Here is a 72,089-nt window from a genome sequence, read left to right as displayed (position 1 = left end):
GATTTGAGAAGCGGCTTTCAGGCACTGTCCCTCCTACTCCTTTCCAGCTTGGCTGTTAGCAGTGCCAGATGCTGCCAGCATCTTTGGCTTTGGTTATCCAGTGTGTTCATCAGTACCACGTGCAGCAATGTGTCCTGATGTATTTTTCTCATGCAAGGATGAAAGAAAAGTGGTATCATATATACTTGCAGCCCCAGCCAGTTAAGTCTGCTCCTGGTTCAGTGATCAGGAAATCTGGACTCGGACAAGGTGATGGTTTGCCCACCGAGCATGTGGTGATGATGAGGACAAGCACAGCCAGCCCAAAGCTCTCCAGGGGCGACCACAGGGATGGCATGTGGCGGAAAGGGGAGCAGGCTGGGTTTACAGCATTGCAAAGACATCTCCTTCAGAGATGTCGGGCCTCTGTGGTGCTCCAGTTGTTTGCCTTAAGAAAACTAGAAGAGGCATTGCCTGGAATTGCCGCTGCGTCACCACTTTGTAAGGTGGTTACAGCACGGTCCTCTCGCTGAGAGGGTGAGAAGGGCTGCTTGCCGGCTGTGTCCCCACCCCAGATGCCAGCTGTCCTGCCCTTCCCCACGCCTCAGGTAGGTTGTCCTGCAAAAGCATCTGGGGCAGTGTGAGCTGCCCCGCGGAAAGCCACCCACCAGGGACTCAGCTGGTATCTTCCCCACTGCTGGATGTAAGCTTTCTGCCCACCTTCCTTATTTAAAGAGTGAGAAAGAAGTTTTGTTTTTCATTGTTTTTCTTTCCGAGCTTGACAACCAGACTGTTCACAATAACAGAGTTAGGTACAGATTAATGTGTTTCCATTATCGGGACTAATGTCTGACTCCACAAAGTTATTTAGGCTCCTAATAATAAACATGGGCACCAGGCTTGCCCTAGATCTCCAAACTGAAACGCCTCTGAAGATCTGGGTCTAAGTGGCCATATCAGTAAAACCGTGAACTAATTATACACAGAGGGCTATCAAATGCATAGACTAATCAGCTAAAAAAATAGAGATTGCTTTTTGCTAATTGCTTTCATTAATAATTATTTTGCTGTTATTGGTGATAACAGTTCAAACTCTTTTTCTCCTGATGGGAGAACTTAAATGTTCCAATGCAATGCTCGAGACAAATACAGTGTACCAGTACTGTGCTTCTGCAAGAGCTCCAGAAAGTAAAACTGACATAAAAATGAGAGATAAAATTGTTTGTCTAAACTCATTCACTGTGATAAAATGAGCAAGCAAAATACCTACAAATACTGAATTTTAAAAAGTGTTATTGCTTCATATAATCTACAATATTATTGGTTTAGCAATCCTACCTTTAAAGGTAGGATTTTTATGTCACGTTGCAATCTTCCTCCCTCCAGCAGTCCTTCTGTTCTCTACAGGCTATAAATTACCTGTCCCCAGCTTTCCCCACCAGATAATGACTTATTCACCCCCTTCCTTCCCACTTCCCACAAACACCTCATTGCACAGCAGCAGTATCACTTGGTTTTGCTTTGGTTTTATCCCAGTTATCCTTTTTTAGAGAGGGCTAAAGGCAACAAGCTGTGACTGAGCACAATGTCAGGCCCTTAGGGAAAGGGACGGCGGAGATGTTGTTAGTTCCTATTAAGCGTCGATGCCAAAACTTCACAGGATCCGGCTTTATATGACCGGACATATTTAGCATGTTAGCAGTACTGTAAGTGAGGATGTGCATCGTTTCCTGGGATTGTCAAGCCTTTGATGGAACTCTTGGTATGCAATGAATAATATTATTACAATACTGTACTTTCTTAAACATAGTAGGCATAATTAAAGTCCCACCCGCAGAGGTCAGATCCATCTGACTCACTATTGTTAAGAGACTTCCATTTATTTTAACAATGGCTTGTTTAGCATACGAAGTCAATGAATTTCTTGCCTTTGTGAAAGGTGTCATTTTAGTATGCCAGGGACAATGTGGAGTTCAGGAGTAAAGCTAAAAATAGAGGACAGATACTACTGGATCTGTCTGTCACTTGACAAAAATTAAAGCCACTTTGACCAAATCAGTGAAATCATTATTTGCATCAGTGTGCTATCTGGTCCTGTATATTTAAAAATGCAGAGCCTGCGGTCTCTCCTAAGAGCTCGGTTATGAAATGGAGTTCCCAGTCACCAAACCATCCTCTCAAAGGGTGACATGCTGTCACCTGCCGCTTCGGGGTCCTGCACAGTGCGGTGGGCAGCTCATCGGGCTCTCCTGCCTGGCTGGCAGAAAGAGCCGTCAGGAGTGCTAAATCCCAGCCTCTCCTTCAAATGATGTGGCTAATCGATACTTGCTTGATAATTAATTTTGAACAGATTTCATTGCAGTGAAAAGAAAAGTTGTCTGAAAGGAGTTACTGCGGTGATCCTTTTTTTTTTTCCTGGAAATACAGGATGCCACTGCTCACTTACACTTCTCATTCACGGCTAGTAATGCTCATAGAAATAATCACAGGCTTATTCTGAGCCACAGGCTGTGTTTTAGATGCTGCTGAAATACTTTTTTCAGGTGGAAATTAGCCACGATGTTCAAGCATCTAGAAAATTAAACTTTTCCCCTAATCTTATGTTGTCATTGCAGCAGTTGGGTCAGTAGCTGGGGTCCCGTGCCTGCTGGCATTCAACCCTGCTATTCAGCTTTGCTGAACAGCTTGCTAAATCTCTTCCCTGTTGAGAACTGCTTTTCTGTGTTTGCTCTCTATTTGAAGGCCCACTGATTACTTATGTCTGGAAGATACCAAGCAGGAAACCTGCCAGCAGCTTGGGAGGCAGCATCTTTTCTCCCAAAGCCAGGAGGAGCATCTCTGGGGATGCTTTGACCTTCCTCTCCTCAAAACTAGCTCCACCATGTGGCTAGTTCAGTTACTTTGCATCTTCTGCAACTCGAGCTGTACGATAGCTGCTTGGTGACTGCTTCGCAGGAGCTGCCCCAGGAAGGTTGTCTGAAGGGGCTTTCCAACCGCTCATCCTGACTTTCATTTGGAGAAGAGTCCATATTCAGAGAAGATTTTGCATCTTTCCCCACAATTATCTAAGCAATTAAAGCTCGAGAAAATATGGGCACTTGTAGCTAGCATATACACAGTTTTTGTTTCCATCTAAAATTTTCAAGAATTATTAGCCAGTCCAGAGTCAATTGAAAATCCACATTTCTCCCTCTAAAATCAGAAATCTGCTTTACTAACACTAATACAGAAATCCCCACAAACTACTGCCCCAGGCAGTGTTCCCAGTACAAGCTGGCTGACAGGCGTTGTCCACCTGCCACATGCAAGCCCAAGGGCTCAGCTCGCTCCAGGGCCACCTCAGGGACAGCCTCTCCAGGGAGCAAGCTGCACGACTTCGAGGAGCAGCACGGGAGGGCTGTCTACCTCTCCCACCACAAAAAAGTGAGGATCCAGAAGGCGGCAGCTGCCATCTGGTAAATTCATCTCACCCTTAAAACAGTCCCCTACCCATTCTTGAAGTTCTTTTGGAAAGGTGGTTGGCAAGTGAGGGGAGCAGAAGAATTGCTCTCACGGGCAGCAGTGCCCTCCAGGCCACCACACCACCAGCCTCCCACATGAGCTGGTGTGTTGATGCTGTGATAGGGAAGATGGCATCAAGGAAATACTGCCTTTGCAGGGCTAGAAAATGTTCAACCTATCCAACTTATTCCAGAGGGATGGGCTGAACACAGAGCATCCATCACATCTCTGCTGGAGAGGTGCAGTCTCAGTGCTGGATCTCATTTTTTGTTAAAAGGATACAAAATTTTATTTGGAGTCTCTTTAGTACTTCTATTTATAGACTTTAAAGCAGCTGGAAGAGGTAGGTAGGCAAAACCAAACCCCCTTCTACTACGTGCTTAAAATGTTCCTTTTGAGCAGTGTACCCCAATACTTGAAACATAAGGTTTGTCACACCTCAGGTATGGACTCAGCCACACTTTTAATGTCAAATTGAGCAGGTCACCATTGACTACCCATAAGAGCTTACTGTTATTAATAGCTGCAAAATGTATAATGTGGTCCCTCAGTAGAAATGCGGCTTTCCGTTTTATTAAAACTTTGTAACATTTCCTTCTCACTAATCTGGGAGGATGGCATTTATATGATCTACCTAGCTCTCCAGCCTACCAATTCGGAAATTTATAAAGCAGTTCATCTAATTTGATTGCCTTTTCTTTTCTTTTTTCCCTTACTTCCTCAAAAGCAGCTTGGCAGAAAAGGCCCTGGAGGTCCTGGTGGACACCAAGTTGAACATGAGGCAGCAAAGTGCTCTTGCCACAAAGAAGGCAAATGGCATCCTGCGCTGCATTAGGAGGAGTATTGCCAGCAGGTCAGGGAGGTGATCCTTCCCCTCTGCTCAGCACTGGGGAGACTACACCCAGAGTACTGGGTCCAGTTCTGGGCCCCCCAGTACAAGAGAGACTGGGACATACAGCAGAGACTCCAACAAAGGGCCACAAATGATTAAGGGACTGGAGCATCTCTCCTATGAGGAGAGGCTGAGAGAGCTGGGACTGTTCAGCCTGGAAAAGAGAAGGCTCGGGGTGGGGGGGATCTCATCAGTGTGTACAAATACCTGAACTGAGGATGCAAAGAGGATGAAGCCAGGCTCTTTTCAGTGGTGCCCAGTGACAGGACAAGATGCAGTGGGCACGAACTGAAACACAGGAGGTTCCCTTTGAACATCTGGAGACACCTTTTTGCTGTGAGGGAGACTGAGCACTGGCACAGGTTGCCCAGACAGTTTGTGGAGTCTCCATCCTTGAAGATATTAAAAAGCCATCTGGACCTGGGCAACTGGCTCTAGGTGGCCCTGCCTGAGCAAGGGGCAGGGTTGGGCCAGATGACCTCCAGAGGCCCCTTCCAACCTCAGCCATTCTGCGATTCTGCGAATTCTGTCTGATACACATCCATCCTGTACAGGTCACATGGCTATATCCAGTGTGAAAAGCACACGCAGACCGTGAAGGGCAATGGCTCACTAAGGAGTTGCTGTGGGCAGCTACCTGCAGGCACTCCACCTAAACAGGTCTGCAGTAACAGCAAGTTACTGGGGGAAGAAGATAACTGAGACAGTGTTGGTTCCTTTGATAGCTGGTTAATTGGGTTTGATAACTCAGATCCCTTCTGATTTTTGACGTTACATGATAGTTGCAACCCAGTCACTCTTTTTATCTCCTGGGTCCACTGAAGAGACGATAGCTTTTCCTTTCAGACACTACTCCAAAATTTGTCTTTCACCTCTGTGTCCTGTGAGCCTTGCTTGGGTGACAGGTTCATATTGTGGCAGACCCACTGTTGCCCCACGCAGACCTGAGAGCAGCAGTGACAGAGACTCCACAGCACGCGGTGTGCCCCACAGCTCGGGGACCCCAAGACTGCAGCAGAGGGGGTGTCAGAAGGCTCCCAACTCACTGAATTCCTATTGGGAAGGTTACTTCACTATTTTTAGTTTTTATTTACAGGTGTGAAGGTTCTTACAGCTTTGGTTAGATTTTCTTTTAGCATTTTAAATTCAAAGGACTAAGAAACTTCAGGTGGAGAAAGCCCCACTGGAAAAAATCCTAGCTTAACTGCTGAAAATAATTTTTAAATGTAACCACAGGAGAACAAAATAAAACAAAACAGCTTAGAAAAATCCCAAGGCATGTGATGATGGACCTAGGAAATAATTACATAGGTGCTTAATTTTATATCCTGTGCGTCATCTCGGTGATTCGACAAAACCCGTCACATTGCGTAAAGCTAAGCGCCTCCTCCAGTCCAGCGTGGACGGTGGCTGCATTAGCTTGAGCACCGTAACATTAACAACTCCTCCACCTAGCTGCCTTTTTCCATAATGTCAACCCAACCAGCTGCAGATGAGCAGAGGCTCGTTGAGGTGTTATTTTAAGGGAAGTGCCAGAAATTATTTATTTCAACGGACTTTTGAACATACTGTACATTCTTAGAGTGTATTAAGTGGGGTGTACTTTTACTAAAGTGGACGCTTAATTTTTGTTTTGGGTAAAATGATTGTTTATTATGCTCTAAAAATACACCATCGGTATTATATATGATTAAGGGATGCTCTGTTTAGTGGTGCCCTTATTAGTGAGTCTGCTATGAGAAATGTGTTTATCACACAGCTAACAGCACTTCAGTTTGTATTGGACCATTAGCTAGCAACCTCATGGCTGACTCTACTGCTGTTTCTCGGTGATCAGCCGGGGATTATTGCCTAGGGACTGTAATAACATAGCCCAGTTTGGGTGCAGTAAATCACTAATGTCCAAATTATGTTATCAACATAAAGTATTTGATAATAATACAAATCTAAATGACTGTTTGGAAAAGCTGATGATGGTGGTGTTGGCGTTGATGTAATTCATGTGAGCTATACAGCAAATAATCTGAAGTCTGAAATTATTTTTTCAAAAGTTATGGCCAAGTTTTGTTCTTATTTTAGTCACTTGGATTATTGCCTGTTGTGCTTAGCACTTGACATTTGCTGAACGCATTTAAAGAAACATATGCAACTCTAAAACTAGTTGATAGAAGTTAATAGAAGAAACGGTTTGAAAGTCCCCTGAGAAGGTGCCCGGCCCCTGAGAGCTGCTGGCTCAGAGTAACTCCTTTTTCCACTTGTGTGACACTGAACTAGATTTCTGTTTTCTGCCTTCTCTGAGGAAGACCCATGCAACCAACACAGGGGATCAACAAACTGACTCGGCAGACTCAGACTTACTGAAAACATGAAATAAGCCATCTCAAAAGAGGAACAATCAAGTAGAATTGTCTTTCCTTGTCACCACCTCACCAACTCTACCAGCACTACCAGAAGTGTACGTGGAACACCTCCTGCCCTCTCTGGATATTTCTAGATAAGCTTGGGTGACTCGTGGAGCAATCAGAGGGTATTATCACTTCCAGTTACCTGCTTTTTCCTTTTGCTGGTGATTACCAACCCATAACAGGCAACAAAATCAACGTTTCAAACTGCACAGCTGATCACCCTGCCTTTTAATGTAAAGCACCATCAGTTTCGGATTTGTTTGTTGGTGTGTTGTGGGTTTTTTCCTGAAATAGAATCCTTCAGGAGAAGGACAGCTTAGACAGGGCGGGGAAAGTAACTTCTCTTGGTATGGACAGACAGACGTTTTCTGGAGACACTGTTCTGCAGCAGGTTGTTTAACTGCTCTTGGATCACATCTAGATGGCATGGTATGTTGGATTTCAGAGACTCCTGTTCACCCACCAGTTACTGCCATTGCTAAACCACAGAGTTATGGATACTGAATTCCTCAACAGGAGGAACGGCAACTGCAGGAAATTTTGAGAAGGCTGGTGTATTCATACCTCAAGGAAGGGCAAACGACACTGCAAGACCCAAAAGGTTGGACAACTGATGAAGAAAAAGATTTCAATCCAGACTTTTTTTTTTTCTGAGCACTTTTGAACTGTAGTAGTTTAGTTAATCAAAACTTTGGAGAAAGTTAGTCTGTGCTAAAGATTCAGCATTTTAAATGAAATATATGGGGCTTTTCTACAGTAGAACCAGCAAAGGCCAGAGAGTGTTCCTAACAACTTGAGGTTAAATAAGGAAGAAGATCAGACAAATCAATCCACCCTTAATTGTCATGTAAAAAAATCAACTAACGGACCTTTCGCATCTGTTCAAAAACCAAAATCTTTTAGTCATATGAGTACAAAAATACTGATTCAAATGAAAAAAAGCTATTAAAGTGTAGTGTTATAGTATTCCCCAGTATGGTTCAGACTGCATATGCTCTTGATAGTTGGTGTTTTCATCCCTTAGGGTGAACAAAAAGAAGAAAAAAAGATAGGGGAGGAATGCTGGTTTTACATTTTCTGATGTAAGAGGGTGCTGGTATGCAATAGCAGCAGTACCTCCACCTACGGAGCCCAGCTCTGTGGTACAAATCAGGAGCCACCATGCAAATAACAAAGTACCAATCAATGCAACTATGTTACAGGCATCGGAAAGGTTTAATTTCATAGGGTTCCTTCAGTTCCTCAATAACACCTAGGTATGCCTAATTTATTACCTGTTTGTAATAAAGACATGAGCTAAAGAAGTCAAACTGATGACTTGGCAGTTAACAATTGCTGTAGCTGAAATATTGTACAATACACCAGAAAGGTGCAGTTTACCCATCCCCTCATTAATGGGTTTATTCCTATGTCAAAAGGGAAGAAAAGATGAGACCTTACATGAAGTACGTTAAGAATTAGTCATTTAAAAATTCAGCACATAACTTTAAATGTTCTTTGTCCTACTGCTACATGGGAAAAGTATAAATTATTTTCATTTATATACTTTCTATATCAAGAGGATTACAGTAAAGAGTTTCCCAAGTAGATGGCTGAATCTATGGCAGGCACGGGCTGAGACTGAGAACCAGAAACACTTTCAGTGTTGGCTGAGCAGGAGGTATCAAAACCTGAGTCTTGCCAAGCTGCATATTTAGATAATATTAAATTATAAAGCTAAGAGCACTAATCTATCTTAAAAACACTAATCAGCCACTATTCAAGTAAATAATATGCAGAGAATAATGCAAAAAAAAAAAAAAATCAAGAAATGAAAACTGTAAAACATAAACTAGTACTCTTAGAAAGAAGAGTATGAAAAAGCAGAAATGGATACTGGGTTTTTTGCCATTCCTTGGTCTTTTGAGACTGCGAGGTTTTTGAAGGAATGACCTATGCAGCTGCAATTATGTAGCACATCCTTGGGCAGTATCTGAAAGTAATCATAACCACAGTTACAGCCTGAAACGTGCAATCCCCGGCTGTAGCTCGTAGTGCCACCAGCTCCTAGTACACACTGTAGCTTCACAACGTACAGCTTGCATGTGTGTTTCATGCCAGGTTTGTCCCAGGCATTCGTGAAGCATGTGTGTGTGGTTGACTCACATACGTCATTCACCATTAGGCCACCTGATGAAAGCGGGTGGTTAGCAGTGTGAGATCCTACAGCTTGGTGTGAGAAGAGGTTGATAGAGAAGTAAGGAACCTTTTGTCCTATTTTTGCTTGTTCCGGTTATTTGCACAATTGTAAAAGACTCTGCTTCCCTAAATATTTCAGCTATACGCTCAGTTTTTTCTTGGCGTCACCAGTTAACTCGGCTCCTCTCATCCTCCTCTCGCTCTGTCACACACACGTTCCCAAAGCGAAACCTCTCCGCCCAATGAGTTCAAGCCCACGTGTGCCTTTGATTTGAGCTTAACTTGGCTTTCACTTAGCTATCTCCTATAGTTCTTCTAAGATGAAGGGTGGTAGTTACACCCAGCGCTTTCAATAATATTTGTCACAACCTGTTACAGCAAGTTTGAGTGAAACTGGTAAGCCTGCTCAGGGTGGCAAAGAGGACCATTGCATAACGTGGTTCAGCTTAAGTCCAATGTGCTAAATTGGTTAGACAGGTCACCATCCCACAAATTAGCAAACATATTTTGGAACAAGAAAAGAATGTGGGCTATTTTTGCTAAGGAGCGCACTGCTCAATTTTTGTTAGAATTTGCAAGGTATGCACTCACTATATGCTCGTGTTAAAATCTGCAAGCATTTTTTTGTCTTAAGACTGTGAATATATGTGGTTGGTCACAGCTCACTGCTAGAATATTTGTAAAATGCTCATGGGAACTCTTGGAATAATTAAAGAATAGTGTTTCCATGACAGGATAACACCCATCCCATTTCTTGGCGAGGAAACAATATGGTTATATATTATAAATTATGGCTAATTATCTCACATCCTGTTTCCTCATAGCCCTAAACACAGGAAGCCTTTTCTTCTTCATGATATTCAATCTTGCTGTTAATAACATATTTCATTTCTATAGTGGGATGTATTCCAGAGGATTCCAGTCTATCTCCATAGAGCACAGTCAAAGTGTGATCATGACCTGGCACGGCGAGAGGAAAATTCCGGCCAAGACCATCACAAAACTCCTCTGATCCTATATAAAAGGGTTTCTACTATCCACAAAGAACTGAGAAAGTCTGATTTCCTAGGGTTTTGTCCAAGATCTTCAGCTTCAGACCCAGAACATACTTTAATTGAACAGGAAACTCTCAAACTCTCAGGAACTGACACATGGTTCCTGGATATAGAAATACTGTGAATCTGAAATGTGTGCTGCCAAATTTTACCTGATCTGATCCCACCCATTGGATTCTTTTGAAGTTCAGTTTTACTAAAGATTAAGCCAACAGGGTTTTTTGTATTTAGTTTACTAAATGGTAAACACAGCTAGTTCAAACACCAATAGTAGAACCAATAATAGCTGATTAATCTCTTCTAATGAATTAGAAGACTAAAAAAAACCAACAACCAAACAACCAAAAATCTAAAGTGGAGGTTTGATAACTTTGTTTCCAACATGGCCCGTAGCATTTATTAAAACAAATACAAGAAAAAAAAAAAAAAGAACAGTTGTCTATACTCTGACTGACTATACTCTCAAAAAAGATTTTTTTTAGGTGTTAGACCAACCTTTTGCATTCCCTTTGGCTAAAAAGCAGAAGTCTTGAATTCCTCATTAGTGTGTGTTAACTCATCGCACTTACTTTTATTCATAGAATATTATGCTATATTTCCAATGAAGCTTGCAAGCAAAGACATACTGCGTATAAATAAAAGCCATAATATCTCAATCAAACAATTTTTTAAAACAAGGAAAGAATGAAAAGCTCTAACACTGAAATAATGTTCTCAGTGCAGCCAAGTATCCGAGGCACCTTGACATACAAAACACACAACCTACTTACTTGGATAGATATACATATGGCAGAACTTAAAAACTCCCTAAAAAGCAATGAGAACGCAAGTGCCAAAGACAGAGACTTCAGAATGCTACATTATTAGAACAATGAGCTAATCCACCTAGTTTATTTCCAGTTAATTTTCTTTTTTATTGCATAATATATAAACAGAAGCCCAAGTTGAATTTGAAATGAAAGCAATAATCAAAATTCATTGCTGGAACGAAGGAGAGATTGATCCCCAGAAAATTTCTGGAAAAAATAGTCAAGCAACCGATTTGTAAGCACTTCAAAGATAAGAAGAAGAAAAGGACCAACACTAATTTTTCAAGAACAACTGATGCCAAACCAATCTCATTTCTTTTTACAGCAGAGCAACAGGACCCTTGGATAGGACAGACCGAGCACTTACCATATATTTTATTTTAGTAGGCCTTTCAATGCTGTTTACCCTAAGAAGAAGATTGAGAAGGAATTAAAAAAGTTAAAAGCAGATAAAAATGTGTTGCAAAGAGAAAGGGGACAATCTGTTTCCAGTGCTCATGGTCGCGAGGACCAAACATACAGGCTTCTGATGCAGCAGGAAGGATCCCAGTTATGGATCAGGAAGAGCTTTCCAAAAGTATAACTTTTAAACCAGAGAAATAGACTGCTTGAGGAGGCTTTCGAAGAGAGAGCCCACCACCAGAGATCTTGAAGAACAGAGTGAATGAAGGAGCAACTTATGCATGACTGACCCTGTATGGAGGCCAAGAGGGTGAATGAGCTCTGAATAAACTCTCAGACTCCAGACTTTTTTTATGCTGTTTGAATATATCTATATTCTCCAAAAGCTCAGAATCGAAGAGCCAAATAGATGAATCGTTCATTGCTCAAATGAGCATCTGAAACCAAACAGCAAAAATATTATCTCATCAATGGTTCTTTTGTTCCCTGGGCATAGAATATTTTGGTGGCTTTAACTGATTACTCTCAACAGTGTCACAATAGGAAGAACAACCCACTATGCTTAAATTCTTTCATCTTATTTCTTCCAGAGACAGAATATAGTACTGGCAGCTTCAAGACTCCAAAAATACCACTTCAGGCTCATTCAGGCTTATTACGTTGAGGAAGTAATAATAACAAAGTCACTCACCTGTGCCTTTGTTGCAATATTGTGTAGATGCTAAATGGCGTAGGATCATTTCAGTGGTGCAGGGTACTTCAAGGTTAAGAATTTAAATTCACAGCACAAAAACACAAGTATCTCCATCTCCCCCTTTGTGCTCTACGCCAATCCTAATTTCTGCACTCATAGATAACTATCATTTTGTCCTCCAGGAGTACCACTCTTCACCATGTCCTGCCTCATCCCTGCTTTCTTCACCCACCACCTCCCCTTCTACGCTCTGCCTACTGTATTATGATCAAAATGACATGGTCTGTCCTGCCATCATTTCCATCCCTCCCTCCCCCTAACACAACTCCTATTTCTAGTATCACACTCCCTGTTGCTCCCCTCTCCAAATGACCATGCTCTCATTCACACCATTCTTCCATGCATGTCTTCGAGTTTCCTTCTGGCACATCTGGCTTCTACTGGTTCTCACAGCTGCACCACAAGTACTGCTTTGCTTCTGCTTTCACACAACGCTGTCCTCCCAAGAGACACACAAGTCAGCAAGAAGAAAGTTTCAAGCTCTCATGGCTGTAGGGAGACTCTGAAAATGTGGGCAGGGTACATGCCCCAAATAAAACACAGGGCACGCACAAAGGGACTCCAAAGTACTGCTAAAAATCATGTGCCTCCTACAGCTTAGGGTTTACTCATGATCTTCGAGTAGAACATTCGGGAGCTAGCTGGAAAATGAAGAAACAGTTCTGCTTATGCCTAGCTACAAAAGACAACAGGCAACAGTAACTGTCTTCACTAGTCCTATCCTTCAGCTGCAAAGGATTTATGGGTTGTGGTGTCCACCTTGACTAAGGACAACTTCTGCCATCAGTCACTTGAAGAATACTTGAAGAAGCTAAAGACTTTAGAACACGTAAAAACAGACTAAAGGAATTATGTTTTTACCATCCTAAAGCATGGGAAAAAAAAAATCAAATGTCGAAAATCACAAGCTTGGCTCTGAAATTATAAGATTTTGAAAGTAAGATTCTCCTTTCAGCGAAACTGGCTGGTGCTCCCAACTCATCCACTAATCCAGAAATTGTAACAAATTATATAACCATTCACATCAGTTTTGTCCCAGACTAATACCTCTTTTCCTGCCATCTTCACTTCAATTCCCAATGATATTTCATCTATCCCTTCAGGCCAAACCGCCCTCCCTCCTTGATTTTTGAGAAAAACACTAACGGGTATGTGAATGAGTGGAGCCTGATAAATTAATGAATGTGCCTATATCATAGGGTTTGCAGAGGTCAGTAGAAAATCGGAATTCATGACCCCCTACTTCTATATCGCTCTACAAAACGTGAACTCCTCGCTACTCCTTTCACCAGGCACAGCACAGACAGAAAGAGCTATATCTCATGCTCTCCTCCTCCTTTGACAGAACTGACCGACCGCTCGTCCTTGACGGGCTGGTTCTGGGAACAGACATCCAACTGGACAGCACTGTCCTTTTCAGCCCTGGTCAGACTGGAAACCTCTGCAGTCTGGAATTTCATGTACCCATAGGAAAACTCAAGACATATTTGCCAGCATTGAGAGTAGTGAAATCCCAGAGTTTTCTCTCCATCATAAACAGTATATGGTACATGCCCATCTCAAAAGGTGGTGAGAAAGGGCCAAAGCTGTTCTTCTGTTACTACGTATCTTGAAGTTGTATGAGTAGCTATGAAGGCCAGTACCGGAATGGATGTAAGATATACAATCAGAGGATCAAATGAAAGTACAGACAGCACCTCAGAAGTGATGACTGTTTCTCTTTGCATTCCTCTCTCTCAGAGACTCCTCTCTGCAGTTTGCCTCGCTCTTCTGCACAACATGATTGGTGCAGTCTGAGTAGATGACAGAAATGTCTTCAAGACTTGTCATAGAAACAGTGAATACTCAGGCTTTCTCTGCATCTGTGAGTCCCAAGTGACTCAGTAGTCTTTTTAATTAAAAGATTCAACATAAATAATAACATACAGCAGCTCTGTATAGTATGCCCTCCTTGCAACAAAACCTTACCTCTGTGGTCGGCTAGTCAAACACACAGGTCTTTTTCTGCTATCATTCTCCCTTCTTAATTGCTTCCGTGTCTTGTTCTACGGTCATTCAAGATTTCAGTCTATTCAAAATACAGCACTGAAAGTCATCTGTCTTACTTTATAACAGGGCTTTCTTTAATCCCAACCTCCAAAACAGCTTACTCCTTTCTTTAGATGATCCCACTGAAGATTTGGGGAGTTCATTAAACTTAATAATTTTAGAGTCAGACTTACCTTAAACATTTCATCCCCATTCGTAAGTCTGTGCTTTCCTACCTACGGCTATAACCTTGCTTCTTATTACATTTCCCTGCAGCCTGTTAATGCATCCAGTCTTTTCCTTTCTTCCTCTGACTCTTCTTACACGCTGTCCCCACAGGCTGGTCTTACTTAATTCAAATTCTTCCGAGTTAATCCTAAATTAATACTCCGTCAGTAATCATAGCAACTAATAAGGTATCATCATTCTTGACAGACAGATGCTGACACATATTTTACTCCACTCAGGCTGCAACACCTTCATTCTGGACATGAGGAGACACTCAACCGAGCCTCCGTATTTGGGGTAGCTGGTTCCCCCTCCCTGTTGTTTGTTGCTATAGCAGGTGCATTGCCCTGGGGGTTCGGCTGAGGGTTTGGTGCTCCCCGGCTCCCCCCAGCTCCCCACTGCTTCTGAGCCTGTGTGGCAGAGCTACCGGCAGACTAACACAGTCTGGCGGTGCCGTGATAGAGATGTATAAACAGGGCCAGCATGCAACAGAAGCTGCTGCATTGAACAACGTTTCTGCTTGATATCACCAGGATGTATGACAATATGGCAAACTGCTTTGAAAAAACTGTTATAAAAATGTATAAGGATTAAACCTCGCTACTTCTGTGAGGCTCACAAGCACTAGCCAGCACCCATCACCACTGACACATCTGGCGTCAGGCGCACGCAGCAGCAGCGCTGCCTCTTCCCGCACAGCCGCGGGGGCCGTGGGGCAGGACCCACGCTGCCCCCAGGCCCCACACAGCGCCGCGCCCATGCTGCCGGCTCCCAGCTAAGACGCAGGGACGGTACCAGGCACCCCTTCGGGGACACACAGCTGAAAGCCCTGCGCCTCTCTGCGAGCGCTCCGGGCAGCGGCAGAGGCGGCTCCCAGGGCCCCAGCCTGCCCTGGCCCTGCGCCCCACCGCCGCCGCTGCCGCCATTGCACCAGGCGGGGCACAGCAGGCCCAGGCGGGTCCTGAGCCGGCTCGTCAACCCCACCGCCTTCTCAAGCAGGTCGCGCTCTGGTAGTCACAGGGCTCCGTCCAAAGCTCCTTTTGGATAATTTTATTAAAATAATATTAAAAAAAAAATTGGCACTCGGGGTGCCCCGCGTCACGGTTAGATGACGTCACTGCCCGCGCGTCCCTCGGCCTTGCCCTGCCGTTGCGCCGCCACCAGGGGACGCCCCTGCCCGCGATACGCGGCCCCGCCCCGGCCCCTCGCGCCCGCCCACCCTCATCCCATTGGCTCCTCGGCGACGGCGGCGGAGGCGGGTCACGTGCCCCTTCCTTCCCGCCTCCCTTCGCCCTCTCGCGACTCCCCCGCCCCTCCCCCTTTCAAGACGGCGCTGGAGGACCTATCCCACAATGCTCCCGCCGGCGGCGTGGGGCGGTTTGGAGGCGTCTCGCTGGCGGGCTGCGCCGCCCGCCCGCCGCCACGCCATCGCCCCCCCAAACCCCCGCGGCGGAAGGCGGCAGAGCAGCGCCCCCCCGCGGCCCCCGCCGGCGCTGCGCACTCCCGGCCGCGCGCGGACATGTGGCCCGACGGCCGCTGAGCGGGGCCCCGCCGAGCCGAGCCGAGCCGAGCCCGCCCTCCCGCCGCGCCTCCCGCCCGGACGGACGCTCCTCGGCCGCAGCGGGGCGGCGGGCGCCGCTCCCGGAAGCCCCGAGGCGGCGGAGGCGCGGGGAACCGGAGCCTCCGCTTCATGCGGGTGGCCGCGGAGCAGTGACCGCGCGAGGGGACGCCGCGGCGCCAGGTGAACACCGGCGGTTGGGGCCGGGGTCGGGGTCGGCGGCGGGCGGGCGCCTCCTCTGGGAGTTGCCGTGAGGAGAGTGCTCGGGGCCGTTCCCCGACGTGGGACGGCGGGCGGGGTGCCGGCGGGAGGGAGGGGAGGCGGGCGGTGCTGCCGTCCCGCTCTGGCCCGGGCCTTCGCCTCCGCTCGGAGCCCGCCGGGCTCGGGTGCTTCCTCACTCCCTCCCTCCGCTCGGCCGAGCAGAGGGCGGGGTTTGCTGCCGGCCCCGGCCTCGGGTTTTCCCTCCTCCCCTCCTCTCGCCGCCCGCGTCGTGGCGCCGGCCGGGAGGCTGGCCCGGCCCGGTGCTGCCGCCCGGCCGCCCTGACAGGCCGTTGCGGGGCGCGGGGGGAGGCCGGGCACGCTGCGCGGCCTCCGGGGCAGCTCCGGGCCGCCCGCTTCGTCTCCCGGGGCGGGAGGGGAAACAAAGGGGGGCGGCCGGGGCGATCCGCCGTTCCCAGGAGACCGCCGGCCCCCTCCGCGCCGAAAGCTTTTGTGAAGGCACAACGGGAGGAGCAGCAGCCCTGCCCGGTGATCTGTAAGTGGGGTTGGCGCGGGGACCTCTCCGCCGTGGCGCTGGCCTGAACAAAGGTCCCGGTCCGAGGAGGCACCGCTGTCCCTCTTCTTCCCGGGAGCGGCGAGCTCCCGGCGAGGCGGGCGCTGAACCGGCCGCCCGGAGTTGTAAATACCGGCAGGGTTTGCTGGAAGAGCGTCTTCGAGTAGCAGGAGTTACTGGAAGACTTTGCAGTTGCGGAGGAAGTTGCACGGGGAGGCTCATCTTAAAGCCTAGCTCTGCTTTTGTGCTGTTGTGGAATAGCGACTGACTGAAACATCAGTAAAAGTTGCACTGAGTAGCGCTGGAGCCTGGAAGTGATACAGTTACCAAGCCAGTGAGAGACTCCAATTCTTCTTGTCTTTTAGAGTACATTGTGTCCTATTTTTTTTTTTTTCCCTTTGGTGAGTATTAAAGAATATTATTAGCCTGAGCCCCAAATGTAACTCATCTTTGACAACTTATCTCCACGTTTGTAACCGCAAAACAGAACAATTTCGGTATGACTAAAATTCGTCCCCTTCCTTTCACGATATTTTTGGTTTAGACTACTAATTAATTTTACATTTTTAGGAAGAATGAGATAACAGAGAGAAAGACCAGGTAGTTACTCTTTGTTTAGTATCATTAGCTAGGTACTGTTGGCAAAGAATCATTTATTTAAAATGTTAAGAGACAGTTAAGGCTTTTCTCATCTAAGTAATAATTCCATAATGGATTGGAATGCCCCTGATTATTGAACAGCTATTTTTGGATTGTAATTTTATAGCTTTTTAGGGCTTTGATAACCTTAAAGGGAGATCTGGTTAACTTACTGTCTGGTGTTATGTTCGTATATCATTAATGTATTGGGGGCTTTTAATTCTCTTTCAGTGGATCATAGTTTTAAGTGAAGTGTAATCTAACCTGGAGTTTTACTATGTGGGTGTTCAGACTCTCTTAGACACGGGAGAAGAGGAATGGGGGAAGTATTTAGTAATTTTGTCATGGTTTCTTTCAATCTTAGCAGAAATAAATAGTAGGTTTCTTAAATGAGGTGACTAAAATTTGCTATTATTTGGTTGATAATAGGTGGTAATCCATGTCTCTTCTTTTTTAACTGGAAAGCTGTATTTAGAGATTCACAAGATTAAAAAAAATTGATAGCATCCTCTTCAGTCACATGGAAAAGACTTGGAAATAATCCAGAGTACTTGTTCAAATGTTTCCTGTAGAATTTCTAGGACTATAATGTTTCTTGTTCTGTTTTCCTTAGATGAGATGACAGATACTTGGGGGGGGGGAGCTATTTAAACTTTTAGTCACAATGTTAACTCTTTTGCAGCTTTTCTTTCAGTAGTTTGCATTTGCTGATATGTCAACTTCCAGAGTGATAAATGACCCAAACAAGAAATGTTCCACTCGCCTTGAAGTCTGCTTGTGAATAAACAAAATGGACAACAGCTTTGTGGCCTTGGGGGGGGGGGTATGTCTCTCATCCAAATGGTCTTGAAAGAGAATGTTTTTCAGACCTTCTTTAATGGCAGTAAACCTGGGTTCACTGCTTTATCTCGTATTCAGATTATCTTTAAGATTGGGAACACTTCTCCAGGAATTTGGTGAGTTTTTTGAACGTGGATTTATAGTGCTCAAACACAGTATGTGAAGGTTGTTGAGTTTGACTTCACAAGGAAATGTAAGTTTATCTTATTCTCCAGTTATTCAGCTATTGCTTTTGAAACATCCAGATGATAAAGAGTTACTTCGTGCTCTCGACTGACTGTAGTTTGACACAGTTGATGCATGACTTCTAGCTTCTCGTTTTATAAAACTTGTAGATGATTTTGCTCTGGTTACAAACACCTGTTGCTGGTAGGTTTTTTCCCTGTTACAGGGTTTCTTTGCAGAATCTTCTTAGTTTTCCACTGTCCTGAGTACTAAAAAACCTGTGCAAAAACTTAGTGTTATTTAAAGTGGGCTTTATTTAGTAATTATTTTAAGGGTGATTTTATTTCAGTTAATGCTATATTTAAACATACATTATAGTAATGGGGGGGAGAAAACCACTGCTTGAAAAAGTTTGGTGGGCTGACTTGCCATACCTACACCAAAATTCTTGAAGCCTGGCCTTTTGTCAGTCCGCTGTTCAGTGTTGGGATTTTCTTTGCCAGCAATCTAAGGTGAGGGAAAAAAAATGGCCTTCCAGTTAATAGTAACAAAAACATGCAGTCCAGTTCCTGCTGATAGCTAAACTGATTATTCAGTGCTGTAACCATTGTTATCAATTGTCTGAATGAATTCTGAAATGATTACACTTAATCTGCTAAACCATTTAAGATTAATGTAGATTTTATAAATATCAACATTGCTCAGGTTTTTTTGCCTTTTTTTTTTTCGCAAGTTGGAGATAGTGTTAAACAGATTTATACCCTAACCCTTCTTCAGTAGTCATAAATACCAGTCTCTAATGTGCATATTCTGTAGAGTGCTTCAAAACAAGGGCTAGTTCATGGCTTTTCAGCAGTGAAAGCACATCTTGTTTCATCTGTATGTACTAGTCCACCTTGCCCTGAAGGGCAGTGACCTTGAGCTGAGAGGATATCAATGCAGTGACATTGTATCTTCTCTACTTGTTCGATCTCTTTTTACCCAACAGTTGAGGATATGGGCACAGTTTGCAAGCAGAAAGCCATGAACATCTCTCTTCTGGGTTTGAAAGTTGCTTGGTTTTGGTACCCTGAACCACTTGAATAGGATGATTCTCTTGCGTAGCAACTTCGCTGCAGTTGTGAAATAACAAATGGAGGGCTGCAGCTGCTGGAAGATGGAAGGTGAATGTGTGCCTGCCTTTCTGTTCCCTAAAGCTACAGCTCTGCTGTCCTGAACAGTTGTAGATCACCTCTTTACATCTGTGTCTGGTGGAGTCCCAAAGGCAGGGTGGCTGCATTGGCAAGGCTCTCAAAGGTTGAGTGTGCATATTCTCTACTTCAGTGGCCCACACCAGATTCAACAAGTGCTAAGGAAGTTGCCTCTTGCTTTTAGAAACATTCTGCTTTCCTACAGCTTATTTTTATGGCACATGAGATTGTTTCTCCAACTAAAAGTCTTAAGGAAAGCTAATTAAATTTAACCAAATGTGGAAGTTGTCACTTCTAGGCTGGGGAAATTGTTAACTGACTTGACAAACGATGATCAAAATACTACATTTAATTTGTATAAAATGCATTTCCTCAGGTAACAAATATAGATATACACACATTTGTAGGCATATGTGCATCTATGCCTTACATTTGTGTATGTTCTGCTAAAATGAATATTTTCACCCGTTTTTTTATTATCAAGTAATGCTGTCTCACAAATTAACTTGAAGAAACAGTAGTATTACTTTTTTTCTACATGAGAACATAAAATTTGAATTTTAACTCAAAAATACTCCCATCACAGCAAACATGAAAAGTAACATTTTAATTTGATGACTCTGTGGCCAGTGGCATTTCTTCTTAACTTTCTGAGATTATTTCAGATTATTTCACATGTGTACGTGTGTATATATAAATATATTAAAAAGTATATGAATGGATATGTGGAGAGAATTGGGAAGGACAAGAAATACATCTTCCAGAAGCTGTTTTCTAAAGCCTAATACTGTGGTATCTGATCACTTTTTCTAATAGACACTAATAATAATGTCTGTCTTAATGCAGATTTTATTTAAGGATTGGTGAACTCCCATTAAAATGCAATCTTTGTTCCTCTGTGATTAGGTCTGTAAGTACCGCTTAACTGTGATCTGTCTTCAAAGGTATGATCTGTGAGTAAACCTAAGTGATGCATTTAATGATGTTTGGAACTTTCCCAAGCTAATATGAAATTGCTTGGAAACGTCAAGTGAGTTAACGCTTGTTGTCTCTCTGTTTACTACCTGGTGTTTGTTAGACTGCTAGCAGTAATAAGGAATGTGCAATTCCATGGGATCTATGTCTGGATAGAAGTCCTCCTGTATGTCCATGCCATTAGATAGCAACACAGGCCAAAACTGCATCAGTGAAGACTTCTACCTTTCTTGGTGTGCCAAAGGAGACATGGAGACCCTTACGTGAAACTGGGCTGTACTGATATTCAAAACTTGAGTTTTAAGGTAAAATCTGAAGGTAGATGAGTGGTGTCAGTTGGACTGCTCACTATCCAGAGCAAATGACTTCAGCGATTCTGGACACAGGAGGGACAATGAAATTCTTCTCTGCGTTCTATACAGCCACTGAATAGGCCCTTCTTGTACGCAGCTTTTTTTTTTTTTAAACATTCTTAGTTTGTTACTTTTGATGCAAAAGGTAGTGACCCCTGTGGATAGACAGGTGTAATGGAAAGTAATTGGAAGTCCTATGAAACAGTTGGAGAAAAGCAGTCTTTTAGGACTGCTTTGAACTCAATGGAATTTTGTTTTAGAGGTGTTACCAAATAAAGATACCTATAACAATGAAGGTAAAGTATAACCTTCTCTCTAAATCTATGCAATTGTGATTTTTGAAATGTAGTTTTCATCAGCCCAAGCAAGAAAGGCACCTTATCCAGCTCTGAGATAAGTCAGTTGGTACCAGCAGTTACTTTGTGGTTGTTATCGTGGCAAGAAACTTTGAATGCAAATAGGGCTTATCATTGTAAGGAGCTCCTAGTATTGTTGATATGAGAAACTTAAGTTCTTTTTGAAGCTTTGCAATGAGATAGAATAATCAATTATAACAAAACCTAGGTTGGTAAATTAAGAATTCACAGTGAAGTACTGTTTTGTTGTAGGTGATTTCTTGATGCCATCTATATGGTGTAAGTAACCCAAAATGATGATTAGCTTGTTTTTTCTATTAGTAGGCTGTTCTCACAAGTTGAAAGGAAAGGGGATGGATTTCAGGTTATATTTTCAAGCTCAGGTCTGGCTCTTCCCTCTTACAGGGTTAATAGTTTCTATTACTTTTTGAGTGTTACTATTAGCATTAAGGAAACCTTCTTTCATGTACCTGTCTTCCGTTCCTGGCCATGTTTTTCTAGCTTTATTTTAGCTATCTTGCAAGTTATCACTGAATAAGGGCTGTGAAAGCACGATAAACAGTAATTGAAACTGCTTACTCCCTGTCTATCTACTGCTTCTGAAATGACATCTAATGCATTGTGATCCTACAAATAATGTAGGAGATTTTATGCAAAATACAATTACACTTAAAATTATTTCAGTTGTCATAATCCTTTGCAAACTCTTTATTTTTCCACCATTTTCCAAAAATATTTTAGCATTTCTTTGTGTCTGAGATTTGTAAGAGGTTAGTGTAGGTCTTTGACCTGAGCTTATAAAATACTGTTATTCAAAGTCAAAAGGAGCTTGAGAACCATGTTTTTGACACCATAGCTTTCACCTAGTGTTTTTTTTAAGAGTATGCCTCAGAGAGGCAAAATGTGCTTTTAAATGGCTGTATTATTTTCTTTCTTTTGTTTTTGAATCAATGTCTGTATATTTTACATGTAAGCTGAAATTACTTTTTATGGAAACACCTTTTTTTAATACCAAAAGAATATGACTATCACTAAGCTCTTGATTTAATGCTTAAAATGAAAGAACAGCATGCTTTTAATAGAGGGCTCAAATTTAGTATATTTTTATCAAGCGTGTGTATATGGGTCTATGCAATCTTCTGTATTGCGTTTTTCCATTTAAGCAAATCCATAAAATTATAGGGGAACCTATACGTTATATAAATTTTGTTAGAGGGATGCCCTTTAGTTTGCAGAGGTTCAACATTCAGAAGCTGAGAAATAAGACTACCATGATGTAGGTGAAAGAAAAAATAATGGTAGTCTGTAATTGGACAATTGCATGCTATTTCTTCCTTTGCTGGATTCAGCCCTTTCTTCTTTAGCTCAATATACTTTCCTAATCACCTACCACTCTGGTTTTGTTGCCCCATTAATTTTTTGCATCTTAAATGTGGTTCTTGCCATTGCTACTGCCCCTGAGCTTTTCATTTGAGTTCAGTCTTATTCCGTCAGTTTTGCCCATCATTTTAACTTCCACTGTTAAAAGGTCTTAGCTTTTCCATTTCGGTCTTTGCAAGGTCTTTTGGTTCAGCTCCTACATCCCTGGTGTTTAAGTCCCACTATTTGGGCATGTTTTGGATGCTATTAAGAAAAGTAAAAATAGTTTTCCTAGTTTCTTTAGCATCAGAGAAATGATTGCAACAAGTCCTGCTGTGTTGCCATAGCAGTGGCTGAACTATGCTCATTCATCTTGTGGGAATGTTGCATGTGCAGTGTAGCAATGGGGTAGGAACTTCAAATTATTCGTGTATGCTAAGCACAGATCCAGTTTATGGGGGGGAAAAAAAATGCAATTACTAGAAAAGGTTTCTTGAGTAAATGCAAACTTTTTTTTCCCAGATCTATGCTATGGCTAGATTTGGAAAGGTTGCTTGTGTGGAAAGCATGTTCTTGATCTCAGTGACCCGCTGCCAAATATCTGCTTTTTGGTGGAAAGCATGAAAATACTGGTGCTTTCAAGTGGCTAGAAAAAAGTACTTTTTTTTTAAAACTTTTCTTGGAAATGGCTGAGCCATTTTTGCTGGCTTTGGTATGTAATGCTATCCCTTCCAGCTGCAAAAGTATGCATGTCACTAAGGACCCTGAGCAGCGGAAGGCAAGGTCATGAGTTGATGCTGATTTGATTTAGTTGCTTGAACCATGTGCACCATGACAATAGTACCTAATCCCTAGTTCCTGTTATTTGTAAATCTCGATTTCACCCAGTTTAGTCACGGACTACTTAGAAGAAACACCTAAGTGCCGAATTGTACATTTTGTGAGAGAATGTTATGTGCACTGTTTTCTCTTTAATATTTGTTTGTATTATGTTAATTACTACAGTACTTCAGTGTTTTATCAGCAGTATATGAAACAACATGACTTAGCCCCTGGCATACATGCATGTTCTTCCTACAGTGGTGGTTGTGGTATAGTGCTTCTTCTGTTGGGAGTCTTACCGTACACATACACACTTGAAACAGCAGCACAGTGCATATTGCCTTCTGTTGAAAATACTGTTTTGGAAAGCAAAATAGGGTGGCCTTTTAAATTTCTGTAAATTTACATTTCATCATCTTGTATCAGTCTTTAGAAGGTTCTATTCATCCTGTCTTCTGTATAAATGAAGCTGTTTTTTCCTGGGGGAGTTGACCATAGCTCCAACGAGTGTTCCTTCTTATGGCTGTCATGCACCCAGCCGTGGACTTCTGTAAAGATTAGGTCTGGGATTGTCTTGTATAATTCAGAACATCTTTGGAAAGCAGTGTTATGAGCGGCAGCCTTACTGAGGAGCTACCCTGCAAAATTGCCTTAGTTCAGTGCGTAGGGAGACTACATGGCTTTGTCCTCACTGTTTTTGCATTGTCAAGAGCTGACAGAGGCTTGAGTAACCTAGTTTGTCCTCTGGCAGAGCGGAAAGGGGTTTTCTCACAAACTTGAGAAATGACACTAAAGAGCCAGTATGGACGCAAACATAGCTTTAAATTACAGGTTAGATTGATCAACTGTGAATATATACTTTGAATCAAATGAGACTGCACTGTGACAACTAACTCCCCAAAGTGTTGTTTTTGTTTTTTTTCTCTTGCTAACTAGCAAGTTTAGCTTCACCTGGTTCTTGGTCTGCGAACTGAATTTGCCTAAGCACTGGACCGTCTTGGTTGTCAGTGGTCATCCTGAACATACCAATAGTGTAGAGCTGTCATTTTGTTATACTTTGGTATGTAATGTCATGTGGTCTGATGAGTTAACCTCACAGCTGATACTGAAAATGCTGGAGGGATAATTGATTTAGATTGACTTACAGAGTGAATCTGCTGAAGTACAGTTTCTCATTGCTGCTTACTGGGTATGAGCCCTTAATATGAGTTTGGAAGACATCCTAAATTTCTGCCCCCTATCCTAGTAGAACAAAATGTTTTATGGTTGACAGTGCAGAAAGATGAGAAGTGAAATTTGCCTTCTGTAGATAATTACCCATCAGTGTCAGTAAGGTAACTAACTCAAATTTGTCATGTCTAAAAGCTGCCAACTGTTGTGCAAGCTTATAATCAGCTTTCCTTCATGTCTTCGTTAGCTTCCTCAGAAAATGGGGCTCAGCCTTGTGTGATATCATGGTGAGAACTGATGTATTCAGGGAAACTTTCTTCAGTGTGTTTTTGTCAAAGAGAATTAATATCCCTTTGATGCTTTAACTGTTTTGGTCAAACATCACACCTTTTCTGGCTTGTGGAAGTATCAGTCTTTATGTGGATGCTCATGATTCTGATTAACAAATCAGCTCTTGCATGTGTGTTGTCTTTTTGGAGGACGAGGGGTGATACAAGTGTTTCACAAATCTTGGTGCCTTGTGTTGTCTGAAGTTATCTACTACTTAAGACTGATAAAATGTCTCACTCTTTTGGATGGTTTCTTGGAATGGGATTTGGAATTTTGCTGAGGACTGTAATATCTTTATCAGTTGAATTTTAGCACAAGATTTTTGAGTTTGTCATTTCCTTACCACTTGTTTTCCAGTGCTAATAGTTCTTCTGTAACCTACATCCTTATTTTTCTTTATTACTAGGCAAAAACCAATAAGAACTGGTTACTTTGGGAAGGAAAGGAACATGAAGGCTGGTAAATCGGGGGGCCAGCTGTGTGACTGGGATTCTGAGGTGAAGGGATGCTTGTCCCATACACGAGTTTCCCAGTATGGAGAGAGATGGGAAGTTTCTTAGTAGATACCTATTGGTGATACTAAATTTGCTACTATCTTCAGTCTCTTATATGCCTAAATCTGTTTGGTTTGGTTTTGGATTTCTTTTGGCTTTGATAATAGCTCTTATTTAAGAGCATTAAATTAGCACCATGCTCTTGTTAGAGATATTAACAGCAAAGTACAAGTTTTGTGATACAAGTATGTTGCCCTTTTTTCAAATTGGGAGTCTGTCTGGTTTAGTTCTGTGTTGTACTGAAGCTTTTTGGGTAGTGGCTTTTCTAAGTAGAGCTAGAACATGGTTATTCACCCTTACACGTATGAATAACATACCATGAATAAAGTATTCTTCAGTTATTGTTAGTAATTATAGAATCCTAAAGAAACTTGTGGATCAGCAAGACCTGTCAAAGCAGTACACAGTACTGCTGATATTGTTTGGCTACCTTCTTATACTGTCCAGTAAACTGAAGTGTTTTAAATGCTGGAAAGTAGAGTTCAATCTGATTTGTAGCAGCACCTCAACATGTAACAGTCTGTAAAAGACATGGTGTGTCCCCCAGTTTTTAGAATATTCTCAAATATGTGACGTCTTTATAAAAAGACATCTTCCTTACAGCCCTATGTTTTGCCTACGTCTTACAGATGCTCTTTTGTTAAACTTCAGTGAGGAACACTGCCTACTCCCTTGACTTAACATGAAAAAGGTCTGTATGACAGGTTTTGAGCCAGTTTATGATTATAAGCTTTATCCAGGAAGGAGATTACCTTGTGTGTGTCCCCACTGTAAGGTTCTAAGTCTTCCTTGAAACTCTTGGCTCTTTGGATGGTCAGACAGGTTACTAGATGGTAATCGCTGCATCTGAGCCACTGCAGCAGTTCCTCAAGCTGTAATTGCACGTTTCCTTTGAGTTCTGCATGCCTTCCTTACTTAGGAGGCAGTTATGATATCCTGTATACTTCTGTGAATGCTGTCTGGACATGAGTGTTGAGTGTCCACAGCTGCTATTCATTTTGTTATTGTTGAGGTGGCCACAAAAATAAGTGTTGTATCTAGCAGGGACATAGCTGTAGCCACAGCATCTGCAATGTAAGTGTGCTTGTCAGTGTCTTGCTGCTAGACTGGGAAAAATAATCCTGAGGAGGACATCCACTGTGGTGTTTGTGGTTTTTTTTTCTTTTGTGTAGGAAAGGGGAAAGTCGGTGGAAGGCAGTGTACTGTTTAAGATGGTATAATTCTAGCCATTTGGCTTTGACAGTTTTCTCCTTTGACTTTAACTTGTGTTTTCCTGGACTTGACAGGTAATCTAGGTATTGCTGTGTCCTTGAAGGGGGGCAGTTTGACAACAAAGTCTTAGCTATTCTAGTACCTTGCCACTGCCAAAAGGGGTAATCCCGTTTTATGTCTTCTCTCCCCTATTCTGTCACTTGCATTTTCTTTGGCACATGAGTGGCTCTTAGCAGAGTCTGCTCGCCATCACCAGTGGTGAGAAACAGCTGCTTCTTTCAGTGGCAGCAAGCTGTTAGATTAGATTAGCTCTCTTGGGTAATTGCATCCTTAGAGAGTCTGGAAAGAGTCTTTAAATCAGTGGTGTCTCCTTGCCTGAATAGCACTGATTCTTTCCAAGACACTACATCAATAGGCTTAAACCACCTATAGAAAAAGGTTTCTCTTTCTATTCCCCAAAGCATAGTACTGGTCTCTTTCTTTCTCTTCATCTTTGTTGGTTCTATGGCATTCCATCTGGGAATGCAGACAAGGTGCAATTTGAGAATACAAAGAGTAAAGATCCTCTTCAAAACCCTCTTTTGAGTGTTCCTGTTGGTTCTATTCTCACTAATGTTCTGGGCCATGAGATTTTACTACACACAGGAGCAAATCCAGGATAAGTACTTCCAGATCCTCAGTTTAGCCCTCATTTGTTGGAGGGCAAACAACATTACTGAATTGTCACTTGAAACAAGTCTACCTTCCAGGCTCTTCAGACAAAAGTTTTTCCAAACAAAAAGAACTGTGAAGGTTCTTGATGTATTTTTGCAAATACTTAATAGTGTCTTTTGTTCTTTTCTTTTCTGGGAGTATGTGTTGCATTAGACTTAATGATACAAGTAGGTAAAAAGCTTTTCAAATGTTCAGCTGCCACTGGAAACACTAGGTGTTTCCTCAGCCCATCTCCAAGATGGCACAAGACTTCTGGCAACAGTTTTCAAAATTTTCATCAGCAGCTGGACACTTGCCCAGTAACGGTCCAGAGGTTATGGTGAACCCATATGGGAAACTCCAGAGGACACTCCATGTTCTGCCATTAATTACTAAAAAACCTCTATTTTTGTAAATATGGCTAATTATTGAGATCTGTTTTCCTTGAAAACATGCTTACTGAGGGAGAATCTTAAACCTCCTTCTGAGGTTTCTTAAAGACCATCAAAATGCATAGGGCAATAGTCCTACTTACTGCTCCCCAAAATTTTGATGGGAGTAAAGAGTGTTATTGTTGTTTTATTAAGCAAATAAACTCTGTAGACTGAATGTATGGCTGACTGTAGTTTCATATTTGAAACTGATTGTTTCTTGATTTGGTAAAGAAATCAAAACACAACTAAAAGTGCCACAAATCCTTTTTAAATGAAGAGAAAATATTTTTAATAGAAACAGCATTCAAAAGAAGTTGCTACTATGAGTATTGATGCAACATGTATCTAAGAAGTTGAAAGTTTAATTACAAATGTTTCCTGACTTAAGTCCGTTAAGGGAACAAGAATAAGCCAGTCTTGGACATCATTTTGCACTTGCTTACTGGAGATCTTGTTGCATGTGTCCTTGATTTCCACTCCCCTTTCCAGTTGAACAGGTGTGCTTCTCTGTAGATGGATCTCTAGACCGTTACTGTATTGGAGGAAGAGTGTATTTAGCTGTTGCATTTTATTTACAGGGCATAAAGAATGCTTGTAAAGACTTTATCTTGCAGTTAGTCAAAAAGGAAGCACGTGCTAATTTCATGTGTTACTTACAATTAGGCTACTGTAAATTTTCATGCAATGATTTTTCCATGCCTATTTAAGATTTTAATATAATAGATTTTAGTTCAGTGAGAAATTCAGTTGCATGACTTTGAACAGACTAAGTCCTTCTTTCTGCATGCGCAGTGAATTAGTGTTGAAATACATCTGTATTTTTAGGTTATGAATTGTATGAAGTAGTTTGTGTTACCATAAAAGGTAAATCACACTTAGATTTTTGTGATACAGAAAATTGTTTGGTGTGTAAATGGCACTTATATCAGTCTGCTTTATGGAGTTGTTTAAGTACATCGTGAAGCTACGTTCCTCAGACAGACAGTGATGAATCTATTCCCGTGTTCTACGACTAACTCTGGTTAAGAACTTTTGTTGGCAGAGGGCTTTGGCATCTGCCTTTCATGAAGACAAGAACAGGAATTGCCTTTGAAGAATAACTTAGAAACGGAAAAGTTTAACTCCTGTAAAAATAACAGGGGGATGGGGTGGTGCTGTGTACTCGTGGTAATGTCCTTGTTCACTGTTTTCAGTTTAATATACTAGAGCATTCTTGCCTTTATTTCAAATATGAAATTAAATAAGGTATTTTTCTTACAAAGTAATTCCATTGAAATCTTACAAGCACCGGAAGTACCATCTTGGCTGTCATGCTATGCTGTCTTTAGGCATTCTTAGAAAGTATTTTATCTACAGAGGTGTGGGGGAGTGATTTTGTTTTTGTCAGCACTAACATGGTATAGTGCTTGTTGCTGTCTTGTCAAGTGCCTTGCATGTATGGGTCTTGGGTATTTCCTAGTATTTCACATCAACAACTGAATGATCGTAACTAAAACGTGTTGGTCATGAGTCAGTGGAATCTGGTAGGTATACTCTTTGGATATTAGCATGCTTCAAATACATATTAGCCTGATTGGACGTGATTAGCCATGGATATGGACATAATATTGATCTTCATGTGAGCTCATACAATTTTGTGACTGGGAGAATGACAAAAAATTATCTTGCTTCTTTCACTGTCTCCTCTCCCCAGCCAAGACTACAGATTTCTTGTATGGCATGCAGCTGGAATGACAAAGTCTGAGAAATACTTCCAAATCTTCTTGAAGTTTAAAAGAATCTAAAGCAATATGTCAAATTCTGGGACAAATAAGAGTTCTGTTTGCTGTGCTGTCTGCTCTTCCTAAACCACTATGGTCTTTTTTCCTAACTCTGTTTTTAATTTTATAAATTTAACAGCAGTCTTTAGTGTTAACTCTTCCATTATTCCCATTATGCCCCTTTTAAAGTAGTGGAGAAAATAGTCTTTCCAAAGTTAATTTGTTAAATAGTATGTAAATTTTGATGTCTTTTACTTTATTTAAAATATTTATATTTGAGTAGTATTAAATTCCTCTGCTGTGTTGTGCAAATTGCAGTGTCAAACTGGCAAAAAGGTGTGCTCTGCGAAGTGATCTGTGAAATGCATTAGTGGCACTCAATATCTGTTTAAATAATGGGTTTGTGAGAAGAACTATGTAACACCACATAAATGTTTTTAGTTGCTGCACATTGCGGATTTACTGATACCCTGTCAAAATTTCTAATTATTGTAATTGTGCAAGAATTTCTGGGATGTCTTTCTGTCTAGAAAGAGTACAATGGAGAAAAGGTTACTTTTTTGGGGGAAAAACAAATCTAAAGAGTTTCTATGGGTTCTATTTCTGCAGTCTGCCTTAGTGAACTCAAGACCTTTGTTATAATAAGCATGAATTCCACAGCTCCTGCTTAAGGTACAATTTGGTATTTAGACTGTGAATATTTAAAACCTTTTCTGTGGATGGATGCAGAGTGCAGAATTCTTGATCTTGGCTTTAAATGGTCTCAGCTGTGATGTGTCCTGGGACTTCCAGGGTTGAGAGAGGTTTGAGTGCAGTTGACAGATTTTTTTTTTTTTTTCCCTGCTTCTGTAAAGCATTGCTGAGGTTTTGTTAAGAACAGAAGGAATGTTCTTATGTTTTATATATAAAAGCATATATACCACGTACCACCACATGATTTAAGCTTTTTGGGACCTAAGCCACTTAAAAGTCCTCTTGCAAATCAGAGTGAAAACAACAGACCTTGATCTCATATTTTAAGTTCAAATGTGTTTTTGCTGGTCTTACCTGACCTAATTTGATGCAGATTTTGCTTGTTTATGGCATTAAATTTTAAAATAGCAGTTTGGCTTTTGTTGGGTTTCACCTTGCCTAGCCTGCAAAGGGTAATTGGTAGTGGTTCTAACAGAACTTTTGTATACAACTCATAGCATTCACTGCAACACAGTCTGCTTTAATATTAGTGCTAGTAACTTCTCTACAGTTGATGACAATTATCCTAATGATATCTTTTTAAGTCATTTTTGTATCAAAATAGGATAGCAGTGTAGGGGGAAAATTCCCTTATAGCTAGGTTTTTGTTTCTTTCTCCCTTCCCTTTCCCCCACCCTCAGTTGACTTGATTCACATGTTCCTTTTGGGGGATTAGCAAGTGGTTTCTAATGGGAACATTGAAGCCATTTAGCATTCTAATTACAGATATCTAATTAGTTTCACAGGTTTGACCATTTCTTTAATGAACTGTCTGTGTTCAAGACTCACAGATCAGAGTCCTGCTTTCTTGGATTGCCTAAGAAAGTGAGAAGTGTGTTATGTGATGGGTATCTGTGTGAGCGTTTCTTTTCTCAATAAAAAGTAACTATCATTAAAACACTTCCTGCTGCCAAGATCAAGCAATGAAGACTTGATGAGAAGATAAGTTTTGGGAGGCAAATTCTGTCCTTCCCCCTTCTGGATAACCAGGTGGTAAAGGGAAACCAGTGTAGTTTGTAAGTGAAACGGGGAAGTTTAGTTGAGGAGTGTGCTTGTGGTGTTCTCGGCTCTGTCCTGCTGCTTTTTCTAGCAAAGGCATTAAATAAAGAGCAAGGGATTTGAAACCTTGGTCAGTTAGTTTCAGGTTTGAATGCTTAAATAGCAAATCTTGGTAATTTTTGATTTCTTCAGTCTTTTGCGAAGTTTTAATTTGTTCTTTTAAATAATAATAATTTTAAGAGCTTTATATAGTTCCGAAGAAAACTGCTGGTCCCTCTAGGGCTGTTGGGTTGGAGCTTTAGGTGCTTATACCATCTCTGCTGTGCCTACAGGAGTTTGAAATGGAGGAGATTCAGTCTTTGGTGTATATCCTCTTTTTTTTTTTTTCCCCAAGTGTGTTTATTTCTGTGTGTAGTAGGTAAGCCTCCAAAGAACATACACTTGCTGTTTGTTATGGGAGATCAAATTATTTCAACCTATATGATGTGGATCACAAGGATATTCTCCATCCATGTTATTCTTATTTCATACTGCTCCTTTGGAGAACAGTTAAAAGGTGCATCCTCCCTATTCATGATACTCCACTGCACCTGTGCTTGTGACCTGTCCTGTATTTGACGATACAACTTTCCCTGCATTTTTTTTCTGAGTGCCAGTAGTTCTAAGTGTATGACAAAAGCAAGAAGCTGCTTTCATTTTTCTCACTTGCCACTACTATGGTGATGCTGGGTGTGGAAAGCAACTAATTCTTCTGGTGCTTTTGTGTTTAGTTTTGTTGCTTCAACCATTTGTGAAGGGCAATTTGCAGTTGTTAGTTGCTGCAGTGTTACGTGGGGTGGTTTGCATAGAAACTTAGTGATACATTTAACTTTTAAAAATAAAAGCACCATTGGTGGTCTTAAAACACTGCAAAAACTTTGCATTTGTTGAACAAAAACAATTTTCAAGTTGAAAGTATCAGTTGCTAGACAGCATTAATGATGCTCATAAATTGCAAAGAGTTTGTGAATGATCTGTATCTAACTCTTAATGTCACTTGTTTCTACTCTACGAAGGTATAATGAAATGAAGAGCACTGGAGATCACTCATTAAATCCATAGTGGTCATTTTTATTTTCAAGCTGCAATCTAAATTAACTGTATAAACTGTTTCTATGTTTTCCAGACTACATTTTGTACGAAGATGAAGAACAGAAAGCAATGTATTCAAGATACTGAGGGTCAGAAGCATGAAGGCATGGAAGGTAAAGTCTGTGTGTGTGAAAATTATTCAAGTATATTATTCATGTTCAAGCTGTGCAGGTTGGATTTTACATTTGCTCTCACAATTAGTATGCTGCTTGTTTTGAAAGAAGTTGTGTAAACATAACCACTATCTGAGCTTAATATTTTTCTTTTGGTCTGTGGGGTCCCCAAATCCTTTCCTCTCTCTTCTGTTTTTTACTTGTTGACTTCTAGTAGTAGCATAAAAATGGAGATAGCAATTGTTATTAATAAAAATAATTAATTTAGAGTAAAATCTCTTGAAGAAAAGTTCTTACATTTTTAGATTCTGAAAACAGTTTCTAGCTTTAACAAAATTGGGAGCATTTTTTATTCAATGTACATGATTAGGTAAATATTTGAGGATGTCAGATTAAAATAGTTCTAAGACTGGAAAACTAAAATAAAGATAGACTATGTGTATGTAAGATAATGACTGTAGACTATGCTGGTCTAATTTATTTCATGGAGAGAGAGTGCAAACATCCAAGGAGAAGGAACTCAGGAGAGCAATGTTTAAATGACTGCATGGCCAGTAGGAAGCACTGTGTGATGCTTTCCTTATTTAAATAGCACTAGAGCTAACTTTTCTTTGTTTTAATGGCAAATACTGGTACAGTAGTCTATGAAATATGTTGCGTAGTATTTTTTCACCTGAAATACATTCTTTTAACTACTCTTCTGACCAGTGCCTTGACTGCATTAGACCTGAAAACTTGATTTATTTGCTTTCAACTACAGAAAATTGTATCTTATTGCCTTATTATTCAAATCTAGAAGGACTTTGTTTCAAAAACTGTCAGAAATTCTAAGTGTCAATGTTAATAATGCCAGGTGAAGAAAATGAAGAAAGGTGTTCCTGTTCTACTTTATTATATGGCGGTGACACGTGCCCCATCTGTCTGAACTGCCTTCTAGAACAAGAGATTGGTTTTCCTGAGAACTGCAGTCATACCTTCTGCATGACATGTATTCTTAAATGGGCTGAGGTAAGACTGAGAACCAAGGGGTGTGTTTATTTTTCAGTAAAATCTATTGCATCTAATACCTACAGATTTTTTTTTAAAGAAAATAAGTTACGCGTTCTGACTTTGCACAGAAGTGTTTCAATGACCAGTTTATAAATAAAGTACTTTGTGTTTTCTTTCACTAGATGTTCTGACTTACTAATGGTTACTGGAGATTAGGGATCAGTAAAAAAATGGTGTTGGCTGTTTGGAAGATCAGACAGTCTTACGTACATGTTGTAATATTGTAGTGTCATTAGCTTAATCTTATCTTGTTATCCCTTATGCTGTTTGTCATACTGTCAGCTCTTAGAGCTGGGACCAATGTATTTTCATGTTAGCATACAAAATGAGTCTGATAAAACCTTAGTTTTCTAACTCTAAAGAATTCAGCTAAAAGGTTTAGTGCTATTTTGAATTAAAAATTTTAATTTTAATTATGGCTATTATTTGATCTGTGTCAATACCTTTGTAGATAGTTCCGGAACCTTAAAGAAAAATGACTTGTTGAACAAATTCTTTATAATCTTGTTCTATTTTATCCCTTTTTCCTCGCGTATGTCCTGTAATCATTGCATTAAGTCTTTGGTATATTTACCTTTCCTGTAACTTTTTCAGTTGTCAATATAAACCAGCAAATTAGAATTGCTTTATACTGTATTGGGGGGTGTGTGTTCAAATGAGATGTTGCTTTTTGTCCTGCTTTTTGTCCTGCTTCTGTGCACTTGAATTGGTTGCTCGTTGTAGTGGAGACCACTACCTGGTTTCTTTGCAATAATTTTCTTCTGAAGTAAATGATGATTTTGGTTCAGTATATCCTTTAGAAGGTTGGTATCGCTTAATATATTGTGTATATATACATACATATTATTTATGTATTACTTTCATTTCCTATATTTTTAACCTTAATCGTGTCATTTACTACTGAAGGCAGACAATAACATAAATCACTTCTTTCTGAAGATTTTGTATGAACGTAAGAATATTAAAAAAAGGTTGTTAGATGAAACTTAGTTTATCATCTGGTTTGTGTATCTAAAGCAAGTCTCCTGTTGCCAGATTTTCTGTTCTGCAAATGATTAATTGCAGTGCTTTGACTTACAAGGGAACAGAAAATTCTCATCCACAATTTTATCCTGACTTCCTTAGTTGGTTGTTATAATGGCAGCTGAAAGGCAATAAATAGTGATATGCATAGGGAAGCAGTACAGTAGATGGAGGTCTTGCTTCTGGATTTGAGTTTGTTCGCATTGTCTAACAGATGCTTTTAAGCCCAATGAGGACAGGAAATCTTGTTTTAAAGAGGCAGGTGAATGATACGACATTTTTCTTGTCATGTCAAATTATTTTGGCACGAAGTACTATTCAAATAGAATAAAAGCAACTTCTGCTCTTGAGAGTTTACAGGTGAAGTAGATACGATGCCATAAAAATTGTGCAAGGTTGTCTTTAAAGCTATGTAAGGCTTCTACTGATTCTTTCCATTAGTGGCATCTGATGGGTTAAAACCAGCCAGCCTTCTTTTTCTGAGGATATTTGACAGTTGGACCTGTTGAGTTCATGAAACTCCATTGCCTCATCTAGTAGTTTAATTAAAAAGTAAAGGGGGGAAAAAAAGTGTTGAAAACTGGCTGACAGATGTTCAGAGGCTTCAGCTGTGAGAAGCAGATGAGGTTTTATAGCTTTGAATGATAGAAACATATTATAAGCACGTGGCCATTTGAAGCATGCTGATGCCATGTGATTTTTGTGTCCACTATTAATATTTAGTAAGTAAATGTTTTTGTTCTTTTTTGACAAGTGTTGCATAAGGTTTAGCTTTCTCTACTAGTTCTTGGTTAATCGTAACTAATGAAAACTAAATAATTGACAAGTAGTCAAATTTAAGTTACTCTGAATAACAAGGATATAAAAATTATCCTGTCTTTATAAAATATGCTACCAGATTCTGTTTAAAGATTATGTATTTTTATTGGGTATAAGTAAATTGGTTTTAAAAACACTGTTTTCTTGTTTAAGCACTGGAGAATAACAAAATCAAGAATAAGATTACTGAGTGAAATCTTTAAAAAAAAAAAAACAAACAAACAAAGCCTAATGTTCACATTACTTGAAGTGCTCTTTTGCGTATCTACAGTTATGCTCCACGCACTGAAAGGCTTTGCCAGCGGTCTGTGTTCAAGTTGGATATTTCCTCTATCTTTCCATGTTGCATCTAGACTTCAAAATATAACAGGAGCAACTACTTCTTTAAACTGTTGTTTTCAAATTGTACATAATCATTGCTCTTCTGAGAGTTTATGGCTTTTATATATAACTGTGTAGCTTCTAATTAAAACCAGGGTAGTTTAGGCAGACGGTAAGAGTTTGTTTACCATTCTGTTCCTTCTTCTATCTATGGGAGATTTTCAACATTGCAACTGCAGTTAAGTGTACTGTACCAGCAGGTTTTCTATCTGCAGGCAGCAGCCATAACACTTTGAAGATGCTGCTTTTTAAGGAGAGAGAGACTATAGATAGATATATGTGCACTTAAAAGCAATATACAAAAATTGCTTTTAAGTGAGTTATCTTCTGATTCATTCCATGAAGGGCTAAAAAGGGATAGGAAATTTGCCACAGAACATCTAGTATATTAGATCCTGATGGCTAAATCTGAGCATTTAGTTTCAGAATTCAGTAGCATTACAGTTGAGTCAGTGCTGTATTTTCTTTCCCTTTGAGGAAAGGTGTCTCAACTCCTAAAAGAAAAACGAAAGGGAGACCAGAATCCCCACTAAGAAACTAGTCTTCAGATTAACTTTTTTTTAAATGTCCCTTAAATTGTTCTTCTCTGTTTGGCTGTTTACTGTAGTTAATTGCAGCATCTGAGAGCATCGCTGTGCACTAAATGCACTTGCCTATACTATTAAACTCTCCTATACTATTAGACTGTCACCTTGTGTACCTTTGGCCATGCTACCCAGTGCGCTGTCAAGAATTGCTGGGCAGCACTGGGCAGGTAGGCTGTTGGGGACTGTTTTCAGTAGGCACGCAAAGATTAACATAAATGTCATTCATCCTGTGCTAGCTGTCAGCTGCTTCTGTAAACTGACATTGTGTAATTTACCAATGGAGCCTTTCAAGCTTGACTTTGTATTTCAGTGAGGCTATGTTGGAAGATCATAAAAAGTAAAAGGCACTAAATCTGGAGCTGAAGCTTTTGGACATACCCTTCAATGGTAGTGTTGAAGGATAGTGTAAGTGAAGGATTGCTTTCAGTATAAAGAACATGTACATGATAACATGATTCTGCCCACAGAACAAAGGGGGAGCTTTGGCTATTGCTCTGTGTGTAGGAAAAAAAGGGGGGGAAACCAACAAGAAAAACCACAAAAACCCCTATCTAGAGTCTTCAAACACCATCGGTACTGTTGTGTTACACCAAGGGAAGTAATTACAGTATGTGTTTCTCTTGTCTGTAACACCACTAGTAGATTAAAACTAGTTGGGTCAAAACTACGTTTTTTTAACACTGTTTTTCTGGTACGCTTGTATTTTGTATTTCAGTTGGTAAGCACGTATGTTCTAGTTCGTAATAATCAGTTCTGAAAGCATTTAAGTAAAGCTAATGTGAAGGGAGGTTAACCAGGTATCTCTGGCAAGCAGATATGTGAAGTAGCCAAAACCACCTCAGCTAAGACAACTGCTCTAGCAGCAGTAGTATCTTGCCTGCCTGCATGTTGTAGAGGAAGACTCTCTACTTTTTTGTATTCTATTCAAAGAAAACAATTTTAAATTAGAGGAGATAAATATTTACTCTGCTTTACTGTAGACTTTTTAACTGCACTTCTGTTCTTCAGAGTGCTAATAAATATACTGGAGATTTCTATCCCTGCTCTTCTATTAATTCCTCTTATGAACCATCATGAGAGAAAAAGAAAAGATTAAGTGTGTTGTCTGCATTATCACAATCATTGTGTAAGAGACGTTGATTTGAGTGACCCTTCCCTACTAAGCTTATATCTCTTAGTCTCTGCACCTGGTTTCCCTCATTCATTTTTCCTCGTCTGGAGGATTTGAAAGTGGAGTATGTTCAGCTATAAATTCTCCAAAGCGTTGGGGCATATTCACGTAGGCCTTGTGCAGTATCAGTGGTTGACTTAATAAAACTAAGCAGTTGGCATGAAGAGCTGTCTTGCATTACATTCCTAGCAGATGTTCTGTTCTTAGAATAGTTGTTTCCTTTGTGCTAGTATAAGGTTTGGATCATTAATTATGTAGACTATACTCCACATGTATATCCTTCTGAGGGTAGAGTTACCTGTATGGTAACTGGAATTCTTAATGTGTATTCTTTCTGATCTGGATTTTTTTTGTCCTAAAGGATATAGGAAGGAATCAGCTTATGTGGCAACAAGCTCCCCAGTGATCTGCAGTACAGGGCACTGTGGGCAGGATTAAGATTACGTTTACAAACCAAATATGCAGTGTGTTCAAAGAAACACTAAACCTAAAAATCAAAACGACAATAAAAAAACCTTCTTGTTTAAGTGTGTCCAAGGTAATGCATATGTAGACAATGCATCTGAGAACTGCTGCATGGAAAACTGTATTAATCAAATTATTTTAGAAAATCTAGACTTTAGATACCTTTTTTCAAATTACGTGTTTGTCTTTGTGGTATACAGTTGTTCTTGGCATATTTCCCCGCTTAAGCAGGGCGGTTGGACAAGATGGCCTTTGGAGGTCCCTTCCAACCTTAGCCATTTTGTGATTCTGTGATTTATCAAGTACATTCATGCAGCACCTTACAAATGTTAATGTTGTTAAACTGCAGTGCAAAAGTCTATGTGCGTGTTTTTGAGTTTGACTTCAGTTCTTCCAATAATATAGTGTCAAAGGAAGTACAATGACACATACAGCATCTTTCTTATCATAGGATTCTCAGATCCTTACAAATAATGAATCATTTCATCCTTTCCCAAAGACAGCCACCATTCCAATAGAACTTGTCAACACTTCATGGCAATTTTGGATTAGAAGTTAAGGACTAGCCAAGCAATGTGATGTAGGTAGAGAGAAGACATCTGTTTAGATCGTAATTAGGTAGTCTGTTGATTAGCTGTTGAGACTAGATCTGTTATGCACTCTGTATCTTTACTATCCATGAATGATATTTCGAAAAAACACCTAACATCTCTTGTCAGAAATAGTGCTTTCCTAAAGCATACAAAAAACTTTAAATGTACTTGCTTTTTTTAGGTAGACTGAAAAAAAGTAATCCTGAGTCTTTACATGCTTCTGGAAAATAGTGTATTTCCTGATGTCTTCCGCATTTTCTTTCATCAAAACATGGAGAGGTGTTTCCCACTACGTGTGTTGTTACAGTCTCCCTTTTCACTGAAGTTGGACGCGGAATTGGGGGCTTTTTAATGGGCTTTTAATTATTAGGTGGAGTGAAATACACAGACATTACTTTTACAATCTAAACCTCACCTTTAAGCCTGAATTTAGTTATGAGAATCTGGTATTATTTGTGTTGCTTAACAGGTTCTCTAATAAGGAAGCAGTAAAGAGTGCAGGATCATGTTTCATTTTGGATCAGCTTTTCAATACAGTAGTTGAAGAACAGACTTTGTTATGGCCACCTGAAGAAAAAAAAAAAAATTATAGGGGAAGGGATTTACTGCAGCAACTTTAATTCCATACATCTTGTTACTACTTGTTATGATACCTTGTAACATGGAACTTGATGAAATGGGGATATCTGCAAAAGTTATTTTATCAGCCAAATATGTTTTGGAATTAGCTTGCACCTATTTGTATAGCTTCCTGAAAATTCCCAGCTGGAATATAGTAACTGCTTCAGCCTTTTGTCTACCCGAGTTTGTTCAAATGCTGTTTGAAGTGACGTGGTTAAAATAAGGGACACTTACTCCTTGAGTTTAGAGATCGCAGTGTTGTGGTGCTGTAGCATTTACAGGAATATTGAACATTAAGTTATGCCTGTGGAGCTAAAGCAAGATTTTTCTAGAGGGTCATCAAATCCTAATAAAATACTATGAAATGAGTGTTTGGAAAACAGGAACGAACGCACACACACACGCGCATGGGTAGTTTTTCAGGATTGCAGACTTCATGAATGCTTACATATTTTAAGAAGAGAATTCTCCAGATATCACAGGATAGGTGAAAGAATGAATCACTGCAGAGGTACCAGTTTTAACACAAAAACTATGATTATTTTTGTGTGGAGAGTAAAACAATTGAAGACATTTTGAAGCGTGCCAAGTTACTATTCTGTGATTTTTTTTTTTGAAGAAAAGCAAAGCAACTCACAAATACCAGCTGTGAGGTTCTAATGATTTTGATGGTTACATTAAACATTATATGTTCTAATTTTTAAACAGCTGTGTTAAAGGAAGATATTCTATGAAGCTGTGGTTCTTTTAAGGTTGTGACGCATCCCACACCCCTCCTCCCTTGTGCACAATAAAAGTGATAGCTGCTGCTTGGACTCATTGCATCTCAATGGCTTTTTTCTTGTTCCAAATACTTTTTCCCCCAAAAGGACAGTGTACATCCACTATACTTACGATGCTACCTGAACAGAAGCCTCAGAAAAGAGGAATTGCTAACTTGCCTTGAATGAAAGAAGACTCAACATCGTCTTTGGTTACTGAACCACCTTCTCAAAAAAGATGAGAGAGATGAGTAAAAGGCCACCACTCCTCATGATTGTTTCCTGTAAAAAAAAAAAAAAAAAAAAAAAGTTGACTACATTTTTACTCTCACTCCTTTCTACAGCAGCACAAATTCAGTCTTGCTGTTGGGAAAAGGGACAGGGGAAAATTTTTTTCTTCCATTTCCACTTAAAAGGCTTGTTTTTGCATCAGCTCTCGTGTGTCTGCTAACATACATGTTTAGACAAAAGTGTTACGTAGATGAAGTAACCTCTAGCTTTCCTTAGGGCTACCGAACAGTTGTACTGTGCTGGGGGACAGTCCTGTCTTTACTAGATTTTCTCTTGAGATTTGTTGGGAACTACCAGATAATGCTAGGGCTATGAAAAGCAATTGAGTAGGAGTGGAAAGAGCATCTGCTGCTTCTGAACATATCTGAACCTAACGGTAGCTTTTGATTCTTCCAGAATGTTTTCCTCTTTTTCTACTAGTATGTATAACTGTAGGTAGTTGTTAAACATTTGTCCAGAAGAACTGAACATATAACATTGGCCTTTTTTTCTAGTGGTGCAAAAATGCTTGTCATTTGTATTGCTGCTAGTAATACCTAGTATATGATACTTCATTGCAATGAATAAACATAGCTTGCTGTGAATTAAACTTGGGAACATAACTTAATATTCATGTGTAAATTTAATGTCAAAACAGGGTGTATTCTTGGAAAAACTTTCAGCTAAGGTAAATCCTGAAATAAGACTGAAAATGACTAAGAAAATTAACTTCCTCGTACTTATCTGTGACAGCCTGGTATATCTAAGAATCAAAGTATTTACCTTGAAGTTTGCAGCTGATTCAACAGTTACAGTGAATATCCCCATTGAACAATACTCTGCTATGTTACTGTGGGTTAGCTTTACGTTGACTACAGAACAAAAACTGTCTTCACGATCTGAGTCCTTAGGGAACTGCCTTGATTACCCAATAAGCTTTTCTTAACCAAAGCCATGACACTGCAGGGAACAATGGTATCCCCCAACAGGGGGAAGTTTTTAGTTAGGATAAAATACCAGAGCATCAAAAGGAGAGGTAATGGCTTTAACTTACGTTCTCCTTCAATGACTTGTTCATTAAACTACCCCTGGGGTTTTTTGGTTTTGTTTGGTGTTTTTTTTTTTTAATCAGTCTAACTTTGTTCTATCTACTTCAGTTGAAATCAGAAGCTGCCTGAATGCTTGAGGTTTGGGGGCTGTGTAGGTGAAAAAGAAGCTGAGCACTCTTTGAAACTGAGAAAAGAATAGAATGAACAGGAAAACGAAAAGCCCAATAAAAAGACAAGAATGAAGTTCACCACTGAATTTCAGGGCAGAGTTCATATACAAGTTTCTCATAGCTGCTTGTGCAATTCTAATGCTGCATCTTGCTTGCATAAATAAAAAGTGTAATACCGTGTTAATTCTCTTAAGGGCATACAATTCATATACTGGTTCTTGTTCAGTGGCTGCATTAGGGTGGAGGCTGGGTGTGGGGTTTTTTTAATTTGTTTTAGAAGAGTTCTAAACTGAGCCTGTGAAGGCCAATGTAATGAAGGGGGTGGGGGAAGGAACATGACAAAAAAACCAAATCAACGAAATAAAGAAAACCCACCAACCCCCCCACAAACACATATATGGAATTTAAATGAATAAATGGTTCTCTGGCAGCAAAACCTAATATCTAATATGGATTTCTCTGAAAGTTGATTCATTACATTATCCAGTTGGGTGGAACTTCAGTTGAAGGTTCCCTATTCCATGGTTAATAACGTTTTATTGTTCTCTCTTTGTGTGTGTGTGTGTTATCTGGTGTAGTGCAGCTTCAGTAAGAGCGTGTTCAGGTGATTGGGGAAAAACCAATTAAATCTGTATTTACATCAAACTGTAGGGTAAAATAACCTTCAGTTTCGTTCTCTTGCAAAGTGATTTGTAAAACTTTAGCTGTCTTAAATGTGGGAATCCGTTCTCTCTGCTGACTGAAAAAAAAAAAAGATGTCAAATAGATATGCAAGATGAGGGAAGTTGTTACCTTGTTTGATGTTGGTTCTCCCAGTTTTGTGTTTTGGGGGGACATGACCTGACACTTTCTTTTGAAAAGAACATTAAGAAATAAAACAGTAGAACAATAAGAAATAAAAAGGATATTTGTGTATTGGTATAAAATAAGAGTTACCTAACAGGGATTAAAAAACATAGCTAACCTATGTAAAATGCTTTTCCTTTTTTGAACACAACTGAGTTACATTCTTGTTTCCTTTAGATTTTCCCCTAAAGAGAAACCTACTTATATGAAATAAAATACTGAGCGTATAGATAACATACGCAAATACATTCTTAATGTGAACAAGTTGTAATTTTGTGTATTTCTGTAAGCTATTATAGTAGTGAATAAAAGTATAGAAAACTGAGACTTCTTCTAACTTATTACACATCTTGTAATAAGAAAAATAATTTTTCAGACACAGGCTTCATGTCCTATTGATCGCAGACCATTTCAAGCAGTATGCAGGCTTGATGCATTAGAAAAGCAGATAAAGGTAAGTTCCAGACTTACTTTCTTAAATAACTTCATTTGTAGGAAGGCCCAAGTTATGCTGCAGCCTTTTATTCATGCATCTGTGTTAAATAAGCTTTCCTAATGAAATAATTATTGCTCTAATGTTTCTATTACATATTTGAAGCTAGGAATTATTCTTAATTACTTTTTTCAAAGCAAGTGTTTACAGTAATAATAATCACAAAGCTGCTATTGCTACTTTATAGTATCTTTGAGCCTTCCTGATATATCCCAAGAATCGAAGTATAGTAATTGGTCTCGAAGTATTTTTTAACTAGGTTTTCTAAACAAGTGCTGTATCAATTAGCATGTAATCTTGCCTTTTTTTTAGCTGAGGTGAATCTTGTATGTTCACAGCCTCCAATTCACAAAAACACATGAAGGCAATAGGAATCAATGCTAAGCCTTGTCAACCTAAATTTCAGAATTTTTTCAGCTTTTGACTCTTCTGAATGATACTGCTGTGGAGAGGAGTTTACAAGTAGGAAAATAAAACTTGAGTCTGATAGATAATCTTGAAAATGTATAGGGAAAGATGCTGATAATTCTGTGTAAAATTTTGAAATTCTGTGGTGAAATTATGGTTATAAGTAATTCCTAAGCTGTTGTTTTTGCATTTTGCTATGTTTAGAAAACAGGCTCCCACTACCCATTTTTTGTGCTTCTAGAGGCCTGGGTAGTCAACTGCAAAGGAACCAGACTGACAGCCGCAGATACTTCCTTCTCATAGAAAACCGTGCTAGTGTATTTTATCTTCTTTATTTCTAAAGAACCAAGGAAGCAGCTAAAACAAGATAAACTGAAGTTTTCATTTGGAAGAGTGTAAAGGCTGTATCAAAATATAGTTTGAAAGGTTCTTTGTTCGTAGAACTGCAATGTAAACAGGTAGGCAGAGAACAAGTGTCCTGCTCTTGAAAAAGAGCCACTGGAGCAGTGTAGGGGTAGATGGAATGTGTACCGAGAAATGCTGACACAGTGGTCACTATGAGCAGGGGCACTCTTGGGACATTGGCAGCTTTCCCATTGTGATATTCATAATTAGAATGCTAATAGCTTAAGGAGTTTCATATAAAGCCAATATTCTAGAACGAAGAAATATAGATATCTAATGCAAACAATTGCAGTGTAGCTGTTGAAGTAACTTCACAGTATGTAATAAATTGTATTGCTTTCTTAGAATTTTGAAGAGGTGGAAAAAAACCAATGTTGTATGAAATACATAAGTTATTTTACTCTGGAGGAAAATCGGGTGTTTTTTAATTATGAGGAAGCATTTGAAATTGAGTGGTGGTTCAGCGTTTTGCCAAGCTGAACCTTGTATATTCAGATCAACCAACTTAGTTTAAAAAAAACATAGCTTCCAAATTCTCAATGGAAGATAGTGCATAGCTTTGAGATACAGACTGCCATAGTAAGTATGTTCAAGGTTTTTTGGTCTTGTGGAATTTGTATGCATCTCTGGCAGACTCAATATACATAACAAGGTGGGGTTTTTTCCATTCCATTAAAAACAAATGAAAAAAAATTTCAAATCTGCAAACTGTGAGATTAAAGAAGTAATGATTTGAAATGGTTTTGAGTCCTTCTGTTTGAGCTTATTTTCTCTGTAGACCTTAAAGTCTGAATGTCTTTAAAGCCCATGTGTTTCTAGATTGGATTGACTTTATTTTTCAATACAGGTTCAGGTTAAAAAACAACTAAGGAGGAAGGAAGAAGAAGAAAACTGTGCCTGCAATAAGGGAAAATATAGCCATGCAAAGATGAGAAGTTTTGCGAGGTTGGTCGTCCACTTAATTTGAAGCATTCTAATTGGACTATTCAAAATATAAATTCAGCTGTTTTAAAATGTACACAATCAGTGGTAGTTTAGCTTTACTTTTATGACTGATGTAATTCCCCCTTGAATACTTACAATAGCAAGCAAGGAGCAACATATTTCTTGCATTGACCTCTGCGAAAGCTACATTTTTCAAGCAATTCTGACAAATTTCTTATTAATTTGAACTAAGATTTTATGGCTAGATCATATTTTAACAATACAAATCTTTGGTTATCTAAACAGACACCCTCTTTCTTGCATGTTACCGTAAACATTGGTGGTGTTCCTCTTTTACTATAAAACATTGTTGTAGTCAAAAACTGATTTTATTCTAGTGAGTTTGAGAGGGAACTGTGGAAATACCATTCCTGTTTTGAGAAGCTTTATCTTGTCACATTTGCTGCATTACAAAAGGGAAAGCTCAGGATTACACAGATGAATTTCACTAAATAGCAATAATCTAAAGTCAGTGTTTAACGGAATGTATGATATATACAGAGTTCTTGAGATTGAATTTGAAGCAGACTTCACTACAGAAAAGATAACTGAAGTAAATTACCTTTTCTCGGTCTTAGAAAATAAATAAGATTGATCTTTGGACTTCACTGTTCTGAATCACCATTGACTTTGATATTCTTCAAAGTATTTATGCAGGCAGGTTATAACATCTTTCACACGTTGCCATGAAATCAAGCAAAATTAAGCATTCAGATTTAATACAGGATATTAATCTTTGTTGTGTAAATGGATTTTCTTTTTTTCCTTCTGTAAGCTTTTTGAAGCACTGTGGCTTTTAATATACGGAAGATGATATATATGATGCAAGTTCAGCTTTTAATAGCAGTCAGACTTGATTTATGTGCACAAAATAAAAATTTCTTAAAATAAGAGCTGATTTTGTTTGGGTGTATATACTGTTAGCTTAAATATGCCCAGAAATAACTTTTGTAATATCTTTTGTTAATCTTGCAGAAGAGCTGTATGTCCAGACAGAGGGCCATTAACAGCAAAATTAAGCAAAGTTGTGAAGAAAAAATACAGTAAGTTGGTATTTGTCATCCATTTGCTAGAATTGCTGGTTTTTAGTAAGGAACTCTGGCTCATCAAGAAAAGAATTTCTAATCTAATTTTCTTTTTAATTGCTTACATTTGCATATGAAAACTAAATACCAAGGAATAGAAGTGTGGAACTTAAGAGAACAAAATTACACTATGTGAAACTACTGTTCTTATTTTACTGGAAAGACTGCCTCTTCAATTTCAGTCACAAGTGTAATGGATTTGGTTTCAGCCTAAAGTAATTTTCTGCATCCAACAGTAGGTGCACAGCTAATGACTAGCTTTTATTCACAGGAAGTTTTTTGGTGAGAGTTCAGACACAGAAGCACGTAGCTGTATTTTGGGGCTGCCGTTTTGAGAGGTTTGTTTAATGTAGATATTGTTCGGTAAGTGTGTTCATAACTTATGCATCTAAGCAAATACCTGAAGAGGTGAAAACTGCTTAATATATAAAAAGCTATTGTGAAGCTGCATATGTTTTAATTTTACTCAGTTTGTACGTAAACGTTGTGAATACACTTGAGATACAATTTTTATTAACCTCTCATTGCATTAATGATTTTGACAAACAATTAAAAGCTAATATGCTAAAGTTAAGATCAAAGTTCTGTTTCTTATTCCACACAGGTAATATTTTGTATGACAAACGAAACAAGAAAGCTTTGTCTGTGAAGATAAACAAGGTTGGTTCTGATAATGAAACATTTGTGAAAATTTTTTTCATGAGAGCATTTTTAAAACTACCTTTCTGCTTATTTTTAAGGTTAACTTCTATTTGTTAAAGTTTGGATCATACTAAAATTGTTATTTTGTCTCTCTTTTGTCTTGAAGGAAGTCATTAGAATATAGTGCTAGGTTGTATGAGGTTCTCTCTTAGATTAAACTTAGTTTTGTGGTGGTAAATAGTTTCACTTAGATTAGGATGTTACATTATAAGATACTGTAACTACCCTGTTTTCATCTTCACCCAAAGAAGGTGGTATCAGCTACAAGCTATTAGCCAAGTATCATTATTTGAAGGATATGAAGGTTTTAATTATTTTCATGAAAATAGTTGTAATTAACCAAGTAATTGTTTTATGAATAAGCCATGGGCATTATAGTTTGCATCAAGTTGGTTTTTTTAATGGGAGATCACTCCTAAGCATGCTTGTGTTTCCAGGTTTGTTGTTTAGTTCATAAATTTTAGCCTATAACACAAGCTTATAATATGCAGGATTTATAAGGAGCTATATATAAAGGCTCTTGTTTGATTTCTGCCTTCCCTCCTTTCAAAAATACTTCGTGTCTCTGGGACACAAGTTTGTGATCAGTGCTTTGTTGCTCATAGATGTACCTGTAAATGTATTTGCATGAAATAGTTTTAGGCCATAAATTTCATTCTGAAGTGTAAATGTCATCATTCTCTATCATTCGGTCTTACCTGAAGTTTAAAAAATTGGAGGAAAAACTGTCTTCAAGTCCCTGTTTTGCCTGCTGCCTCACTTCACGTAGTATGTGGGCACATACTACATCATGTGTCTTTTCAGTAGCTGGTGGCCTGAGTTGTCACTTTTATTTGGTGCTTATACACGATAGTTCTCAGATATCTTTAGCTCCAGCCTTCCTCTTCTAAGTCAGGTGTTTAGAAATTTTGGTTCTGTTACCATGTAAAGTTAAATGTACCTTTCATTGCATTGAAGAGGTTTTGAACTGGAAGGATAGGGTGTAATGGTAGATCAACCTCTAATTTGACTTCAAGGTTGGTGAATGCTTTCATATGTAGTTTCACTGATTTATTGTGCACTATTTAATAGCATTAAGGTCTCAAATGGTACCTGTTGCAAAAAAAGGTGCATAAACAAAAGTAGAGCCACTAAAAACCTTCAGGAGGATGTACAGGGCTCAATTTCCCAATAAATGTTCAAATTGAAAAGAAAGCACTGATTTAATAACAACCACTTCATAAGGATATTTGTGGAACGTCTGGATAGCTTTTTTAGATGGGGTGAGAAATGTTAATGTTCAAAATTATAGTATTTTTAAAATAAAACTTACACAACAGCTTTTTAGGAGCACGTGGATAATGACTGCATACTTGAGACGTACATTTATATACATGCCATTACAATGCCATTACAAAGTTTATTTTTCATCAGAGTGAAAATATTCTGAAAGAAAATGATGGGAAGACCCTGTAAGTTCCATTCTAAAATACCAGTCATGGAGAATGAACAGGAGTGTTATAGTCAGATTCAATGTGGCATTAACCCTTTAGGTGAAAAGACATAAATGGCAAAAATGGGTCAGTGTAAGTAAGTGTGTCAGTCTGGTAGTCTGGGAGGAGTGTTTGGAGGATTATTGTTCGGCTTTTTTTCCCCTGCAGCCAGCCCAGTACACAGCAATAGCAACAGAGTTTACTGCACACAACACAAAAGGCAATACACTAGCATGCAGTGGGTGGCTAAGCATTGTTAGCAATTGAAATAGAAAGTGGTATTTGTTGAAATAAGAAGTGGATTCTGAGTATTGTGCCTCTGTGTGAGGGCCCAGTAAATAGGCGCACGGGTCAATCTTCAGTTTTGTAATCCTACCCGAAGGCAAAGGAGAATCCCAGCTACTTACATTAGGTTTTCTAGTTACTTTGAAACCAAACATTAAGTGAACTGCTGTGAAGGGGTCTGTCTGAAGATGCTAGCACTGTACATACTGTGGTTCATTAGGTAGCAAAAGTGGGTATTATGAAATAGTAAAGATTGGGCTCATTTATTCATAATTTCTGTATGGAGCAGTAAAGATTTTGCTGTGAAAAGCCTATATAAAATACAAAGGTTATCTTCAAAGAGCAGGTGTTGAAAATTTGGAGACTGAATAGAGAAAATTTGTTTGGTGTAACTGCAAATCTCAGCATATAACTATGGAGTTACTATGGTGCCTTCTTTTTGTGAGCTCAAGTCTTGCTGACCTGATTTACTTTCAGTGCATCTTCATGTATTAAATGTTAATTATTTTATTTTGGATGTCTTTAATTCACAATTTTTTTTTTTGTAGCCCAGCAGACAGACCTGCTGGAATGAGTGCTTCAGAACTAATTTCTTCAGCACACTTCCAGCCGGTGGTAGCAACGAAGAATCCTTTTTTAGCTGTATAAATGACTGGTTAGTATATGCTAGTGCTTAACATTAACCTGATGGGTTACCGTATTGTAGATGCTATATTTCCTTCTGCTTCTATGTGTATATACAGCCCTGAAATGTATTGAAGAATGGCTGGTTTTATATTCATTGATGAAGAGTAGGTAAAGGATGAACACAAACATTTTAAAATGAGTATTGTTAAGGGCAAACCCCAGTTTGTCATGTGTTCAGCATTAAAATACTTAAGTGTTTGCTTTTAATCTCATTGATTTAATAGGAGTTAATAAGTTTTATTTTTGGCTCATATATAAACTCCTTGCTGAATTGAAGCCTTGGATAGGAAAGGGTTAGTCCCGTTATTACAACAGCAGTTAGCAAAACAGTTAACAGTACATATCCTGTTTTGTATCAGGAACCATCTTTTTTGTTGTTCCTTGGCTCCAAGAGGAATACTTTTAAACATACATGAAACAATTTTGCTTAATGAGCCTAATACTTAAGAATGGGTATAAAAATATTTTTGGTTGAGAAAACAGAAGAAAAAGAACAATCTAGAAGAACATTATTTTGATAATATGGCTTCATCAAAAAATTATTGTGTCTGTATGTTTTCAGCAGTCTGTAAATGAAAAATTTTGCCATGCATGCAACAATATTAATTTGTCAGGAATGCAAAGTTTCTCCATCTTTCAACTCACCAGAAGACACATCTCATCTCCTGTTTTCCATTCTGTCTGCCTCATTTATTTAGGACTTCTGTTATGTTTACTATGACTGTTTTTTCTCTCTAAACAATAATCACACATCGTTTCATCATGACTGTTGAAAGTTCTAATACAGTTAAATAAAAAAGTCATTGATAGAAGCAATTATTGAAATACAAAACTATCATAGTACAAAGTTACTTTTTGTAACTTTTTATATGAAATTTGTATTTCAGTACAGAATTCACAGAAGTCAATATAGCAATCAGGCAGAAGAGACAAGAACTGGAAATGTCCTGTTCATCTGTGTTTGCTAGAGTTGAAAGGTATGTGTTTTGTATTCATAGTGCAAAGTATCTTAATATAACAGTTGAAGTTTGGAATTTGATTAATTCATATTGCTCTTTTAGATAGAATATTGTTTGATGATAAAACTAAATAGTGTTTGCATGTAACTTGTTAAATTTTTGTGTATTTGCCGCATGCTATTTTTGTGTCAATAGATTCTTTTCTGTGTATCTTAGTGCTTTTGTGATACTCATGACAAGCATAGTAACTCCACTGACTTGTGCATCTTAATATGTCACTTTTTCACAGAAATTAAAGTTTAAATATATTTTGTATTTGGAAGCTAGTGTTCAGTGTGCTTTTTAAATTATTTCTATCATTAGAAATCAGACTATGTTGCTTTAACATCCATCTCATTTTGACTTCCCTCCTCCCCCCTCCTCCCCTTTCAAGGGTTGGTTCTAACACTTCTTTCTGTAATTGTTTATAAACAAATGCATCTAGAAAGAGTTAGGAGGCGTTCTGTCAAATGAAACTAAGAACATAACATAATTTTTTTTGTCAGAGAGCAGATGCATGTTAAAACATACCCTAAGGATGTTTTCATGCATATAAAGCAGAAGCATAAAAATAACTGATTTTAAAATAACACAGTAAGAAATTGGTGTTCTCTATGATCTTAAATTCACTACATATCTCTTTACTCACTTTGGCATAAAACAAAGGCTAAAGACAGAAGAGCAAGTAAAGAGATTTTTAATTATAATTAAAAGTTGTACCTAGGATTTAAATAATGAATTTAAATGTTTTTACGTGTACTTTTCCTTATGGAAAGATTCATTCTAACTCAGTGATAACTTAAAAATTGTAGATCTGTAGCTTAACTCTGTTTTTGCCCAAGGTTTGCTGACAAAGCCTGAATAAGTATATATTTATTTTGTTTGGGGGGGAAAAAAAGCTGCCTTTACTAAATTGTTGTGTCGACTGCTTCTCATTTTTCTGCAGAAAAGGCTATTCTTCTGCTGAAGTACTAAATCAGTATTCAGAATGTTATTTCCAGCAGTATAGCCTACTAATTTTGAGTAGACTGTTTGTCACAGTTCTATGGTTGGCTTTGAAGAAAGCCAAATATTTATTGCTTAAACATAACATACCTTGTTCAAACTGGTTTACTAGATTAGGCAATAATGCAATAATATAAGCCTGAAATTAAATAAGAGTAGGAAAGTTTTGTTCTCTGTCAGCTTTGCCTTTCTCTCCAACCTTGATGAGGTTGGAAGTGTAATGGTTGCCTAATGTTTTGGTTTTGTGCATTGTTTCCAAAACATACCACAAACAGCTAAAACAACTAGTATTAATGCTTTTACTTTTCCAGAATTCCTTTAATGTCTTATGGAGCTGAAGCTGACACCTTTCTTCTCACTTCTACAACAGCAGCAGGGACAATGCTTCCAACAAATATCAGGCCTTTGGAAAACTTTGGTAAACTTTTTTTTTGTAAGTTTTATTTATAGCTCATGTGGAGTATTGTTAAAATATGATTCTCGGAAATCAAAGTGGAGTATATAGTTACAGTTAAAAGAAAAAAAAATCTGGATGCAGTTTGGTATTATTTCAAAACCAGCTGGTTTATTTCTGAAACTAGAAATCAGAATATAGAAAATGAACCAGACACCCCAAAACTGTTCTTCATTTGAAGATTAAAATAATAAGTATTTTATGTAACTTAATTCCATTTCTAAATTCAACACTTCCTTTCATGTTACAACTTCTTTTCCTATTGTTCAAGGATAAATGTCATTCTGATACATTATGAATGGCTTGACATATTTCAGTGGTTTATTGTGCAGTGTGAGGAACAAACTATTTCCTGACAGCGAGGAAGAGTAGTCAGGAAACAGTGCAGTGTATGGATCTCTTTCAGTATGCCTACAAGCTCTACAGGGCAAATGCTTGTAAAAGTGGTTGAGCTCCAGGATCTGGCAGGAATTTAGCAGAAGACAAAGTCATGGAAGGAATTACCTTCCTCTGGTTGCTTGAACAGCCTGTCTCTCCATACTCAGCAAGAATGTAGCTTTTCTTCCAACAGGCTGCACAAGTTCAAAGAAGTGAAAACAAAGGACTGCTGTTTTTTAAGGTTAGAGATAATACCTTCTTTGAATTGGGAATTATACTACTTTCACTTGACTAGTAGGCAAAGAGATAGGCGAGATTTGGGTCTCGGCTTACAAAAATTGTGAGGAAGTAAATGAATTGCTGGAAAGAGTTAAGTAGTAGAAGGATCATGAAAAAGATGCTTTATTCATTCATATTCTTAATTCTTGTTAAAGGTACTTATTTCACCTCCGCATTCCCCAGTGAGAAATGGATAGGTTGCTTCCTCAGGCCTCTGATGTTCGGCAGTGCAATTTAACTGATCCTTAACCATTTCTGCTTCTAGCAGTAATGAGTATACATGCTAGCTCGTATCTCTTGACTTCTCTTCACCTTTCTACTTACACAGTCAGGCTGCTTTGTCCATATGCACCAGAAGCATTAAAAAAAAAAAACAAACCACAAGCAGTTTTTTCTCTCTTCAGAAAGATGAATAATATTTAAATAAGCTCCAAATTATTTTTCAACGTTAGTCTATTTAGAACATATGAGTAATTGCTGTTGATAATATCAGCACGTGATCTACAAATACTGAAAATATTGTCAACTCCTAAGGCAGAACAGGGAACTAAATCCCTTATGCTATCTTTTGGGAGAGGCAGGAGATTTTGAGTTTGAGTCTTGACAGCAAAAGAAAAGGAAATTTTTTTCAGATATTTTTGTTTTAAGATTTATATTCAGAACAGAATTTTCTCATTTGTTGTTTTGATTAAAACTTTGATGCTTTATATATAAGCATTTCACTTCCTGTCTTTAAGGTGTGATTTTGAAATGTGAAATTATCGAGTTAACAAGACACAGTAAATAAATTCTTAAGTTATATTTGTATGTTTCCATATGTTCTTGCCACACCTGAACTAAAGTTCAGATGTTTAATGTAATATATTACTTACACTGTGGACAAAGTGGAAGGCAGTTGTCAAGATTCAATCTTAAAACATTGTAGTATGTTGACACTAAAGTTTTAAGTCATCTTCAAGCTTGACTTAAAAACTTCCTACTGATAAGAAGCATGCAGGAAGGAAGACACAGAGTCTTCGAATGTTCTAGTAAAACTAGGGGATGTTGGATGTGAAGATGTCCTTTGAGGATTTTGGTCACATTCTGTTGAGTTGAGCGTTCCTTCCTCATTGAGGTTTTTATACAGCAACTGAAGGAAAGACAGACATGCACAAAAAAAAGTAAGGGCAAAAGCAAGGAGAAACCTAACCTGAATACTGTTAGAGATGCATGGCAAATATATATAAAGGGGATGGAAGCGAGGCCTTATTAGAGGAAGTATGAGAGATGAAGGAAAAGGCAGAAGATGGAGGAAACAAGGCGCACTAGGACTTTATGCAAAGGTGGAGAACAGGAGAAAAATTAAGAAAATACTGCAAATAGATGCATACAAAAAAAACCCCAAACTGTGATTCTTACTAAATTGTGCCTGAAAGATGGTCGCATAAGCTTTTTTAAATTCTTTTTACACACCCCGCCCCATCTCTTGGTCATACCTAAAGTGTACAGTTCTGCATCAGAGCAGTAGTTGACAGTTGCTTCCAGAGTTGTGCAGGGAGGCATACAAATATCAATGATGGTTATGTGACCGTACTGCCTGAATCTTCCCTGTAGCTGCTGCAGTTTTTTTAGATTCTGTTACCATTAAATAGTCTTTACTAATTTGATCTGAAAATGCATTAGTGAGTCTACAGGTACCATTATGATTTAGGCTGGCATTATGCAGTTCTTTCATGTGATTACAATATTTTTAAATAAAGATTCAGTGAGCTAAAATGCCTTGCACTTGGTCCAAGTCCAAAGCTTGTGAAGCTTGTCTGTTAAAATTTTACAAGTAGTAAGGAATGCTAAAAAGAAGCTTGTGTTTCATAGGTAGACTTTCAAAGTCTAAGGCAAAAATAAGGCCTTTTAATTCTGTGAGGAATCCCATGTTCCACTTGTATTCTGAATTTTTATTATTGCAGGGTGATTTCTTCCCCGTTGAAGAAAACCATCACAGATGTTATATGTCATTACAAATTTTTAATATCTGACTTGTTTTCCTGGCTATTGTAATAGCTTTGAAGATGTAGTTAGTCTGAGACAGCCACATGTGGCTGAATAACTGCTGGTTAACAACTGTGAAGTCACTTTCTAACAAAGTTACTGGGGAGACTGTTACAGTAGATACCTCAGTCACCTAAAACTCCTTTGGAAGTTCTTTACCATGTACATTGTTTTCTTTTAAATGTATGGTACCTTCTGTACAATCGGTACCATTGTTTTTCATTATCTTAAGTAATGATTTGATCAGTGGATATCCAAAAACTGAAACTAGATTTTTTTTTTCATGTTCAGGCAAAGTATTGCGTGTTTATAAGGGAGGTCAGAGGAGGTGATTAATAATCCTGTGCTCTGCTTTAGCCTTCTAGAGGCTAGTGAGGTGCTTGCAGAGCTACTGCACTAAGGTTATCAGATCGTAAGTTTAGATTTAATAGACAGTGATATGTTTTTGATTTTGGTAACAAAGTAGTAAGTGGTAGAAAAAGGATTTTGTGCTGTAACATACTTGTCTTATTCCTATCTTACTTTTATATAATTTGTTTAAGAATACATTAAACAAATATTTTAGTGCAGTAAAAGCATGGGAAATAACGTTATACAGAGAGTTAGAATCAAGACTTCGTGTGATGTGATAAATACATTGCAAAATCCACAGAAATTAATCTATCTTAGCAAGTTTCTGCTATTTGTGTATGAAAATGAAGCTGTAAAAAGAACTAATTTAAACACCAAATTCTTTATGCTTTCTGAAGTCTACGCAAAGTATGATACAAGTTAATGGACATCTCAAGAAATTAATTTAGTTTTGAAGTGAGTATTACATTCAAGTATATTTATTTAATTGTCATTGATCTTTAATTCCTGAGCTGTCCCTCATAAGCTTTCGTAGGTATCAAGAGTACATTCTGTTCCCTTTGCAGTGAATATAACCTTTGGCTTCCCTACAAAGACTTCTGTCAAATTGTGGATTGCGTGAAATAAATTAATACAGTATCAAAACAAGAACTGCTGTGTGCGACTTAGGGTCATTCTTCTTACAGCTTTAGGGTTTTTTTAATGCACCCTAGGCTGCCCCAAAACTTGCAGTTTGTTATTTGAACTTATTATTCAGTTTGTTAGGTGCTGCAGGCACCCCAGGGGCCTTGCAGCCGAGTTTAAGTCCAGGTGAATGAGTTTGCACGGTCTGAAATTCAATTTTTATAGAGAGGTATGCTGTCGTTGCTGCTTTCATCAACTGCTTCCCATGTGATCATCCACTGACAGCCATTTAAAAATGTCACTTTCTGTAGTATTGAGCCTCGTTTCTGTAGTATTGAGGCTTCACTGCCAACAGGCCTGCATTTTAGAACGACAGTAACTGCTATACGCTAACAATGTCATGTGGTTAATTTGTTACTTCTCTAACAGCTTAAATGCTGACTGCCTTTGAATGGCAGTATCAATAGCAGTTTCATTGTGAATGCCACTACTGCCCATGTGGCTATGCTGGCACTGCTTCTAAAATGTGTATTTAGATGTCACTTTGTTGGCTTGGTTCTGTTCTTAAAGTCTGCACTGAAAAAAAAAAAGTAATTTAAATTTACCTACTTAAGCCATGGCAGCATTTCATAGTAAATCCTACATTGTATTATTTGAGGATATCTGTTAAACTGGAGAAGGTAATTTTATGTTCTTAACTGTGTTTGGATAAGTGGTTATTATCAAAGTTTAATGTATTCTGCTTTTATTAGAATCTTTAGGCAAAGGATATGCTGTTGCGTGTACCCAAGAAGGAGAAGAGAAAAAGCAAGCTTCTGGTTCATCTGGCACTAGAGGAGCTAGAAGGAAATCAGTTAATACTACTCCTAGAAGGAGGTCTGCACGAAACAGCAAAAATGAGACTCTGGGTCACTCTCGGAGCTCACCTCGGTCAAGCAGTTCTGCATGCAGTGCCCCTGACGGCAATAACCCATCTTTGAATAAATCTCCTTCAGAATCAGAGAAGGTTCCTCCAAAACGAAAGTCTAAAAGAATAGTTAAACAACAAACACCTGTGATTAAAAAGAAACTGAGAAGTTCTGCACGTTCTGAAAAAACGCCCAGTGATTCAGTGGAAGATCATAATGTTGCTGAGTCTGAAGCAGTTCTAAAATTAGATAAAGATCAGCAGTCAGATAATGAAAGCAATAACGCAAGTCTTCCACAGAAAAATAATGCAGAAACAGAATCTGCTAATGGATTGGAAAGCTATAGTGAACATGCAGAAATTGAGGGAACTACAGGAGAATGTGACAAAGATGAATATACTTCGGGCAATGCGGATGTAAGTTTTTCTGTCCAAGAACGTCCAGTACTAACGTCAGGAGGTGAAAGTCAGGAATTTGAAGTAAAAGGTGTTACTGAAAAAAATACAGATCTTGAGAATCAGGACATTTGTGAAAATACTCATGAACAAATGGAAACAGTAGCTAGTCCCAGAGATGAAGTATGTGACCATGCAACTTTTGAAAAAGTAGTTCGGACATTATGTAGTCCTCAAAATGAATTGATGGAGAACGTAGGAACTTCAACAAAAATAGATCGATCCATAGCTAGTCCAGAAAATGAATTGCTGGAATATCGAGAACCTTTGGGAAAAGATCAGCTATTAGAGAGCCCCAGAAGTGAATTGCCTGAGCATCCGGAAGCCATAGAAACAGATCATTCTGAGGCTGAAGAAAAAACAGTAGTAGACTGTGCAAGTACAAATATTCAAAAGTTAAAAACTGTTCAAGACAAAGAACCAGATACATTAATAGACAATATTTCTATGGACAATACGTCAGAACAATCCTTAAAAGAGAACACCATGACAGAAAGTGAAGAGGGTATAACTTCAGAGTCACCCCAGGTAAATGCTGAACATAAGCATTTTGGTGAAGATAACAATGAAATGATACCAATGGATTGTGACTCATTTTGCAGTGACCAGAATGAACCTCAGATTGAGCAGTTACCACCAGTTGAAAGTACAGAGCAAGGAGAATTGAACTCCTTACAGTGTGATGTGGGAAACTGTACATCAGTTTCAGGACTTTCTGATGAAAAAGATGAAACTATTCTTCAAGAAACAGAGTGCCAATCAGAACTCAAAAAAGATAAAAAGACTAGAACTAGAAGGTCTAGGTTTCACTCTCCATCAACAACTTGGTCTCCTTCTAGGAGAGAGGGCAGGAAATCTCAATCACCATCGCCTAAAAGGGAGATGACCAGAGACAGGAGCTCACGATCACCCAAGAAGGAAACTCTGAGGGAGGAAATGAGATCTTTATCTCGCTCTCCGAAGAGAGAGGTACTCAAAGATGAGAAAAAAACACCATCTCGATCTCCCAAAAGGGAAACTGTCAGGGAAAGCAGGAGATCATCTTCTCGGTCAAGAACTAAGGATTCATCTCCAAGGCAAAAATCTAGATCTCGAAGCAGTGATAGAGATAGTCAAAGAAGAGATCGTGACAGAGAAAGAAGAAATAGGAGGTGGTCTAGGTCACGGTCACGATCTAGGTCAAGATCACGGTCTAGGACAAGAAATAAAGGTTCTTCATTCTCTAGAAATGAGAGGGACAGTCATTCACCTCGATGGAAAGAGAGATGGGTAAATGACAGCTGGAGGAGTCCCAGAGGAAATGATCGATACAGAAGAGGTGATCAAGAGAAGCAGAATGAAAGTCTTAAAAAAGAGAAGGACAATACAGAAAAAAACTATGACGATCAGTGTTCTTCAGACAAGCGAAGGAATGATTGTCCAGACTGGGTAATGGAAAGGATAAACTCCGTTCCTGAAGTCAGGAACAGAGAGAGAGATAAACCACATTGGGAAGACGGCAGGCATGATAATTCAGGACACTCTTGGAATAAAAACTTTGGTTCAGGTTGGATTCCGAATCGAGGGAGAGGTCAGCGTGGCCGAGGTGGGCGTGGAAGAGGTGGTTTCATGTATGGAGACCAGAGTGAAAATCACTGGCAAAATAGAAAACCTCTCTCAGGGAACTCAAATGGTTCTGGGAATGAAACTTCAAGGTTCCCAGAACATCAGCCATACAAGCGTAAGAATGAACAAGATTATTCTTTTGATACGCCTGCTGACAGATCTGGGTGGACATCTGCATCCAGCTGGGCTGTAAGAAAGACTTTACCTGCTGATGTGCAGAATTATTATTCAAGAAGAGGACGCAATTCATCAAGCCCACAGTCTGGATGGGGAATGAGACAAGAAGAGGAAACACCTGAACAAGGTATTCATAGTTTTGAAACATAAAAGTTTAGTGACAGCTGCAGTATCCAAGTAAAATCCTAGTCACATTGACCTTTCTTGAGTTGATTAGTTCTTCAGAACAATTTGAGGTGAATCTATAGTCTTTTTGCAATATGGAGGTGTGTAGGTGTGGAGTTTGGGGATTTCTTGTGTTTTGATGGCATTTTGATGGCTTTTTGGTTTTGCTTAAAGTTAGACATAATTTAAGGACTATTCACCTAAAGAGTGCTACTTAATCTATTTAGTTGAAGAGAAAGCATATCCTTTTCATGGTTATTCTTAGCATCTGCACACCTTTTAAAAAGGGTAATTTTTTTTTCAAGGAGACTTGCATTTGCCTGTGCAGACCCACACAGTAGATGCTAGAGATGACAATTACGTTGACGTTTATCTTGCTTCTAAATAACATTTTCTTCTTTATATGCTTAAAAAAATCTAGGGAGATTTATAAATGCAAAAACGATACTTTTAGTGTACTTCAGCATTAAAATTCCTCTAAAGCCTCAATAGAAGTCTAAGATTTTTGAGTATTTTAAAATAAGGTAACTTATTTAAAAGGTAACTGCCCTGACGGAAATAAACTTTTTGGTAGAAAGTGGATTAACTGTGGATGAGATTGATTCTGAATAGCTAAGAAGTCATCCACAGATTATAATGCTCTGAAGTAAAAGATAGATGCAAGTTGTATTTAAAAAACTGTAAAATCCAGTTCTGAAGGCAACCTCACTTGCACTTTCCCATTGTCTCCTTGTTTTGTCTTTCATTTTTATCCATTTTCATCCTATGTGCCAGCAGTTTTCTCCCTCTTTTCAGAGACAACAGTATCAGTGGCTTCTTAGTTTTGAGGCAACTTTGTCACCTTCAGTCTGCTGCAGGCAAAATTTATCAAACCTTTAACTGAAAGTATTGTGTGATTTGTAGACTTTATTTCACATAGTTCAGGAACAATCACACTGTTACATTCACTTCTGGAACGTGAATTCAGCTGAGAATAGTACAATGATCTCTCAAAACTGGATAAAACAGGCTAGGTTGGCATCATGACATGGTCCTGGGCAAAATGGTGTGGGCAGCCTTCTTTTGCTGACCGTGCTTGACGAGAGGGGGGTTGGACTAGATGGTCTCAATAGATCCCTCCCAACCTCGGTAATTCTGTTATCCCGTGATCTTTAAAAAAGGTGACTTGGGGTGAGGCAAAAGGGTTTAAATCCCAGTCCCTGTGAGTTAGGTGACAGGGTTCCTCAAGGAAGGGATTCTAAGGGAAGGATATCTGAATTATAACCCACCAACCATTTCTCAGAATGAATTTGTGGACTTCTGGAAGGTTTGCTTCTTGTATCTAGACTTCAACTTTTTGGCTTCTGTTGAAGATACAGGGAGATAGTAATTTTTTAAAAAGTGCCACCCCAAGAGGTTATTTTTACTTCTAGGCTTTACCTGTTGTACCATTACAGAGTTTTTGAACAACTCTTTCCGAATATGAACATCTTTGAAATTGGTTGAGGATGATTTATTATTCAGTGAAAAAAACCCAGCAGAGTATTTCTATAGTTACCAGAAATGGCTACAGTGAGTGTGTGTGAATCGGGCAAAGGGGAGCAGAGCGTTGCGTATGTGATAACATACGACTAACCTTCTGCAATTGCAGAACCTGGATAAGTTATGTTGTCTTCCTGCTATTTAGCGGAGAATTACTGTTTCATTGTGATGAAATAATTTATTAGCTGGGCTGTGGGAACAAGTAGAGAAAATAGAAATTCAAAATGCAGGCTTCCATAGTAACCTGAACTTTTTAAACTCAGAAACTAGCATGATGAAATGATGAAAATGGATGAAACTCCATGATGTGTCTGGTGACGAGTGCTGTGTAATAATGTAATGTAATATCTTTAAAATATTCAGATTATAGAAAGCTTTTTGACACTCCACACTTCATGAAGAGTTTAGACACCTGGCTCCACTTTTGCTTTATAAAGTATGGATTTTCTACGTCATATACTGTCTGTTTTTTCTTTTGATAGATCCAAACCTCAAAGACCAAGGCAACCAGCAAAGTGATGGTTCTCAGTTACCGATAAATATGGTGCAGCAACAAATGAATGTAATGCCACAAGTGAATGCACAGCACCAACCTATGAATATCTTTCCGTATCCAGTGGGTGTCCATCCTCCCATGATGAATATGCAACGAAATCTTTTCAACATCCACCCTCCAATGCCCATGCATCTCCCTACCGGAGTGCCTCTCATACAGGTAGCTGCTCCCACAAATTTGTCTCAGGGATTACCTCCGCCTCCACCTCCACCCCCACCATCTCAACAAGTCAGCTACATTGCTTCACAACAAGATGGAAAACAGTTGCAGGTATGCTTTGTCAGAAGCCATGGCAAGAGCAGCATTGAAGTAATATCAGTTAAGGGTTTCTTATATTGAATACCATAGTCTTGATAAATTTTGATGTGCAAGTTTCTTTTCTCTCTTGCCTGGCTTCTTCCACCCCACACCAAATTTAAACTGGAAGTATCCATGAGTATAGGGGTTGTTTTGGGGCAATAGCTTTTAAATAATAATACACAACACCATAACTGGGTTTTTGTGGTAACAAGGTGTTCTAGCTGGTAAAATTTCATCAATGTTGTCCATTATCTTTTTCTTCTTAGAAGTACCCTGTTTCCAAAACTGTTTTCCCCTTCAAGATCCTAATTTTTAAGCTTTAGGAAATGCTTGAATCCCCTTTCAGCAGCATGTAGGAAGTGACCCCAACCTCTTTGTTGCAGTTTTCATCCCATGGGATGTATCAGCAGAGGAAGGTTACCAAGTACTGCATGGCACCCATTTGTTCCACGCTTCCATTCTCCAGCTGTCACTATCTCAGTGGCTTACACACACACATTTTCTATCCTGCTTAATCTTTTGAGCCTTTTTGTTAATAATTTCCAAGCCTTCTTTGGTATGTTTTACTTCCTCCTCCTTGCTTGATTCTCCTGTTTTTTGCATGCCCTGTTTGAGACCTAACTCCCACTTCATTTCTCCAGTTGCAAAAAGCGTGCCATGCTTGGGGCAGGTTAGACCATCTTTTTGTGCCTTTCAAGATATCTTAAAACGACCTTTGTGTATGTGAGCTCCTCCTGTAGCCAGCTGTTTCTATTAAGAGCTTTTATATGAGAGAAAGGAATATGAAAATCTTCCAGGAGAATGCCTGGCCCTGCAAAGAGATGTAACGCTACATCTGTGATGTGTAAAGGGCTCTTCAGGGGTTGACTGAGGTTTGTGCTTTTCTTCTGTTGTAGGCTGCCTGCTCTAACCTAAAATGCTTTCCCCTGCATTCCAGGTTGTTGAAAAAGTGATGTTCTAGAACAAAGATTTCTAATCCTCTGTTTTCATGCATCATCTCTAAAGATTTGAAGCCAACTGATAAATGGCCTACATTCTTGTCACTTCCAACTGCTGTTATCCATTCATATTCAGTAACTTAGAACAAAAGGAGTTAAGTACTGTCGGAAATACTGAGTGGGGTTACAGACCATATGAAATACTTTAATACTCTGCAAGGTAAAACAGCAAGGTACTAATTGGTACTAAAATGCTGGTAGATTGCTTGTTGATTTGATTAATGCCTGCTGTCTGTAATTAAAATATTTTCAGAATTGGAAATTCAGTAAGTTTAACCTCTAAAAATATAAGAAGTCAGAACGTAGGCTACAAACCTCTGTGAAATGTAGTAGCTAGTGCAGCAATAAATACGTTTCTATAAAGATTGTGTATTGCTCCAAAATAGTTTTTTGTTAGTAAAGCACCTGTTATATTTGTTGCTCTTACCTGCTTTTGTGTCTGTGAACCTGAGTGTTCTTGGGAGCTGCTGCTGCTTTTTCTTTGAGCTTTCATTGAACAAGTCCTTGGTGGTAGCACAATACAAATTACTGAATACTGTGGGACTCCACCTGTCCTTTCTGTTGAAAAGACGAAGAGAGCGCGCTGGTGAGCGTTAGCATGCTGATTATAACAGCTCAATATCTGTGTCCTTTCCAAAGAGCTCAAATTCCTGTTGTGCTGTTTTCCATCTGGATAAATGCAGATGTGAAAAAAGTGATGGTGGTTACCTGCAAAAAAAAGCATTTAGGGTAGCCTGCCAGAAACATGTTGGGAGGATGTGTTCTTGGCATTTGCTAAAAATGACCTCTATCTGAAGTCTGAGAGCTACTTTATTTCTCGATTCCAAAGTATCAAGAGTGCCCGTGGTCTTTTGGTTATGTTTGGAAATGTACAGAAAATGGCTTTTCCTTGAAGAACAGGTCCTGGTGCTTCAACCAGCATTTCACCTCTAGCCTCAAGTAGACTTGTAGGTGTGTTTAAGTGTGAAATTCATTCACAAGTTGAAGATGATAACAAATATGAAAAGAAATGTTTTCAAAGCAGTATTGTTATGATGCATGAATGCAAGTGTGGTTTAAGGTAACTTTTTATACGTATGTTTAGGTGCTGATTTTTTTAAAAAAATGTTAATCTGATCTACAAAACAGGGTTTCCTATACTTTCCTGTGGCAAGTAGAGAGGTTCTGCAGCCATAAGCTTCCTTCCCCTTGTGCTAACACCCTCCGTGCCTGTTTGCAGGATGTGTTGCTTGCTTTATCACTGGGATCAGAGCCAGAATCTAGCAACCACAGTGGTGACATGGAGGATGCCTTACTTTTCAAGCTTTTTTTTTTTTTTTCCTTTTAAGTAGATCTGATATGATGTGCATACCTTCCATAATAGTGGATAGTGTGGAAATCAGCTAATGAACCAAAGCATGTAGTATTGATGCTCTTTCTCTAGCTGCTGAGACTTCTAAAAAGGCACGTTGTCATACTGAAGGATAATGTATTAACTACCAATAACTTTTTAAAACAGGGTATTCCAAATGCTGCTCATGTAAGTAATAACATGAGTGCTCCAGCCCTGCCTCCTCCAACAGCAGTCCTGGGAAACGTGGGAACAGTTCAGGGACCAAGTTTGGGTAATGCAACGTCGTCAAGTCACATCAAAAGTTCTAATGCAGCTGTAAAATTGGGAGAAAACAAAGCAAGTGTAACAGTGGAAGCCAGTGCAGATAGCTCGAAGAAGGACCAGGCAAGTTCAAAAGTTCAGAGTGTGTGTGTATATGTATGGGGATGTACATATGTATATATAATATTATATATAAACCAAAAATTTTGAGATACTAAAAAATAGCAAACTATGACAATACCCCTTCTGTGTAATATACTTAATACCGTCATGTACATGATACTTTCATGGCGGTTGTAGGACATAAACTAGCAAGCTGACTCTTTCTAATGTCATTTTTAAAGCAGCACTATTATGAATATTAAATTGCTGTGGGATGACATTCTGTTCTTAGTAAAACACAGGCAGCTTGCAGGACAGCTGAAATGTGAGTGAAGGGAGCATGGTTTTCTAGTCTTCTTTAGTAACTTTTATCTGTGAAGTTTTAATTTGTGATTGATAAAAAGATACATATGCAGGCACTGAAAAATAAAACTCGAGTTTGTTTTTTCATCAGAAATTGTTAATTCAAGAAAAAGCAGCACAAGAGGTCAAACTAGCTATTAAGCCCTTCTACCAAAATAAAGACATCACTAAGGAAGAATATAAAGAAATTGTGCGGAAAGCTGTAGATAAAGTAAGTTGATCTACTAATCTGAAATGCATACATTTCAACTGAAGTAGGGTTTGGGGTGGATTTCTTAATCTTGTGGGAACAACCAGTAGTTACTGGGAGGGGAAACAGGAAAAGCAAAAATACCTTGGTCTTCCTCCATGCACAAGAGCTTTCTCAGCTCCTCAAAGCATAACTCATTTATTGTGTGAAAGAATTGAATGGGAATTGGGAAGTATTTGGGGAGCAATTGGGGAAGTACTAGGAGTTTCCCAAGTTATTCTGCCCGAGGTGGAGAAACCTGGGGCGTTGGGAGGATAAATGATGTGAAACAGTGGCAAATCAATGGCAGTCTTCTGAATTATTTTTTTTCTTTTAAAACTGTTGTAGGTTTGTCATAGCAAGAGCGGAGAAGTTAATTCTGCAAAAGTGGCAAATCTAGTGAAAGCGTATGTAGACAAATATAAACATTCACGGAAGAAAAATCCCGAAGAGGCAGTCTCCTGTGAAAGGAAATAGAACATGTTTTCAGTTTTTAATTTTACTCTACCTGCAAAGTGCAATTTCAACATAAACCGTTAACTGAAAATTGTACATGACAGTGATTTGAATCTGGTTTTGATAAAATTATTTTTCAATCTAGTATATAATGTTTTGTTCTTAAGAAATATAGATCTACAGGGCAACTTCTTTATTCCTTTTTAAAAACAGATGTCTAAAAAAAATAAAGGTGTAAAGAAGAAGAATCATTAGGAATGTACGATTGTGTGGATACTTAGATGTACAGCATTTTGACTTGAATAACAGAGTGCATTAAATTAGAAACTTCTGTCTGAGTACATTGGTTTTGGAACAGGTATGTACAGTACATGTAATCGGTCAGATTAAAGTAAATTTTTTTCTTTTGATTTCTCCCTAATTATAGCAAAGATAAAATAATGTATTGCCTTGACAAATATTTCTAGTGTTAACTGGACAGGCTGAATGCAGGGGTCACAATGTGTATATAAAAAAAGCACATGGAGTTGACTGAACAGAAGAACTGTTTAGATTTTAAAAAGAAAAATCATAAACAGTAAAATGCAGTGCCCAAAACCAGGGGTGCTGCACATCTGTTGTAACACCAAATAAAAATTATGCTGCTTGGTTTTGTTTGTGATGTTTTTCAATTTGTTTCAAGATAGTGGGATGAACTTGAATAATTTTTCTGTGCTGAAAGCCCTCAATCACCACACACTGACAACCTCAGTTCACATCTAAGCCTGCCCTTAGCTAGTAGGGAATTAGCAGGCTAGAGCTGGATCTTCAGAAAAATACACCAGGTTCTTCTTCAAGTAAAATCAAGAAAGCTGGAATTTGTTAATAGGCTCCTGGTTGATCAGAGACCGCCAGTTGTGCCAATCTTAGCTTCATAATACTTTTCTTCATTAACTAGGGACTGTGGCGTGGATCCACCAGGCTGATACCATCAAATGTGTGCAATCTGAAGTCATGTGCAACAGCTTTTCTACTTCCCTGAGCACTTTCATGTAGAGAGGTTAGTAGAGGTACCACAAGCATTTTAAAAACAGGTGTGGGGTCATTGAATGTGCTGGGGGAATGCTTACACCTAAGATAAAACCAGTTTCACTGATGCAGGAGCAGGGAGGGTTGCTGAAACACTGAGATCACTATGTGCTCCTTATGGAAAGAACAGCTTGGGATCCTTCTGCATTTGAGTGGAGAAGGAGCCTTACTCTGAGATTTACTCTGAGAGAGAAATATTTGTTCCCTTACTCTCAGGCAGTGCTGTTAAAATTTCAGCACTCCCCCTCCAGCCTGGCTGTGCTGTAACAACATTTGGTGTTGGCTCAGCCTGGCTTCTGTTGCAGCCCAAGGCCTCCTAGCCCAAAAGCATGAATAAAACATTTTGACAGTATAGAGTTTTCTGAGAAATTATGTCTTAGTAGCCAGTAGTTCCCAAATTAACTTTTCTTGGTAGAAAACAGTCTTACCCTGTAAGTGACTTTTGCAGAAGCCTGAGGATGAAATAAGGGATATACACCCCTGTACACACATGTGATTATATAGACAGGTATGTATGTGTAAAAAATGTAATGTTTGTCACAACAGTTGATCACTTGGTTTTAACTAAAACTTTCTGCAGACTTAATGAAGCATAAGACTGTCTATATTTATTTTTTTGTGTGCCTAAATAAAAATACTATGTAAATTAGGAACAGATATAATACATTTTTCTATGGTCAAGCCAGGTTTTAGATTTTTCAAAATACTCAGTTTTACACTATGGTAGCAATTTGTGTGATCTCTTTAACTATTTTAAGCTAAAATTGGTTAGCACTTTTTTGATAAATGTTGTAGCAAATTGCTATGTCTATCCGGGTTTATCACGCCATGCGTACTTATTTTTATTACATTTTCTTTCTCTGAATTTTTGGATTTTAATGACTTTTTATATCTTTTTACTCTATACAGTTGAGCCTTGCTATAAAGCTCCTTCCACGAGCCAGATAAATGTTGTGTGGGGTTTTTTTTCCCCTTTTAGAGGAGAGGTGGAAATTGGGTGAGAAGCAACAATGGAGGATTTAAACTGGGAGAGAGGAAGGGTCATTAATTTCTTGTTTTGCAGCTCCTGGCTGGAAGGTAAGCTGTCGCTTGCTGCCACATTGTTGGGGCAGTGACTATAGCAATGCTCCACTGTATTTCAAAACGTAATGAAGAATATCAGATAGAGTAGCATGTGATCAGTAACTTTATTTTTTATGATGAAATACTTCAGAACTTATCAGAAAATATGCAGTTCATTGTAATTTCTATGTTGAATTAAAAAAAATGCATTGCCTTAATATGTAGATGATTCCTATTTTTCCCAAAAAGCAGTAAGGTCTCTGTTGGTGCAACTGCCCAAGGCGGCATGTACTTTAACCTTGTAGCCATGTTTTTGTTAAAATAGTATGAAAGTTTATTCCTATTTATTGAAACTCCTTGTACTGAAAGCCCCAAGATGCACTGGCACTGAAGGCAAGGTGGGGGGGATGCTGAGCTCCCTTGCTGCCTCTAGGGTATCGGTAATTCATTCAGTCCAAATTGCCTTGAGGAAAACAATTGCAAAACTGTGTACCTTCTGTGAACTTCTGCAAATCAAAAGGGTTTTCCTTGCACTCCTTCCACTGTCTCACTGTGCATGCTGCTTGAATGTCTTACCCTAAAGATGTATCTTAGGAGCACAGTGACTGTCCAAAGTCCACAACATGGTGTTTGTAGCATAAGGCTGGAGTGCTGTCTACTGAAAAGATACTCTAAAAACTAGTTTTTGTGTAGTGCTTAACAGTTCCTAATAAATTCTTTTCACTAAGCTGGCAGTAGTCTGTGTTTGGTTTTAAATATTTGATTCTGGCTCAAGTGGTTTAATTCAGAAAGCAATCTAATCTAATTATTATTACTTCTGTATCTATACATATTTAACCTTGTTCTGTGCTGTCTGGGCTCCCTCTCTTTTACATCTGGTTTGTTTTCAGTTAGTCTGTCCGCACCCTGCCTTCTCTGTCTGCAGATGCTGCAAGCTGAAGAAAACCAAACATGTTGCAAAATGTTCTTTTGCTGCCAGTGCTGCAGTACCCAAACAAGGGCAGGGCTCAAACCAACTAGGCCATGTCCTCCTACAGCAGATGATCAATAGCCTACCTTCCTTGGGAGCTTTATTCCAGGCATCACTGTACTTTCTAGGATTAACCCCCCTGCACTTTCATGAGGTACCTCTGTGGGTAATGCAGACACACAAGCTGTGCAAGAGCCTGCTGGTCTTCGAGGTGGCTGGCTGGCTGCTCTGTGACATGCAAAGAATCTAACAGATTTGGGTTGGGTTGGCTGGGTGGTAACAGCCAGGGTGGGAAAGGATAGTCTTACCCTGATGCTGTTCAGGAAGTATCTTGGTTCTGTGTTTACCACATCTGTTTCATTATTAAGTCTTGCGATAGTCACATTAATCAATAGTTTATAAAAAAGTAGAGACAAGTAAGGACAATAAAGTAGATGATTACTGGCTATTAAAGAGTACTTATTAGATGCAGCAGCTTTCAAAGCAATGAATGGAACATCTATGAATTTTGTTTTAAAAAAATTCCTAACCTAGAGATTAAAAAAACCCCTAAAAGCACAAGTAGTGACTTGTGTAAAAGGAGATGAAGGTGTGAGAAGGCAGAGGCTGGGATACTGAACTTGACTTAAACACAACTCTTACAGTATTACTTAGTCACAGCTCCCAGAGACTCACACACCAACAATAAGCTTTCAACCTGATCTTCGTTTTCATAGACTGTGCAATAAATACAGGTGATTACAGCAATGCAGTAGATGCTCCTTATCCATAGTAAATAATCAAACCAGAATCCAACACAGAAAAATCACTGCAGGAGCCAAACGCAAGGAATTTTGGCAGCACGTTGTCATATAACTAGTCCTAAAGCATTACAGAAATTAAAACTACAACCACTGAATTTTTTATGGTGAGCATCAATCAACAATAGACAGGGATTCCTAGATACTTCAGTGCCATAGCAGGTGGGATGAAAGAGAATAACAACTCTTGGAAGTCAGAGTTTACCTATAAATTTCAGACCCTTTTACAAAAATTCAGGGCTCTCGGGGACCAGGAAAGTAGCTTACAGGTAGAGTCTCCTCTAAGATGAGAAGGGAACATTACTGCCTTTTTTTCTCTCCGCAAGTTACAGAGGGACACCTGATGTGCAGATATTTGAGGTGCAGATGTTTATCAGGAGCGCTAATGGCCAAAGCATGGCCACTGGCTGGCTCTGCCCAAAGCCAAGAGGCTTGTAGAGCTCCTCCTCCCGTGGGCAGCAGGAAGACTGGGTGCTGCGTGCAGGCAGGATACCCCAGGGTACATGTGCACCCAAAAGGAAACCTGTCATTAGAGAGCATCTAGGAGAAAAGGCTGTCACACACTCAGCTTGTTCAGTCATTATTATTTACCATTGCACAGTACCTGGTAGTTAAATCACAGAATCATTAAGGTTGGAAAAGACCTGTAAGATCAAGTCCAACCATCAACCCAACACCACCATTCCCACTAAACCATGTCCCACAATGCCACGTCCACACGTTCCTTGAACACCTCCAGTGATGGTGACTCCACCACCTCCCTGGGCAGCCTGTGCCAGCGCTTCACCACTCTCTCAGTAAAGAAATTTTTCCTAATATCCAGCCTGAACCTCCCCTGGTGCAACTTGAGGCCACTTCCTCTTGTCCTGTCGCTAGTCACTTGGGAGAAGAGACCAACACCCACCTCTCTGCAACCCCCTTGCAGGTAGTTGTAGAGAGCGGTAAGGTCTCCCCTCAGCCTCCTCTTCTCCAGACTGAACAACCCCAGTTCCCTCAGCTGCTCCTCATAAGACTTGTGCTCCAGACCCCTCACCAGCTTTGTCACCCTTCTCTGGACACACTCCAGCCCCTCAGTGTCCTTCTTGTAGTGAGGGGCCCAAAACTGAACACAGTATTTGAGGTGCAGCCTCACCAGTGCCGAGTACAGGGGCACGATCACCTCCCTGCTCCTGCTGGCCACACCATTTCTGATACAGGCCAGGATGCCATTGGCCTTCTTGGCCACCTGGGCACACTGCTGGCTCATCTTCAGCCGGCTGTCGACCAACACCCCCAGGTCCTTTTCCGCCAGGCAGCTTTCCAGCCACTTGTCCCCAAGCCTGTAGTGTTGCATGGGGTTGTTGTGACCCAAGTGCAGGACCCGGCACTTGGTCTTATTAAACCACATACAATTGGCCTGGGCCCATCGATCCAGCCTGTCCAGATCCCTCTGCAGAGACTTCCTACCCTCGAGCAGATCAACACTCCCACCCAACTTGGTGTCATCTGCAAAAAAAACAGATACTACACTTGATCTTAGCGAAAAGGCCGAGAAGCGATGACTGTTACCAGACTGATAAACTCTAAGATATTCCCCCTGAAAATACAACGTCATCTCTTGGAGGCAGAATATCTGCCTCCAATTTGACTGTCTTTGACTTATGCCAATACACCGTGGAGCTGCTGCTCCCTGTGTAAAGTGCATGGCTTTGCTATGTAACCTCAGCATCCCCAAAACACGAGGGATTAAATAACCAACTCAGAGTGTGGGAGACTCTCCTCACCGGGGGATTTAACCCCCACCTCCCTCTCACTGACACAGTGCAGCTCTGCAGCCACCTCATCAAGCACAAGGAGATAGGACTTCCATGGCCTCGCACTAAGCCCTAAGCTCCAGCCTGGCATCCCAGGACAGTTCCTAGAGGGGAATTCAGTGACTATTTAAAGAGCTTAATAAACATACAGCAATACTTGGTATTGGGGGAAATACAAAACACACACACACAACCATGCCATGTAGGCACCTCGTGTTGCATGGGTTGTGACAAGTGGATTAAATTTTTGATGCACTGTAGGTTTTACTATGGGCTTATCCATACGTCAGTTGGCCAAGACTTCACAGTGGTTGATGGCAGAAGAAAGATTTGAGGTTGCAACCCTTCTAAACCCTACCGACCCCAGGTGATGCACGTAGGACAGCCCCACCAGCACTCTGCAGACCCCAGAGCAGTGACAGAGCTCTCAGGCTGTGAAGGTTACATCCCATCTAAGTAGCACAGGGAGATGCACCCAGAGCAGCACCCACACCATTTCTCCATTATCCCGATGACATCTTACAGAATGACATAACAGTATTGACTTTTGTAATGGTGCAGGCTCCCTGTTTCTAGGATCTTATTCCAAAGGAAAAAGCAAGAAATACTGGCCGTTCTTGCTCCCTTCACTGGAGACTGGCAAAGCGACTGAGCTCCAGCTAACCTTCCCGAGGCCCTGGGCCAGCGAGGAGCCCACTGAGGCCAGCAGCAGAACTAGGGTGAGGGTACAACCTCCCATCTTGGAGGACATGTTTCATTCTTTATGATTGACCACATAACTCCATCCTTAACAATATGAACACAGAGAGCCCTACCCAAAGATAAGGAACAAGCAGACATTTGGGTATCAGAAAAACCTACTTTTAGCCAGGACAGCAAGTTACCTGTGGACACGCAGATTTAAAAACACCACACAACAAAACCAGCAAACCCTTTCAAAATGGAGTTTGCAGCAAATACACCTAAAAGGTACTCAAAGGCTACCTTAAAACAGCTGTCCAAAAGCCACCCAACATAAGAGCGGACGATAGACCTTATCACAAAGACATCTTTATGAGATTTTTGCTATTCTAATATTGCATTTCTTTTCACTTAAGGTAAAAAGCCATCAGCTTATCCTGACTTTTTAAAGGTATTGGCCCAGATTACTCTGGTTATCTTACCACAGACAGGGAGAAGCCAAGATACAAATGGCAATGATGCTGTGAGAAACAGCAAATTGCAATACAACCATGTGAAAACTGGCAGGCTATTAAAAACAACCCAAGATAGTTTTGAAGTTGCGGTAATTTAAGAACATATTGCCATCTCGCCACAGAGATGAGTAAAGTGATAACTTTACTCATAACAATCAGTCTTGAATTCTCCACCACTTGAAAACGACTCATGAACTCAAACCACTCCGTGTGAAACCCCCCCTCACCCAACAGTTCCAGCTACACATGGTTCACCCACCCCCTACAGAGCTGCAGCCCCAAGTGCACAGGAGCGCCTTCTGCCATGCAGAAGGACGCAGAGCAACCTTTTAGCTCCACAACCTTCAACCTGCTGCCCGTGCTAGATGCTGCAGTCTGCGCACACGTTACCCAGCGAGCGAAAGGGCATCAGCCATAAAGCTCTCTGCAGCCACCTATGCAAGAAATGACTGACAGCCTAAAAATTACCTGGTAGAAAAGGCAGAGGAGGCAGAAAGAGCGCAACGGGATGATTGCAGGTATCCCTAGCTGTTGCAGGTCATCGTATCACAATAAACTGCTGATTTATCTGCCCACAAGGCAGGGCAGTGCTGTGATCTCCATTTTACAGCAGATGAGACAGTTCCACATGCCGCAACTTGCTTTAAGCCACAAAGGAGATCTTTGGCAGTGACATGAATTAAACTCAAACTTCGCTACATGTTCCAGTGCTTCTCCCTCCAGGCTACCCCCCTTTGTAAGCTGGAGAGTGAAACTAAAAAGAAAAAACTGAAAACAAAATATTTTAATGGTAATAAAATTATGAGAATCTAGGGTGTGCTTTGCCCTAAACTGTAGGTAGGCAGGCAGCAATTAACACTGACAGCTGTGCACTCCAGCCCTGCCATCACGTACTACATAAGAAACACCAGGCACTGTATCATCAAGCAAAGCCAAGCATAA

The 72,089-nt window shown here is 39.5% G+C and overlaps 1 protein-coding gene and 1 pseudogene across 1 annotated transcript; one reads left to right on the top strand and one right to left on the bottom strand.

Moving 5' to 3' along the window:
- Positions 1-27,478: 27,478 nt before the first annotated feature.
- On the top strand, positions 27,479-67,097 carry SCAF11 (SR-related CTD associated factor 11). The gene is made up of 15 exons (XM_059816654.1): positions 27,479-27,559; positions 32,310-32,388; positions 33,242-33,396; positions 42,571-42,648; positions 44,348-44,445; positions 45,460-45,527; positions 46,174-46,229; positions 48,577-48,683; positions 49,603-49,692; positions 51,030-51,136; positions 55,582-58,101; positions 60,143-60,486; positions 63,013-63,231; positions 63,665-63,784; positions 64,151-67,097. Exons 1-15 carry the CDS (start codon positions 27,479-27,481, stop codon positions 64,277-64,279), a joined length of 4,251 nt encoding a protein of 1,416 aa, XP_059672637.1. The 3' UTR covers positions 64,280-67,097.
- A 2,512-nt stretch (positions 67,098-69,609) lies between these two features.
- LOC132317010 (U2 spliceosomal RNA) lies at positions 69,610-69,697 on the bottom strand (annotated as a pseudogene).
- Between the last annotated feature and the right edge of the window lie 2,392 nt (positions 69,698-72,089).

This window comes from Gavia stellata, chromosome 4, assembly GCF_030936135.1.
Source record: "Gavia stellata isolate bGavSte3 chromosome 4, bGavSte3.hap2, whole genome shotgun sequence".
Taxonomy (NCBI): Eukaryota; Metazoa; Chordata; class Aves; order Gaviiformes; family Gaviidae; genus Gavia; species Gavia stellata.
The sequence above is the reverse complement of the archived record's forward strand: the minus strand, read 5'-3'. Positions and strand labels throughout refer to the sequence as shown.

Coding starts and splice junctions, on each gene's coding strand:
- SCAF11 (XM_059816654.1), top strand. CDS start 27,479: ATGGCACAAGACTTCTGGCAACAGTTTTCAAAATTTTCATCAGCAGCT. Junction 45,528..46,173: donor AGTTGTGAAGAAAAAATACA/GTAAGTTGGTAT, acceptor TATTCCACACAG/GTAATATTTTGTATGACAAA. Junction 46,230..48,576: donor TGTCTGTGAAGATAAACAAG/GTTGGTTCTGAT, acceptor TTTTTTTTGTAG/CCCAGCAGACAGACCTGCTG.